Genomic DNA, 72089 nt, shown 5'->3' on the forward strand with positions numbered 1-72089 from the left:
TAGTCTTCAACTGTTTTTCTTCATAAAAGTAGCCTACTGATAGCTACAATTACTAATAATTAGTACACGTAGTTGGTAAAATATAATTGAATAAGACAGTGTGACTCATGATGAAACAGAAAAAAAATCACTGAACTTGTATTCTAGTCAGTGACATTCAAGGATTTATGAATATTTGCAATTTGTTCTAAGGACATCATGGCCAAACGTGAACACAGGATAAGTAAAAATGAAACTGTTCAATGAACTGTTTTCTTCATGGCAATATTATAGTCGGAATTGTAAGGAACAATCTCAAAAATTATCCTAAAATGGATTCTCACAAATCTCAGTGTTCTGAGGTAAACAGCTCTGAATTGATTGATTATAGGGAAATTACAGTCCCTCTAAAATTGAGGAGTTTATACCATTCTCAATTGCTATAGTGGCTTTAATTACTTTTCCAGGTAATTCATGCCTGGACAGCAGCCTAACACAGAATCAGAAAATGTAAACATTAATAGTTACTCTACTCACCACAGACTTCCATTTTCCTGACATGAACAATTATGGACATGCATGGAAATGTATAGAAAATTATTTGTTTCTCAGTTGGTGTTGGCCACTGTTTGGATGGGTAGAATTACTCAATCCCTTTATATTCTCATTTTTTTTCCATTTTATTAGGCCATGTGGTACGTTTCTCCTTATATTGATTGCTTGATCCTTCTACAGTCTATACTATCTGATATGAACAAACAGTCCTTAGGGTTACCCATAGACACTCTTTTCCAGGATTTCAGGTAAGTATTATTTTTTAATCAATTCTAAGATTTGTACTCATGTAAACTTTCTGCTGATTGCAGCCAATATTTTACATTAGTCAATGGAAATATACTGATGGCTAATTATGTACATCACCAGAAACAACCTGTCTTCAAAACCACCATATCTGGCGATCATATTCTGAATTCAAATATCTAACCTATACTCTAACTGTACTGTTCCAATTTCTTTCACAAAGTAAAGCTTCATAAATTATGCTTGAAGAATCAGTGCAATTAGCAACAGGACTGTTTCCAATGTATTATTTATTCTGAAAACAAATTTTAATTTCAGAAAAATGATAGACATAATATGGGTTTGTATGATGATACAGGCTTGTATGATAAATGAAATATTTTATATGGAAAACAAGTAGTTATTAGTGCTTCAACCCATGTGTAAAATTGTTAAAATTTGTATGAACTTTGGTAGCAATGAATTCTAGCCCATCAGTACTTTCAAAATGTATAGGTAATGGAGTAGTGTCTATCCTAATTGTACATTAGAAGACTATAATTCTTCAGGGACTCCAGTAAGAAATAATGATCTAAATATTTTTTTGTGAAAAATTGAAATCAACATTAATGAAAATATGTCAAAATGCATGATTTTGCAATATTCAAACACACTGCATGAGGTTGTAATTGGAAAAGTAGTAATTTTATCTCACTATACTTGAACAGTATCTACTCAATATTTCCTAAGAAAAGTTTTATTCCTTCTTGATGTGACTGGTATGGTAAGTTTCAAAGTCCTATTAGTGTCCCTTCTGTTAATATTTATTTGGATTATCCCTTCCAAATGAACAACACAAAACTGATCATTTATTTGCAATTATTTGCCTATGACAATGGTAATTTTATCAGAAAAGCTCAAAAGTGACATAGATTGATAGATTATAGATAGGTAGATACACGGATAGATGTATAGATATGTAATTAATAGAAATTTTATTTCTATATAAAGTGATGTTACATGAAATGAACCACAAGATATGGACAGAAGATTTTTCTCTTGGTTCCTCTTGATTTTAATATACTATATGATTATTTTCTTTCTATTTTATGTTCTTCCTCCTTTGGTATATTCCGGTTCACACTATTTGATTTTGGTACATATTTTGTATATAATCTTGCTTAATTTGGAAGGGGAAGGAGAATAATACAATCCTGAAACAAGAACAGAGGAAGACTCATTAGAATAACGATACTTAGAGGACACTACGGTGGAAATGAACTTTACTGCTTTGGGGTGGCAAAGGAGTAGTGGAGATGGAGGAGGGAAATTATAGTAGGAGAAAACAAAGGAGGGGGTAACAGTGCTCCACAAGATATGTACCCATTACTGATGGACTGTAACTCCTCTGTATAGCATCTTTTCAAAAAAAAAATTTTGATCAAATAGGGTAAAAAAACTACCAACAGCAAATGTAAACGAAATGAATATTTCATCCAAATGTCCTATTACTCTGTGTGTAGTAGAGGTAGTTTTATCACATGTGACAAATATTGCATTGTGAGATTTTTGCTCTTTTGAGTTCTCAAGTGAAAACATCATTTCCTGAAAGGTACTTAAAATATGAGCAGGATGTAATGTTATTTGACATGAAACTGTATTATTCCCTAAATGGTAAGTCAAATAAATCTGTGTGAAAGAATGACAATCTTTTTTCTGTTCTCAAGGGTGGAATTCGATTGACTTAGGCAGAAAAGTGAAAAGCAATTAAACAAAAGTGAAATATAATGTTTACCTCATATTTATTGATATTCAGAATGACTTCATCCCCCAAAAATTTCTTGTCAAATACATTCCAAATTGAAATAAGACAACAAACGTCATGAAATAAGTATACATCATGGTTTGGACATAAAAGCATCCTAAAGCAAAAAGCAAAAAGAAAACAAAACGAAACGAAATAAAAAAAATAAAAATTCTGCAATGTCCAACCAAGAGACAGGATAGTTGATCAACTTTATTATAAATAGTAATTCATTCAAGTGACAAGAAAATGAGAGGAAGTAACTTAGAATTAGAGTTAAAGTGGGATTCATACATGGCTAAACAATTTTCTCAGCAACTTGGCTTTGTATTATAATTTTGGAGGGTGGTGTGTGTGTGTGTGTGTGTGTGTGTGTGTGTGTGTGTGTGTGTGTGTGCATGTGTGTTTCAATGTGTGTGTGTTTAGGTGTAACTTGCTAATAGTTGTAACATGCTGTGGAATAATTCCTAAAATTTATGAATTTCACCGTATCAACAAATACTAAAATTTTACATATTGCAGGGTTCAATGGAGTTTTTGACAAATTACATTCTTAAAATATTAAGCAAGTATTCTTTCTTTATCTAGCTCCTTGAATGGGAGTAACTACTGCAATCTAAAGAGTTCATACTACATTAATCAATTTACTCAGTGATACCTGTGATAGAATGATTCTTTCAAAACTATGGTAGTAGTAGATTTTTGTCTAAAAGTTTTTTTTGAAAGTGATCATTCCAATGTCAGTGTAAATATCTGTGTTTGGAGCATACATATCCTTATTAAATTTCTGGACAATATATGATTTTGTAAAATTTTTTGGTACTAAAATTACTGAATTGGAGTATATTACTTGCTAGTATCAACACCATATTTATATATTTTATTTTTTAAAACAATTATTGTGAAAATAACGTACAGAGGGGTCACAATTACATTAGAAAGGTAATGAGTACATTTCATATCAAGCATTGTTGCCTCCTCCTTTGTTTACCCATTCCATCCTTTCCCATCTTCTCCCCCTAGCTCCACTTGGCCTCCATCCACCATCTCCCTCCCCGTGGAAAACTTGTAAAATTCATTTTCAATATAACATCTTGTACAGCTCATTGTTGCAATGGGACCACGTGTAATCCTATGTAAACAACTTGTTTTTTTTTTCCCTTTCCCTTCGCAATTTATACCAACATCAAATACAGTGAAAACAGGGGCAATACCGTGGGAGATGGACATACAATGTAATAAAGAAGGCTCTTATAAATATGTCAGACACAATAGCAAGAACGAAATTTAGAGAGAGGTCCTATAATTGTATGATAGAAACAATACTGGAATTCAGAGTGTAATGTCTTAGCATGTGAATCAAACCCAGATAACACAACCTGAGAGTGAACTTTTAGGAAGACAACTGATATTGAGAAAAGCTCTGAATATGAGTAATATTTAGAACTGAGAGTAAGATGAAAAATGTAAATAGTTAACATAGAGATTAAAAACTGATGTGGGCACATTAAGGTATCTGCTACTTATCTAAGGATAAGTGGACTGACCAAAGACAGACTGAAGACCTTCAATCAAATACACATTTTACTTGCAGCGGTCAATTCCGTGTCTCCTCTGTATGGGACCCCAATTATTGTTCCCATTCATAATTTAACATTCTTCTTCAGCAATGCAGCCTATGTCAATTGCAATGCTCCTTTCTGGTCCAAAGATCTAAGGGAAGATTTCATTTCTGAGTGCTATAATTTTCAAAATAAATTTCACTGGAATTCCCTTAGGATTCAATAGAAGGGTGCTGCTAGTGTTTTTAACCTCTAACTCATCTGAACTATGATCATACTGTTTATACCTACAAAGAACTGCTTTATATCACTCTTGTTTCAAGAGTGTGTTTGTTCTAGAGAATTATTCAGTTTCCTAAAAATATTCTCCCCCCCCCCGAAAAGATAAATGGATTTTTATATTTCAGCTTCTAAAACAGTGTGAGTCCTTAATGAAGTTTATCCAGCAAAGCTTGAAGTAATTGCTTGCAAATATAAATATCTTAATAAAGGTCTCTTAAGAAATATTTTACACCATGTAACATAGTTTATAAGTACGTAAATCCTGTGCCTTAAAATGTGACATTGAGCTGGACAATGGTAGCTCATGCTGGTAATCCTAACTAATAAGGAGGCTGAGATCTGAGGATGAAGGTTCAAAGCCAGTCCTTGCAGGACACACTGTGAGATGCTTATCTCCAACAAAAACACTAGAAAATTACAAGTGGCATTGTGGCTCAAGTGATATAGCATTTGCCTTCAACTGACAAGTGCAAAGACATTACCCAAGACCAGAGTTCAAGCCCCATGATCCAAAAAAAAAGGAAGGAAAAAAAAGAATTTGACATGGATTTAAATGGTATAGCACCTTTTGATTTAAAAAAGTTCTCAAAAAATTAACGAATTAACATGAAGGGAAAATTATGTGAAATTCTGATATAATGCTAACCTCCCTGGGATTTTCTCAAAGCTACTGATGAATAAGAGCAAGACAGAGGGAAGTACTCAATATAGGTGTCAAATGAAGTGGTAGTCCTTATAACTTTCTAGGCCTAGACTGTATATTTTTGGAACTTTTTTTGACAGGAAATGAAAGAAGAAAACAATTGTCAATTTCATTGTGTGAATGTTTTTCTGAAATGTTTACTGATGTGAAATAGTCATTAGCAATAATGTCATCTTTTAAAATTTCCTTTTTTACAACTGGCACATTCTCTTACATAGTAGATAGGCTCTTATGTCATTGTGCATGACATCAGGGCCCTTCCATATCTCTAAGGCCTTTTTATTTTATTCAAGTCCAACAGTCTATTACTTTGAACCAATGTGATGCTTCCTGTATTCTGGTGTTTCATTTGAAATAGATTTTAATATACTCTCCTTCCCCTGGTGGCTTTTACCCACCATCGTTTGGATTGGAGATGGGAACCACCAGGACTCAGCTACAAAATTTTACACAAGAGTATCTTTTTTTTGTCAGTCATGGAGCTTGAATTCTGGGTCTGAATGTCGTTTCTCAGCTCTTCAGCTCAAGGCTATCACTCTACCAATTGATCCACTGTACCACATCCGGTTTTCTGAGAAGTTTGTTGGAGATTAGAGTCTCACAGACTCTCCTGCCCAAGCTGGCTTTGCACCAGGATCCTCAGCCTGCTGAGTAGCTAGGATTACAGGTATGAGCCACCAGCACTTGACACACAGAATATGTTAATGAAGATTCTGAAATGAAGGACAAATAAAATTTGGGAAATTGACAATTAAAACCTGTTGTTGGAACACTCTTTTAAATGGTAGCAAACTTCCTAACATGCAAGTGAATTGATTGAACTGCTCAAGAGAAGAAATATGCATATCTCCTCGTTTTCAAAACTACAACATGAATATCAGTGACTTGTCCACTTATGAGTTTGAGAAGGCAGTTTTCTAACCTGATAGAAAGAGAAGCATTGTAGTACAACTGCACATAAGACAAAAGCTGCAATTTTGTGAAACTGTCATCAAAACACACATGGGAAAGTGGAAATAAAAGAACAATATCATTATTTGATAATCTTGAAACAAAGAAGCGCCAAATGACCTGTAGAAATATTTTTGGAAGGTTCACAAAATGTTACATTTTGTAATATCTCCTAATGTAAATTGGATTTAGTACAATAAAGAAGGGTCCTCCCATAAGAAGGAAGAAAACATCCACACTGGTTTGTTTTACAAACAATCATAACCTTTTTGACTATGTCCCTTGAGATTTATTTTTGTCAATGTGATAGGGCAAAGAATGGTGATTTCGAGTTCATGTCCTCAGGACTCTCAGATCAACTTGCTTCAGTCACTGAAACATAAAAATTGGATAGACAACCTAACATGCTATAATTTATGGTCACTATTCTTTTGTATATTGAATTTCATGGCAACTTTGCTATTACTAGGAGATATGTGCCTTGTTTCAATTATCTCTTTGTTCCACAATTCGCCAAACAGATATTACACCTTCCCTTGGATAATTTATTGCTTATGAACACATAACACTGCTTTATTCGATTCCACTTTTTGTCTAGAAATAAAACCAGAGGAACTTTTAAAGTTGTGTTATAGCATTTATCACAGCAAAAAAAAATACAAAATAAGCTTCACCAGTATAGTTTGGAATCTTAAAGTATGTATGGAGATAGACAATCTGAACACGTATTTTTTATGAAAGTTGCCAACGAAATGTTCTATGTCACAGAACAATTGGGCCTAATGTTTTAAGTCCTCTGATGATATTTGAAGTCCTGAAATACTCTAATATAGCTGGAAGAGAAAAGGAAAAATAAAAAATCCTGTCTTCAATTCTGACATCATATAAATGGAACTGGATGTATGAAAATTGGAAACATATAATATTGTTACATATATCACACTGCACATAAGGCATTATTCTTGCCAATAAAGACCTAATTTACTTCAAGAAGTAACCTAGAATATACTTCTTTTTTCAAGTATACATTCATAAGGCTGTAATTTCAATACCTATATATCATTTTATTGATCACCATAATTTTTATCTTGGAACTTTTTCCTTGAGGGTGTATCCATCAATACTCTGTTATTATAAACCATAATATTTTTTCAAGTGAAATGATCTCAACGTCCTTTAGAGTCATTAAAACAGAAGATCATTGTCTGAGTTGCCTTATTGTGAAGTAAAATTGAAGTGTAATAAGTAATAAAAATGGATTTAATAATATCACACTTTGAAGTACATAAAATATATAGCATTCTTTGTATAGTTTCATGAAACTCTAGAACCACATCTAAAATATTAAGCCTACATTCTTTTGATGAGAATATATGACTTCTTCAAGAATTTGAAAAAAAATGTTACAGATTGAAAAGTAGCCAGTAAAATCTGAAACCCTATTTTGGCTGTGTACACCTAGGTAGAAGGTATTGTCAGTTTGATGCCATCATTCTATCAATATCTTTCTTTCTTCCCATGGTTGCTTGAGAAACTGCAAGGAATTATATGTGAGTTTTAATTGCAGATAATTTTCATCAAAAACATTGAGGGGATTTTGAAATCATTGAAGTTAAAATGTTGACAATGGAACTCTATTTCAATTTGCAGAAACTTTCTTAACAGTAATGCTCCATGGAAGTAACCAGACCCTTTACAGAGGAGAAATATGAATAAATCTTGTATTGTACTATGACAGCATACATCCCAGGTATATTAAGACCAAACAATTTTGAAATTCCTATATTGTTAATTTAGAAAAATCAATCAACTAGTTGTACGAACTGTACAATTGCAGCATCATTCAGAAAGCTGTGCCAAAAGAAATAAGACTGCATGATTTGGAAGGCCACAGCTCTACTGTAGAAAGTTCACTTACTGTATGTAATATTAAAACTTAAGAAAGTTTACTGCCATGTCATCAAAAGAAATCTTAGAATGATCTTTGTTTTTATTTCCTCAACTTCTCTGGTTTTAAACTAAATAGACTTGGAAAAGGAAATAAATACATCACAGGAATACATGGATAAAAGTTATTAAAATTAAAGCTGTATTAAAAATGACAATCCTTAAAACCATAACAAGGATTGAATAAATAAACAGTAGGTTCTGTGAAAACAATAACAAAACTGATAAACACTTAGCAAATCGGAAAGAAGAGAGTGAGTGAAGAGCAATGGAGAGAGAGATTGTACCCAAATGAGTGAAACCAGAGATGAGATATTTAACCTCATGACAGAGTCAAGATTCCGAAGGGGATATGGGAATATTGGAAAAAGCCACTAAAATGAAACCCTGGAGAAAAAGGTTTCACAAGTCGTTTCTGGTAATCCTTAAAAGGACAATCCACTATAATCCTCCTAAATTTTTTAATGAAACAGACAGTGAACATTCAAAATGAACTTGCTATATAATGCCAGTGTACTTCTTAACCAAAAACCTGATATGGATTCATCAATGAAAGAATTATAGAAACATTTCTTGCTTGAACATCGGTGCAAACTTTTTCAATAAACTTCTGGAGAGCTGACATGAAGAACTACTAAAATAATCCTCAAACTCTGTAAAAAGGGGAATCATACAAGAGGGGCAAGTTGGTTCAATATATGCAAATCAATCCATGTAATTCAGTACATCAGTAAGAAGCAGCACATGCATCACAGCATCATGCAAATAGCTACACAAAACCATTCGATAAAATCCTATGCCACATTATTATGAAAACTGGACAAAATAGAAACCCATGGAATATTCCCAAATATAACAAAGCCTGCTTATGATAACAAAAATGTTCCCTTCACTTAACGGTGAAAGGATAATACATTTCCAGAACAATTAGGAATGAGAGAATGAATCACTGCTCTCTAAACCTCTTCACTATACAATAGTAATTCCTAGCTGAAGTAATACTGTAAGGCATAAACAAGGACCAAAGAGCTCATAAAATTAAATCTCCACAATAACAAAATTCACAAATTCTCAAAGAGAAAACGGCCTGATAAATTAGGGGGCCAAAGACATAAGAGAAACTTCTCTGAAGAGGAAATAAGAAGGACCAATACACTCATGAAGAAATTTCCAGCCTCTATTACCATAAAAGAAATGCAAATTAAAACAACATTGATATTCCACCTCACCCAAGTTGGAATGGCTACAATCAAAAACTCTAATAATAAGAAATGCTGGAGGCGTTATGGCCAAAAGGAAACCCTACCACATGGTAGGTAGGAGTGTAAACTTGTTCAACCACTTTTTAAGCAATATGGAGGATCCTCAAAAGACTCCACATAGGGCTCCCCTATAACGTAGGACATGATCACAAACAAGACCATACTGAATCTCCCAGGACAGCTATGGTTATGGTAGCATTATTTACCATAAATAAGATGTGAAAACAACCCAGATCCCCCTCAGTAGATGAATGAATTAAGAAAATATGGAACATATACACAATGGAATTCTATGCCTCCATCAGAAAGCATGACATCATCCCATTTGTTAGGAAATGGAAAGACATGGAAAAAATTATATTAAGTGAAGTAAGTCAATCCCAAAGAAATGTAGGTCCCATGGTTTCCGTTATTTGCAACAACTAGTATATGACTGGGGCAATCCAAAAAGTTCAAAAGCTATGTACATTTCACAAGATAAAATGATGTTAAGTGAATTGAGCCCCAAAATAGAGACACAAATATCTTTTTTTCTTTCTTGGTAAAGTTTCTAACTCATTTATAATATACCAAGTGGTTTTTTTTGCTGCTGCTTTTTATGTTCCTCCTCACAGTATAGCTCATGTTTTCATTGTATTTAATGTGGGTGCCCTAAATCTTCCCTAATTTGGGTAAGGAAAGGGAAAAAAACAATATGTTTAAGTAGGAATACAGGTTGGCCAATTGTAATAATGAGATGTACAAGACACTATATTGAAAAACAAATGTTGCAATTTAGGATGGAGAGGGGGTGGAGTTTAGATGTTGTGGTGGGAGGGATGGAATACTTGTGCAAAAACAAAGAAAGAGGCAACAATGCTTGGTAGGAAATGTACTCATTACCTTGCTTATATAACTGTAACCCCTCTGTAGAGAATCATTTTTTTGGGGGGGGGGGCGTCCGGTAGTGGGGCCTGAACTCTGGGCCTGGGAGCTGTCCCTCAGCTCTTCAGGTCAAAGCTAGCTCGCTACCACTTGAGCCACAGCGCCACTTCCGGCTTTTTTCTGCTTTATGTGGTGCTGAGGAATCTCACCGAGGGCCTCATGCATGCAACACCAGAATCAACTCCAAATGGATCAAAGACCTTGAACTCAAAGCAGACACTCTGAAAACATTACAGGATGGAATAGGAGAAACCCTAGGTTTCCTTCGCTCAGGCCCAAATTTTCTGAATAGAGACCCGGAAGCACAACAAATCAAAGAAAGGTTGGACAAATGGGATTGCATAAGATTGCAGAGCTTCTGCAGGGCAAATGACATAGCTAGCAAGATCAATAGAAAGCCCACCGATTGGGAGAAGATCTTTACTAGCCATACAACGCACAAGGGTCTCATATCTAAAATATACTTGGAACTCAAAAAATTAAACCACCCAACAACAAATCCTCAAAGAAACAACTGCCCAATAAATAAGTGGGCGAAAGACTTAAAGAGAAGCTTCTCTGAAGAAGAAAGAAGGATGGCCAATAGACACATGAAGAAATGTTCAACATCCCTAGCCATAAAAGAAATGCAAATCAAAACAACATTGAGGTATCACCTCACTCCAGTTAGAACAGCAAAAATCAAGAACTTTAACAACAACAGATGCTGGAGGGGATGTGGACAGAAAGGAACCTTACTTCATTGTTGGTGGGAATGTAAACTTGTTCAACCACTTTGGAAAGCAGTATGGAGGTTCCTCAAAAGACTTCACATAGATCTCCCCTATGATCCAGCAATCCCACTTTTGGGCATTTACCCTAATGTTTACAAACAAGACCACACTAAAGCTACCAGCACAACTATGTTTATTGCAGCATTATTTACCATAGCTAAGATATGGAACCAACCCAGATGCCCCTCAGTAGATGAATGGATCAAGAAAATGTGGTATATATACACAATGGAATTCTATGCCTCCATCAGAAAGAATGACATTTCCCCTTTTGTTAGGAAATGGAAAGGTTTGGAAAAAATTATGTTAAGTGAAGTAAGCCAGGCCCAAAGAAACATAGGTCCCATCGTTTCCCTTATTTGCAATATCTAGTATAGGTATGAGTCAAGCAGAAAAGGTCAGATAATGTGATGTTAGGAAAATGAACCCTTAAATATGTATTTTAATGTTTTCGTTTCTTTCATGCATGAGTTTCTAACGCATTTATAAGATTATTTCTTTGTTGCTTTGTATGTCCCTCCCCCACAGTGTAACCCCCGCTTTCACTATATTTGATATCAGTATAAGATGTGGAGGAGATGGGGACAAACAAGTCGTTTAAGGATTCAGGTGGACCTGTTGCAACAATGAGAAGTACAAAATGTCATGTCAAAACCAGCTTTACAATGTCGGTGTGGGGGGGGCGAGGGGGGTATAATTTGGTGGGGGGAGGGGGGAGGCTGGGAAGGGAGGTGAAGTGTAAACAAAGGAGGAGGCTGTAATGCTTGGTAAGAAATGTATGCATTATCCTGCCCATGTAATTGTAGCCCCTCTGTACAGTATGTTCTCAAATCAAATAAAATTAAAAAAAAAGAAATTAAAAAAAAAAGAAACAGCCACCCCATTTATATCTTGTCTAAATTATACAAGATATTTCTCTGTGTATAAAATAAGCATGACCAATAGATGCATGCAGAAATATTTAGAATCTCTTGCCATAATAGAAATGCAAATAACTGCAGTGTACATCAAAAGGATTGTGTTTATCATCAGCATGAATTTATATTTATATATTTTTTGTAAAAATGCTGTACAGAGAGGTTAAAGTTACATATATAAAATAATGAGTACATTTTTATCTTGCCTTGTTGCCTCCTCCTTTCTATTTCACCAACCATCTCTTCCTTCCCCACCTCCCCAACTATTCCCACCCACCTAGGTTGTAAACTTTTTCAACATAGAGTCTTGGACATCTCTTTATTGCAATGGGTCAACCTATATCCTGATTTAAACATTTTGTTTATTCCCTTTACCTCCCCAAATTAGAAAAATGTACATACAAGAGGCAGGAAACTAGAATCAATACAGTGAAAACAAGGGTTATACTGTGCAACAGGAACATACAAAAAGAAACCAGAAAATCATATACTATATTTTAAATACATTGAAATCAATAGCACAGAAAAAAAACTGTGTCCCTATTTTTGTGTTCATTTCTCTTATCATATATATATATATATATATGGAGAGAGAGAGACAAAGCTTTTGACAATTTTGCTTGGAAATAAAGGAAACCATGGGATCTATTTTTCTTTAGGCCTGGCTTTCTCCACTTAATATAATTTTTCCAAGTCTTTTCATTTCCTAACAAATGGAGTGATTACCATTATTTCTGATGGCATATAATTCATATTTATATATAGAATTCATATATATAGAGAGAGAATTCATATATATAGAGAGAGAATTCATATATATATGTATATATATATATATATATATATATCACATTTTCTTGATCCATTCATTTAATGAGGTTCACTGGGTTGGTTCCATATATTAGCTATGGTAAATAATGCTATGATAAACATAGTAGAGTTGGTAGCTATAATGTGTTCTTGTTTGTGATCATCTAGGTAAATGCTCAAAAGCATCATTGCTGGGCTATAGGGGAGCTCTATATTGTAGGTAGCCGAGGCAAGACTCCGCCCACTCCCTTGCAGCTTTGAGGTAACCACCCCAGACGGTGCTTGGCGGGACGCCTGGGCTGTGCGCGTGCACGAGCCAGGTAGAGTCCCCAGCCAATCCTATGACACCTGGTGACGGTGAAAGGCAGGTGACCAACAATAGAAAGACCCGCGTTCCGATTCTCCTATATAAGCGGCTATGTTTCGGGTGCATGCTCTCTCGCGCCCAAGCTCTCCTACAACTAAAAGGCTCTCCAATAAAGCGTGATCTGAGAAGACTCCTGGTGTGGCGGTCGTTTTTTCTCGCTGGTCGAGTAGACGGTCGCTACAACTGGTGCTGAAACCCGGGAACGAACCAGGGACAGGACCCGCACGAGAGGCCGAATTGGAGCCAGAACTCAACACGCGGAGAGGGGACGTCGGTAAATATCCCCCGGTATGCTGTTCACTGTAGATTTAGATATTTATTGGTTGCTTGCATTGCTTCTTCCTTTGTGGCTTGTCTTTTTGATGGTGCGCACTTGCCTCGAGGAGGGAGGGTTTGATTTAATCCAGGAAGGACGCAAAGTACTAACGCGGCATCAGGATAGTCTATCAGAGTCAGCATACAGTAAGGGGGAGGAAAATAGGCCTAAAAGAAAAAGGGAAAAAAGACAAAAGGATCCTAAAGAATTAAAGCAAGAGGGACTGCAGCCCTCACAAAAGGAGAAGGGTTTTAGAGAGGAGGGGGTCTCAAGGAGACCCCCATGCCCTTCTTTAAAAGCAAACCGGTTCTCAGCCCTACATGTGGAAGGGCGGGACCAAGAATATAGTAATCTTGTGAGTGACTCAGAGGAAGAAATGTTAGAGGAGGAGGGAGAGCAGCTCGATCCAGCTGATAGTGAAGAGTTAGAAGAGGCTGCAGCGGAGCACGAGGCAGACAGATATGGAGGGTGGCGCCCCCTAGGGGTGGGAGTACCGCAGCAGCCAGGAAGAGGAAACGGAGCTGCCCCTCACCCGTCGGCACCCCCGCCGTGCCCGACGGCAGGGAAGAGTCACTTTATAAAAGAAAACACCTGGTCGCGATTAGCAGCCGCTTTCCCAGTCTTTGAGAATCCCATTACTAATGAAAGAAATTTTGAGCGGGTTTCGTACTCCCAGTTTAAAAGATTTAGCTGAGGCAGTCAGGACTTATGGGGTGACGGCCAATTATACCACTGCCTTGCTTCAAAGGCTAACTATTAATGCTATGATTCTGTGGGAGCAAAAACTGTTCAATATTTTCCTGAATTAGTGGCTAAACAGGCAATTTTGATTCTGAAAAAAAAATAAATAAATAAAAATAATAAAAATAAAAAAAATTAAAAAAGAGGCAATTTTGGGTATAAAGTATTGTTTGATGCACTTTGCAAAAATTCCAGATAAATTAATTATTCCATACACCCGTGAACAAGTTGAAATTTTAGCAGCCACAATGGATATGTGGGCAATTCTTGTTTGCTCATTTCCAAATGTAATTGATAATCATTATCCTAAGCATCCTCTGCTTGCCATAGTTAACAAAAATTTAGTGTATTTTCCTGTTGTCACTTCAAAGGAGCCCTTGGCTGATGCTCTAACCATCTTTACGGATGGATCAAAATCTGGACAAGGTGCCTTTTTTGTTCAAGGACACAAACAGCCGGTAGTCTTTAATTTTCGGCCGAATGCCCCACAGGCTGTTGAATGTTTAATTGTGCTTGAAGTTTTTAAAACATTTGATCAACCTTTTAACTTATTTTCTGATTCATTATATGTTGTAAATGCCGTTGCTTCTCTTGAAGTTGCTGCTTCAGTTAAGCAGGCCAGTACAATTTCTAATGTTTTGTTACAGATTCAATCCCTTATCTTAAACAGAAAACATCCTTTTTATATTGGACATATTCGCGCCCACTCTATGTTGCCGGGCCCAATGGCAAAGTGTAATGATTTGGTGGACCAGGCAACTCGGGCTGTGGCTCTGGTCGCTGCTGATCCTGTAGAATTGGCAAAAGACTTTCATAGATTGTATCATGTACCTGCTAATACCCTTAGAAAAATATATAATTTGTCCAGGCATGTGGCAAGAGATATTGTTAAAGCCTGTAAATCTTGTGTTACCTTTCTTCATCCTCCCCATGTGGGGGTAAACCCCAGGGGGTTGAGACCAAACGCCCTATGGCAAATGGATGTTACTCATCTGACAGAATTTAGTAAGTTAAAATATTTACATGTGTCTGTGGACACCTTTTCTGGTGTCATTCATGCCACACCTCTGGCAGGAGAAAAGATGTCTCACGTCAGAATACACTGCTTAGAAGCTTGGGCAGCTTGGGGAAAGCCCCTTAGACTTAAGACGGATAATGGCCCTGCTTATACTTCCCATGGTTTTCGCGCCTTTTGCGCACAAATGCAGGTTGCCCACACCACTGGATTGCCCTACAATCATCAAGGACAAGGTATAGTGGAAAGAGCTAATCAAAGCATAAAAGAAATGCTTCAAAAGCAAAAAGGGGGAGTTGCTGAGTCCGCGTCCCCCAGGGAAAGACTTTCTCTTGCGCTCTTTACCCTTAATTTTTTAATTCTAAATGACAACGATCAGTCTGCCGCAGATCGGCATATGACAAGAGACTCCATGGATACTAAAGACATGGTCATGTGGAAGGATGTTATTAATAATAAATGGTATGGACCAGATCCGGTAATAAAGAGATCCAGGGGAGCTGTTTGTGTTTTTCCACAGAGTCAAGAAGTAACTCACTGGGTGCCAACGAGACTGACCAGGCCGGTGGAGACTGCAGAAGAACCCCATCTTGAAGATGCCATCCACTCGCCTCCTGATACAGCTGATCTTCCTGCTGTTAGCAACAGTGCTAATAGCAATCCCTGTGATAGCTAAACCGATGATGCTGTGGGCTGTTACAATTTACTGACTGGATTGCCTCTGCGGTGTCCTTTTCCAAAGAGCGGGTGGGAGTCGGAATGTTTTTAGCCTGCTGCTTGGGAGGATGCGTGGTCTGCCTATGGTTGGTCTGTCGCCTTCGAGCCCAAACCAGAAGGGACAAGGTTGTTATCTTGCAAGCATTAGCCGCTTTGGAGAGTGGATCCTCACCCCAGATTTAGCTGTCGGCCCTAAGAGGCAGTTAAGCCTTACCATTCTGCTTAGCCTTAGCACCCCGAGGGATCAGGGGATCCCATTGCACCGGGACAGGTATGCAATTTGCAATTTGGGACAGGGTGCAAGGCAAGTGCACTGCACTTGAGGAGATGGTTCTCATCTCCTCAAGAAGAGCATGCTGGGTTGCAAGTGGGTTGATGCCCAAGATCCCACCTCTGCAAAAAAGGCATCGGACGGGCCTGATCATCACTGGGGAAGGCGCCCCTCAGGCGAAGACCAGTGCAAGGTCCTCTCATTAATGTTTTAGACAGAGGCCCAACCTCTACTCTTACCTGTTGCCATAAAACAAAGAAGGGGGAACTGTAGGGAGCCGAGGCAAGACTCCGCCCACTCCCTTGCAGCTTTGAGGTAACCACCCCAGACGGTGCTTGGCGGGACGCCTGGGCTGTGCGCGTGCACGAGCCAGGTAGAGTCCTCAGCCAATCCCATGACACCTGGTGATGGTGAAAGGCAGGCGACCAACAATAGAAAGACCCGCGTTCCGATTCTCCTATATAAGCGGCTATGTTTCGGGTGCATGCTCTCTTGCGCCCAAGCTCTCCTACAACTAAAAGGCTCTCCAATAAAGCGTGATCTGAGAAGACTCCTGGTGTGGCGGTGGTTTTTTCTCGCTGGTCGAGTAGACGGTCGCTACACTATATGGAGCCTTTTTAAAGTGATTGAACAACTTTACATTCCCTCCAACAATGCAGTAGGGTTCCCTTCTTCCCACATCCCCTGTAGTATCTGTTATTGGAATTTTTGTTATAGTCATTCAACCTGGGTAAGTTGGAATTTCAATGTTGTTTTAATTTGCATTTCTTTTATGACTAGAGAAGCTGAGAATTTCTTCGTGTGTCTATAGCCTTTCTTATTTCCCATTCAGTGAAGTGTCTCTTTAACTCTTCAGCCCACTTATTGAATATACAGTTGTTTCTTTTAGTATTTGTTGTTGGAACTTTTATTTTTTTGAGCTCGAAGTATATTTTAGATATGAGACCCTTGTCCATTTTATGAGATCGCCCTTCAATCTGTTGTCTTTTTTTTCAATCTTGCTAGCTATGTCTTTTGCCATACAAAAGCTTTTCAGTTTCCATCACAATGAATTTTATACTGATATCTGATAAATATGAGGTTGTTTTAAAGCTGTAAGACACATTGCTATAGTGACACATCTAGTCTCTTTGGGTAATTTTCTATGAATTTTGGTAAGATATTTGTTCAACCCAAAATTCAAGTATACTTCTTTTAATACAATGGCTCATAATTATTCTATCTTCTCAGTTGATTTTTGTGAATGTAACCTTAATTGCTTTGTCCTCTTTGATGCACCTTGTACTGAATTTAATATTTTTGATATTAATGTTGTCTTTTTAAATTTTTAATCTATTATCTTATCCGTTGATATAGTCTGTTATCACTGAATGTGGCTATTAATTATACAAATGCCTACTAAGGAAAAAAGAATAAATGTTGCTAATAATAATCTTTAGATATTAGCTTGCTTATGTAGCAAATGCATCATTCTTAACCTACAAGAATGCTAATACAGAGCAAAGGAGCGTTCTTGCATTAACATGAAGGTTGACTGCAAATTTGGAAAAACTTCCAAGAATAAAGGAATGAAATGAAAACTACACTGAGATGCCTACTGACTGCTATTAAAATAGGACATAATTATAAAAGAAATCATATCAGAAGCTGGCATATATGTGACCAAATGGGAACGCTGCTAGTCTGTTGTATGATTGTAGACAAGGTTCAACCACCTTGGAAAGCATTCTGGAGGTTCCTCATATATTAAAAACACAGCTACTCTATCAATCAGCAATCCTATTCTTTTGCATGGACCCAAAGAATCACATCCTAGGACACAATAAACATACTAACAGGACTATGAACATTTTTACTAATTAACATAGATAAGGTATGGACCAAACACTGTTAGATCAGTCCCCTTTGGCATACTATATATAACCATTTCTTGAAATATTTACATCCTGTAAATTTCAAAAAGCTATTAGAGGCCAAACGGGTTGGGGTAGATAACGATAATGAGGAAGATGTTAAAAAAGTTGTACGTATACCTCGGATTTGTCAGCTTTTGCATTCTTAAAAAAAATCTAATTACTTTCTCTGTTGTTGCGCCTAAACTCTAGGCCTCAGCTCTGTAATTCAATACTTCAGCTTAAGGTGAGCTCTTCACACTTGAGCCACAACACCAGTTCCGTCATTTTCACCTTCTGTGGTGGTAAGGAATCAAAGCCAGAGCCTCATGCATACTTGGCAAGCATTCTACTACTGTGCCACTTTCCCAGCCTAAAAAAAATCTATTCTTGAGTCCAACACATAATTTTACCAAATGATCAATTATGCTGTTCACATATTTTAGTTTGATTTCACAACCTACTATCTAATTAGAACATATTAGCCACACACACACACACACACACACACACACACATACACACACACACACAAAAGAGACACACACTCACATTGCCCCACCAAAAATCCACACTTAAAAAATGAATAGAATATGCAGTATGTTACTAATACAAGTTGCTCCAAGAAGAAATCCGAGCTAGAAAATTTTTCTTCCATTCCCTCATAATTTCCTGTGACTTGAATGATTTACACTAAACTTATTCATATATAGAAGATAAGTTATCAAGGATGAAAAGTGAAAAATAACAAAACACGTTATTATTTAATTCCATTTGAGATATTGCAAGATTTAGACCTAATACATTTGTGCATATACTTGAAGCAACACAATCTTTATGTACTCCTGAAACAATGAAGACTGATGCTGATTTTTAAAAATGTTCTTATTGAAAGGATTTGGATTTAGGTTGTGGTTGTGTTTCAGAGTATTCATTGTCTAATTGGACCTTGTAGAAAACCATTAGAAAAAATTATTGACTGCTCTCATCATTTTGTACATTGTTATTTATGTACAAAAGAACTTGATTTGAAAATTATCATACCACAGCCACTGTGCAGGTCTCTGTATTTATTTAAATTGCAGTTTACTCAATAAGAAACAAGTTGAAATAATGGGTAAAGTTTTCAAATGGAGGAAGGAATTCAATTAAACCGCTATCTCCATGTTTGTTGGTTTTTATTTTTAAATAAAATAATGTCAAATGTATTTCTGTAGTTTTGAAATAAATAACTCGAATATTCATGGGTAGATATAAAGATACATAAAATTAGAAAATGACACTGGCAAATATACTCAAATAATTATGTGCTCTGCTTAACTTATTGATCTATGAAAAGTTGGTAATTACCGAAAAAGAAAATGAAGAATAATCCTAGACCATTGTCTTCCTCAACGAGTTGCCAGGGGATTCCTTCCATTATTTCTATGATATAGTTCCACTTAGAATCTTTTATTCATATTATGAAATTAAAAATAGTATATTCTTGCAAGGTAATCATGTTCATCTGAATACTTTGTTATTTAATACAATTCTTTATCATTTATATAGTAAAGCAAAGAAATTTATTTGAAATACGCAGTAATTCTTTTCAAAACATATGAACAATTTGCATTGATTCTAATAGGATAAAAGGATTGGTCAGAGAAAAGCAGACAACTATTTCCACGTTTACTTGTATATTCCCATTCTGTGTTAAGCATGCGTAGATGAGTAAACTTGAGATGTGTAGAGAGTTTAAAATGTAGGAATATGTAGATATTCCTTTTTGAAAATAGTGTTCAACCAAGAATGAGAATGATATTTGGTCTACTCATTCTATTTAAAATCTTCTGGTGATATTGATGCTCACCCCACACAGAATGTTTTTCTTTAATTAGAGAATCAGAGCTCAATCCAAATTGATGCTGATAGGAAGGAAGAAGTTTAAGAACACTACACTTGTTAGGCATTTTATATAGCTTGTTTATTTTCTTCTCACCCAGGTACATGAGATCCAGATAAAAACTGCATTTCAGTTGCCTTTTGTGACAGTATTTCAGTGTGTCCCCAAATTTTGGGGCTAAAGAACCGAATCATAATTGCTATGTGAGATACAGATACTCATTTTAGGTGCTAGTTGAGGTGTGAGTTCAGTCAATTTGCTCTCATATTTTACTTTGAGCAAGATATAAACAGGTGTATTGAAGAAACTAAACTATTACTATGAAACAGTAAACTAAAATGTAATTCCAAATAGTTGTAAAACTTAAAGAAAATTTAAAAATGCCTCTTTTAGAAATGTTTTATTATTTTAGAAATGTCTTATTCAATTTGGTTAGAATTGCCAGACTTCAAGTAATAGGATAATAGAATTTATAGATTTGCACTTGTAAGGATAAAATTATATGGCAAAATATTAAATGAGTGAACATGACAGATAAAAGTGTCATTATTTAAAGGGAGATTTTTGTAGGAAAGCATGGAAAACTAAAGCAGTTCTTTATACTAAACTCAGTTATCTTAAGAGAAAGGACACGGCCATGCTACCAAATATTGTTGACTACAAGAGCAGGGAAATAATACATCAAGAATTGCAAAGGTCTAGAGGGTCTAGGTTGTTGTAGGGCTTGTGCTACAAATGAAGCTTAAATATGCTTTCATTTTTAAACTTTTGTTCCAAGGAACATAGTATGTGTTTATTGGTTTCATTCCATGGAACTGTATGGTGAACACTGAGAGGACACACAGCCAAATTTGCAGAAATGTCAACATGATTCTCTGCAACCAATTTTCTCATATAGAGAAAAAATTGAACACTTTGTATTTTGATGACTGATGTTTGTAGAACATTTCTAGATTATGGATTACAGCATTAAATAAATGAAAATTACTCTACTAAATTCTCAATCTCACATTGTGGACCAGTAGACGTATGAAGGCCCCTTTACCAGTAACATGTCATTTACACAAACTATAGTACAGTTTTGTAACTGGATTAACAGCAAGGAGTCCGAATTACCAAGTTCTTCTGAAAGATTTAATGTATAATATGAGGAAAGTGAGGGAATAGTGAGACTCATTTTCATAGATTTCAACTGTACTTATACAGGGAGAAATCATTTTAATTGTGCAGTCAGTTGCCTGCAGTTACAATAAAATATAGGAAATAGAAGAGGACATTGAACTTTTGAGAAGCCAAACCACTGACTTTAGAGAAACTGATGACAAAGTATGTTATTTATGCATGAGAGAGTGGTGAAAAACATAAACAAGTACATGCTAGGAGATAGAAAATAAATGGAGCCTTTCTGATGTGTATCAAAGTAAAGTGAACAACCAAGCAGAGCAGGAAACCTTTCTCTCTGGAGAGAGGAGGACTAACATCAAGTAGATATCTCAACAGCAGTGGTCACTTGCTTGCAGTGTACCTTCACGATGGGGCTACAGGTATTCTGTCATTGACAGAACCATATCTTTGTCATGATTACTCAGTTTATTGAGCATTATCCCACCTTGTTGCAAGTCAATGGTTCACTGCAGGAACAAGTGTTTAAAGCAAAGGCCACACTGCATGCTCTATTTTTTCCCTTGTTGATTTCCTAAGAACTCTGTTATTGCTCAGTAGAATTGAACATTTGGTGGCTTTCCTTCCCTTTCTAACTCACATATAAAAAGATCATACTGTTTATATCTATTTGCTTGTGCCTACCCTTCTGTCTGGTTTGATTGTTGCACTAATTGCCAATGCAGGCTTTATTCTTTTTATGGCAGTTTGCATAAGAACAGGAAATCAGAAATTCCTGTATTACGAACTAGACCTAAAATTGTGTTCATATAGGGCAGTAGAAGACCTTTTTTCATATTGACTCCTCAAAATTATTGATCACCTAATGAAGACATACTCATATGAAGAGGCTTTTCACTATCATGTCATTTATCCAAAATTTTCCATGCTCTTCCACCTGAACTATAAGGCAGCAGGAACTACTTCAGTTCCTTTAAAAAATTTATTGCAAAAATAGTGCACAGAGTGGTTAGAATTACATGAATAAGGCAATGAGTATATTTCCTATCGAGCACTGTAACCTTCTGCTTTCCTTTTCCTCTGCAACCCCTTCAAGCCCTACCACCCCATGTCCCCCATACCTCCCAAATTGTAAAGTTGGTTTTCAATATAATGTCATATACACCTCATTGTTACAATGCATCAACCAGTATCCTGTTTCAACATTTTGTTATTTCCCTTCCCTCTGCAAAGTATTAAATATATACGCAAGATTCAGGGCACTGTCATCAAATACGGTGAAAACAGGGGTTACAACTTGGGGGAAGAACATACAAGAGAATCAAATAAATCCCATAGAACACTTTAGATTCATGAAAAACAATAGCAAAAGAGAAAAAACAAATTGTGTCCCTATCTAGGGGTTCATTTCATTTAAAATATTCTTGTTTGGTCATATGTAGACAGCTTTTGAACTTTTCTGCTTCTCCTTGACTTATAATATTTATTGCAAATAAGGGAAACTATTGAATCTACGTTTCTTTAGGCATGATTTTCTTCACTTAATACTATTTTTCCATGTCTTTCCATTGCCTAACAAATGGGGTGATTACATTTTTTCTGATGAGGCATTGAATTCATTTCTAAATGAGGATTAGAAGGATAAATGTGAGGGTAGTGAGGAATAGTGAATGTTGTGAAAGAATGAGTTTTGTCCAGCCTTGAATAAAAGTAATTGTTTATAAAGTAATTGACTTCAGAAAGGGAATATTAGATGAGAAATATATTTCACTGTGTAGATAGTAAATAATGTGTAGAAACTGTCTAATTTTATAACAGACGTAAATGTTAGCATCCTTTTAGAGGTTTATTTTTTCTCATAATACAATGGTTAAAAATAAAAAAATACTGGCTATTAATGTAATCTCACTTAAATGAATGGATTCTGTCCAACTGAAAGATGATTTTTCTACAATATCTTCAATATTTTTTGAACATGGTTATTGGTTTTACATGTCTCTGATAATTTCCATTTTCCTTCCTCATTGATATAGGGGTACCTCTTCAGGAAGAAGCAACATCAAAGTGGACTGGTACACTTCATTGCAGATTTTCTCTTTGGAAATGATGTGAAATTTGTTGTTTAAGAACCTGTGGATATTTTTAAAGCTATTACTGCGGGATTTTATTAGAGAAGAGTAAGAATAGCTGAGTGCCAGTGGCTCAGGCCGTAATCCTAGGTACTCAGGAACTGAGATCTGAGGATGGCTGTACAAAGCCATCACGGACAGGAAAGTCCATGAGATATTTTTCTTCAAATGACCACCAGAAAACTGAAAGTGGCGCTATCTCCCAAGGGGCAGAACTCAAGTCTTGAGCTAAAGTGTGCAGGAACAATGCCCAAGCCAACAATACAAACTATAAGACAGGAAAAAAAATCAAGAAGAGATGCATTTACAATATTTCTATGTAACATTGAAGGTTTAGAAAGCATAGTGTTTGGCAGAAGTGTTTCAAATTATTCACTACCTTATGATGAGATGGCATTTTTCTAGGAGTTGTATAGAGTGCTTTGCCAAATTACAAAGTTCCAGAATCAATCAATTACAATTTTAATTCAAAAATATCTCAAATTAATTACAAAGCAGTTTCCATGTGAGGGAGACTGTGATATTAACGGCCTTTCCCACATATACCTTGATTCTTACAAATATCTTATGTCTTTCTTGAACGTTTTATTGACAGCAGATATTTACCAATGTACGAAGGAAACTTTGAGAATATTGAGACCCCAACATGGAAGTTGGAATTATGTCTCTCCTGAGAATGCAAAAGTTATATGACTGTTTTGTCCTGCAATAACAGGGACAAGAGTTACAACTTTTATTCTGATCTGAAGGGAAGTCAAGAATCTTGTCTACTTTATATGATGAATAATTGTGCTTAATTGGAGACAATTCAATCAAACAAAATGTGGGATTGAAGGATATACCAGACATAAGTGAGTCTTTCAGGGACACCTTGGACTTAGCCAACTGCCCATTAATTAGCATGCATAGGTCCTTTCATGCTATTGTTTCTAACACATTTATAAAATAATTTCTTTATTGCTTTCGATGTTCTTCCCAAACAATAAAACCCCTCTTTCACTGTATTTGATGTTGGTATAATTTGTAGAGGGGAAGGGAAAAAGCAAATTGTTTAAATAGGGATACAGGTGGACCCATTGCAACATGAGATATACAAGTCATGTCGAAAAATGAACGGTACAATTTGGCTGTGTGGGGAGGGAAGGATAGGAAGAGATGGGAAGAGGAAATAAATGAGGAGGCAACAATTCTTGATAAGAAATGTACTAATTATCTTGCCCATGTAAATGTATTTTCACAATCAATCAATCAATCAATCAATCAATAAATAAGTAAAAGAAAGAATCCTGAGTCAAGGACTGTTTCCTAACTAATAATTGTAAGTAGATCCCTCCCAATAGTTACATTTGACTGAGAATAACATGTCCCATGTCACTTATTAATAATATAGAATATAATAAAAATATAAGAAAAGTATAATATTTGGTCTCGAACACATATTTCCCACCAACTTCTGTTTTCCAAAAAGAATGCGTCGAAAAATTTTACAGATTTTTTAAACCACCTAATTTTGCAACGTATGTCTCGACAAAAGATTCTAAATCATCTCAACATTTTTCATGTATCATCTAATCTGCAGAAGAAATCTGTGACTTCTTCCCCTTGTCTTTGTCAGGGAAAAAATAGATTCTTGCAGTGGTATAAGCCATATCAGATGACATTTATTAGTTTGGGGGGACAATATGCACACTTTGAAGGTACCATATTTTGTAGAGAGAAACTGATTTATCAGACAAGAATATGTACATCACTTGAGAAATGTTTCATTATATTACTAACATGTTCTGGGAATATTAATCTGTAAGTTTGGAGTGTTAATTCAAGACCAGTTCACAAAACTATATCTGATGAATGTTTGTTTTCAACCTGTGTGTAAATTGCCCTTCATATTTATGCACCCCCACATCACCATTTTATAGTTCATTTGGAATTCATGGTCCACAGCATTCCTACTACTAAATGGAATAGCCTTTGAAGTATGTTTTAGGAAGACCTCCCTTGTGAAAAAATAATTATCAGTGGTTAGACTCCTATGCAATCAAAAGAGTTGAAGTATTCAAGTGCAGATGAGGAAGTTTCAGATGTGAGATTCTAGCTCATATTTATGATAGGTCTGAAAATGTGAGGGTTTCTGATTTGGGCATATTTGAGCATCAGGATCTCTCCTAGTTTGCAATTTCAAATATGACTATTGGGATTTCTATAGAAATACTTGAACAAAAATGATTTTAACATTAATTTGTCAATGTTGGCTTAGAACCTGATGACTTAGGGAAACCTGTCTTTTCTATGATTTTAGGAACATGAAGAGATTAGAACTATTTCCAAGTTTTGTATATGTAATACAAACCCATCTACTTAATTATCTACATGTAAATTTATGAGAATTGAGAAGAGTATATGTATCAAAACTCTTCTTTTTAATAGAATCCTGTCAAGGTGATGTACAGAGAGATTAGAATTACATATGTAAGCAATAAATGAGTACTCGTGTCATCATATATTCTTACCCATTGTTCATTTTTACTGTGTTTCGGCCTAAAATATCTATCTCCTCACACCAGGTATAATGTTTATTCCCAACATGTAGTATTTTGGGGATTGTTCTTATATGGTTCGCCTATTGTCCTTTATCTCAGTTAGATGTTGCCCTTCCATACCTAATTCTCATTAACTTACATGTAATATGTACCAAAATCCAATTCACTGACATTGAACAAAACATAGGAAAATAAAGGAAAAAGGCAAATAAAGAGAAATTCACATAGTACATTTAAAAAAATCAAGTAAGCGAACCCAACTGATTTTGTATTTCAGAGTTTTTGTTTAGCCTAATATTCTTTGGTCATATGTATGTTACTATTAAGCTATTGTGATCTTCTTCTAGGGCTGAATACCAGTTTTTAGTAATAAGAGAAACTATGAAACCTATGTTTGTTTGGGTCTGGCTCCCTTTAATTCATGTTTTTTTGAGTCTTTCCATTTCCTTAGAAATGGCACTATGTCATTCTAATGGAAAATAGAATTCCATTGTGTTTATACCCCATATTTTCTGATCCATTAATCTACACTCAGGCATCTGGGATGGTTCTTGATTTCCTTATGGAATGATCATGACTATTCCATGCTAATGGAATGTGGTGGATTTTCAATGTTGAATTGATTTGGCTTGATTTGTCAGAGTTTTTGAACATTTCTTCATATGTCCTTTTGCCTTTCTCAATTAGCCATCATTGAAGTGTTTCTTCAAATAGACTTCTTTTCATAGAGGAGTGTTGGGAGCTGACAGTAAAGCTCCAAGGTCATCTTGACCCTAGTGTTCACTTGAAGGCATGTACAAGGAACTGGCTTTCATGAAAAACACCAGGGGTCTGGGTTTGCTTTGCTATGTCTGTAGAATTTGTTTTACTTTCTATCAGTTGACCTTGTCTTGTTTCTTTCTGCACCCTTGTTTTTATTAAAGACTTTCCTTGCTTCTCTGCACTATGGTGACCTTAGGTTACCTTTTGACTTCCAATAGTATATAATAAGGAGATTTAAAAATAAACGGCACTGTAGTCTTGAGCTGCAGACCTCCCGACCCCGATCCCATCCTGTCTTATGTCTTTATTTTTCTGTCCTCGCTCCCTAATTCAGGATTCCCTTTCGTTGCCGGCAGGCTCCAGCAGAGGAGGTTTATTGTTCTGGATGTTTGGGGGGAAGGAGGATTTGACTTGTTGAATATTGATTAAATTCCAGCTCTAAGACCCGTTTCTCTTTCTTGGCTAGTGAAGAACTTCTCCCAGTCTTTTGGCTTTCTATTTACCTACTTAGCTATATCCTTTGGCATAAAGATGTTAGCAAGTTCAAGCAATGCATTTGTGCATCTGTACTGAGAAAGTTTCAACCTGTTCTCAGAGATCTAGTATTTTTCTATTGCTTCCATTCTGAGTATTTTCTTTAAGTTCGAGGTCTAATTCATTTGCAAAGTGTTTTGACAAAAGGTTATGTATAATCTAACTTTAAGTTTTTATAGGCATTTAACGAGCATTACAACACTATTTATTGAATATTGCTTTTTCATTTCAATGCGTTTATCTTGCTTCTATTTAAACTTACCTAACGGTCATACTTGTTTTTTCTTTTGAAAATACCATACATAGGGTTACAATTACATTGACAAGGTAATGAGTACATTTCATTTCAAGCATTGGTGCCCTACTTCTCTTTTTGTCTTAATTTGTGTGTGTCCAATTTCATCCTGGAAGAGGATTGCTAGTGCTTAAAAAGAAGTTTAGGGTAAGCAAAATGAACTCCAAGAAACATGAGGTTTATCATTTTTGATGTTTTTTAAAAAATGTGAAAATCAAATTTTTTCATGCTTTTTTCCCTTTAGTTTTCATAGGGTTTCTCCATTCTTGTCACTATATTTGAGTCTGGTATCCTGTGGTTTGTATAAAATGTAATCTGAATAGAGTAAAGAGAATCAAAAAATTTTGATAAAGGACAATGGGGAAACCAATGCCACAAAATTCCTCACAAGACAACATATTGAAAATAGCATTTTCAACAGGGACAGGGGAAATTTGAAGCAGAATAAAGTTCTAACACTTTAATGGGCAATAGTTTAACATATGACAAGAAAAAGATTCACTGCCTTACATAATTATAATCACTCTGTGCAACACATTGACAATGATTAATGAAAATGAATCGTATTGATACATATATTTATTTTAATTTTCATAAATTTACTCATGGATACATATGTATATTGGTTTATAGTCTAAACACAGACATGTGTAGATAGATCTGTTCTCTTTATATCCCTACCAGACTAGAAAAGACACAGGTCTCCCTGAGTCCACAGGTTCTAAACTGTCCTTCACAAATTAATGCTGAATGCATTCCTGCTCACAAATTTTGAAGGAAAACCAAGAAACATTTGAAATTATATGCCAAGTGCACAAATATGCCAATAATCAAAAAATCCTCCCATTTCAACACCAATAATAAACATGAGCCATATTTACACTTGAACTTCTGCATCTGTAACCAAAAGTTTCAACTCTATTTATTGCAAAAGAGTCCTACCAATAATATTTCCCAAAATATGTTTCAAAAACGGTTCCATTTTGAATCAGAAATGTTTTGGACCACAGTGCCAAATCAACAATAAATATGTGGGGCCATATATAGTTTGGGAAAATTACATACAAGTTGAATATGAAGTAGCTATCAAATATGGTCCCATAAAAGTGTTTTTGTTACATTCGACAAATACAGTCCAATCTTCCTGGAACATTTTAGAAATTTATTGAGAACTTGCTAAAAGTTCAAACCCTCTTGCACTCAAAATATCACACTTTTAGCACAAAATCATGACATCTTCACAAGTTGCAATTTCCCCTGTCAAAAGAATATGTTTTGAACGTTATTTTATGTACACATATATTTACCTGGGGTTTTTTCTGCTACAAGTTTTGAAAATAATTCCAAATATCTTTCCTTAGATGATATTGCATTTGGCAATCATTAAGATGGACGAGAAGATTGTATAGTAAGGAATATACTTTAGAATGTTGGTTGAAAAATCCCATTGAAATTTTAATAGCCATTTTGTATGGAATACATAATTGGTGTAAGATTTGGATAAGAGGTCTAATGTCATTACTGTTTTGTTATGGATAAGGCTCTGTAATTATATCAATATATGAAATGGATGATGATTTTCACAGGCAAACTTAAGGACAGTGAAAAATGAAGTATGATTTATTCTCCATTGGGAAACAAATTAGATTTCGATTTGATTACTGAAGTTTCTATATTACAACCTCACCATATCCACATGGATAGTGACATGGTGAATTTCAATAAGGACATAAAACCCAGGGTTTACTTCTAGATTCAAGGTAAGGGTGAATAGGGAGACATTAGGTAATGAAAATCAAAATTAATTCATTTGGTTGAGTATATTAATAAATGTAAGCTGTAGATGAAACAATGAGAAATGGTTTGAACTCATGGTTTGATCATAGAATGATTCCTGCAAAGAAACGATAACAATATTATTTTACTTTCTATGAAAAACACTTGAATATATATTTCTGTATTCTGCATATGAACAAGAACTTCACTAGTAGTTCGAGAGATATTTAAAAACTAGTGAGAGTATATCTTCAGTTATTTTCAGAAAAATTCATGGTTGCTTCCACTTCCATTTCCATTAAAATTTCATCTTAGTATACAAACCTCACAAATTACACGTTGACACGCTATCTCAACACATTCAAACTTCGTTGAATATTTGAAGTGTGACCCTAGTTAATGTATTACTTGAGCGATTATTGTCCAGTTCATCAAAGCTTTCTAATGTCAACCATTCAGGCTCAGCCATGTCTTTGCTCAGTTTCTGAACTAGGTCTCTTGTAAAATATTCCAGGATGTATCATGCATCCAGGAAAATGAGACAAAATAGTTCACATGGATACATAGAAAAGAAAATCCATAGTGTTTTTACTATATGATGTTATTGCAATGAATTTAAATCAACATGATAAATTGATTTCCATTTCAATATTTGTCAATTGATGCATTCACATAGAGTGATTGTTTCATGAAATGTATCCTACTAACAGATATATGCTTTATGTAGGCAAGTAAAATATGAAGGAGTACCATGAAAATACCTTCAGGTTCAATTACAAGAAATATTCCATGGCCCACACAAATAAACGCCTTTTCCATTCTTATGTGTCGACAAAACAAATGCTATTGTGAACTCACAATCAAATTGTGAAGTGGTATCAGGTAAATATATTTAGCAGATTTGAAAAATAATTAAACCTTAAAAAACACATGCAAGTCACCTCTCAGTATGAACACTGAATTATTGGATTTTGAAATGAACATAGAAAATTTCCATTAACTAAGGGTAACATTTCTACATTAACATTTCTTTCTCAAATAAGTATGGTTCTGAGAATTCTATGCCAGAGGCATACCAACATTTAGACTATATCACTAGGATCAAGCCCAGGGTAAGAGGCTTGAATATCAATGGCTCAAACAAGGATTCAATACTCATTACCAAGGAAGACACATAAAAATCCTTCATAACCTGTGTTTCATGATTTTATCATGATTGATTAAAATCAAGAATTGAAAGCAGAAAAAATTCCAAAAGTCATAGCAATGTGCCCTGCATTAGCTTATGGGTGTTGATCGGTGTTGATCACTAGGAAAAAAATGTACAGCATTTCAGTTGGTACACACACAGACACAAAGTTTTTATCTACAAATGGACAGGTAAAAGAAATATCTGATCACAAATGCAAATCAGCTCTTATATATGTATGTGTGTGTATATGTATATGTATATGTATATATATATATGTATATATATATATATATATATATATATATATATATATATATAACTCTAGGGTTGGATAAAACTTTAAGAGAAAAATCAGCAAGTAACATGGCCTCCTACATTGTCACAGATTATCTCATGAATTTACAGGTTCTTTAGTATCAATCACTTTTCAGATGCCAGAATTATGATTCAATAAGTAAGACATATTATCATAAGGGAACAGAATTAACAATTCCATTGTGTCATATTAAGTGTTCTAATAACCAATGAAGTAAGGACATATCACTGTTCCATCAAACATTACTCTCTGAAATTCGGAGAGAAAATGCATGATAGCATGAGTAGAAAATGAATAAAATCTAAGTGACTCTTTTGTGGGAGGAAAAAAATCAGAAATTTTGGAAAAACCAGTGAATATGTGGCATTGTTGATTAATATTTCATTTTTTTCCTGTCTTTGGTTATTCTTCTTGTTAGTTGTTGGCTTTGAACATTTTTCTGTACGGAACAGGGAATAAAATACTTGACAATATCAATACACCTTGAATCTAATATAAAAAGGATGAGGTCATATATTTGCAAGCAAGACAAATTACATGATTCTGAATTGAATAAATGCTTATGAAAAATTCCAAGCAAACCCAATTACTGTTCGATTTTTCCTGTATTTTCCACCTTACCATGTCAGAGAGATTTGATGTATTCACATTCCATAAAATAAAATATACAATCTATCTTGTGACTCTAGAAGAACAAATTCATTATAGCAATTACAATTCTTTACACTATCTCATAAATACTCACAAAGAGAGCAAAACTTTTGTAATTACACATGTAATTTTGTTTGAATTTCCAATCTATACCATATACAATATGTATTCATACTTTATTCAGGAATGTGAAATTTGAAATCCATGTATGCATTGCTGCTTAAAAAATAGCTCTAAACACATTTTCTTATGTATCTATGCAATATGCAAATTGTAAATCGTCTCAAGAATCTCGTGTAATATTTTTACACAAATTCATGGAGTAAATTTAAATCAGATAGCCATTCCTATAATATTCGTTAAGCAATTTCAAAAGGAAGACATGGTAACCCACCAGTAAGTCTGTACATTTATGAATTACCAGTTGAAGATACTGCCATTCACATTATCATAATTGATGTGATGAATGAATCTTGAAACCAGCAAAATGAGACAAAAAGGATTGGTACAACATTATCCTGTTATCTATGGTTTTGCTGATTTAAATTGATTATAAAAGAATGAGAAGAACATTTATATAAAGTAACTGTGATTTGAAGTAATTTGGGTGATTGAATTTTTTTTATCGGTTCTAGTGAAACTATAGTTGACTTTTGCCACCAATCACAGGTTCACCAGTTCAGAGAGCAATCCAAAACTTCATTTGTAGTGAGCAAAATAAACGGGCAAATAGAACAGAAAGTTTGATATTCATCTATCCTATTCCTTCACTTTGAATCTTTACAGACATTAGTGCATCTTAAGAAAACAGTATATACTTCACCTGTTGTTGCCAGAGGATTTGATGGTGCCCCAAACAAAACTTGGGCTAGGATCTTCCAAGGATTCTGCCAAAGGGAGAAATACCTACTTGATTGAGGTGCTAGATTAGATTGGCTCTAACATTGTACATTGATTAAAAAAAAAACTACAAGGTTGATGACCTGAAGAGTCTTACAAGATAGCTGGATAATAAACATTGAAAAGAATGAGTTCTTAGCCATGTGCAAAAACAAATCATTTAAATGTTTGACATGGATTTTAATCATTTAGGACTGCATTTCTTCATACATGTTATTGATATTAGCATACAAGACAATGCAAGTTGAACAAAGAATTTAAATTTCACTCCTAAAGGAAGAAATCATAAAACATCACAAGATATGTTGACATTCACTAATGGAAAATGCTGAAAAATCAACAAGCTTTTTACCTTTATCCCAGTCTTCCTCAGAGGAAACATATTGCCATGTATTTTTGGAACTCTTGTCTTGTTTCTCGTTCCATGTGATGTTATCTACAAACAAACAAAAATCAACCATCAGAGTAGGATTCAGGTGCAAATGGCCTATATTGATTTGGATTGTCTTTTAGTTAACAGGCTTACCTACATCATCTTCAAGGGAAGTTTTGTCCATACAAGTTGCAATATGTTCACTGAGCTGATCTCGTGGAACCAGGTGGCGAGCATTAAAGGGACAAGTAGCCAATTTGGCAGCAATATCAGGATGATTCTGTGTAAGTTCAAATATGAAGCAATATTTTCAATTTTGCTTTTTTTAGATTTCTTTGGGCAGGATGCCAACCATGGCTTTGACACCACGGTATGGGTAATGTGCTAGTTCATCCTTGTTTTTTTAATACATATTTTTATTGTAAAGATACTGTACAGAGGAGTTACATTTATAAGAATAAGTACATTTCCTATACAGCATTTCCTTCTTTGTTTTTCTCCTAAGATTCCTTCCTTCCTCATCTTCCCAACTCCTCCTGCCCTCCCCTTTCACTCCACCTAAAGTTATGAAGTTCACTTTCGACATAGCCTCTTGTATATCTCATTGTTACAATGGGTCAACCTGTATTCCAAAGCAGAATGGAGTTTCCTCAAAAGACTACACATAGAGCTCCTCTATCATCTAGCAATCCCACTTTTGTGCATTTATGCAAGTGATCACATACAAGCAGCCTCTATAATTTACTATAGCTAAGATATAGAACCCAACCACATGCCCCTCAGTAGATGAATGGATTAAGAAAATATGGTGGAGAAGCTGTAATCTGAACAAGCTCTCGCATAGAAAGCAGTTTTAGAGTTCCAGTGAACAGTCCTAAGCCAGAGAATCACACCAAGTATGCCATCACAGGACAGAGAGTTAGACAAGAGAGGGAAGCCAAGGCAAAAAGACACATCTGAGTGCTCGCCAGCAGCCACCGCCGGGGCGGCAGCAGAGTCGCAAGCAGAGGAGACCGCAGCCAGGGCCATACCTGAGCGCTCACACAGAGAGTCCAGGAAGAAGGAGCCAGACGCAGTGGGCGAGCGGATCCTACTCAACACCAGCAAGAACCAACAAAGAGCGGACATCTTCATCCTGCAGCTTGCAGACCAGAGACGACCCAGGATCCAAGACTCGGCGTGAGTAGAAGCCCGATGTCCTCACTCCTTCTCAGGGAGCAGAGGAGGGAAGGCCACGCCTGCCCCCCCAGCACCGGTGATCTCCATTTTGGATACCGACAAAGCTCGGAGGAGCTGCCAGCTCTAACCAAGGCCTTGGAATAAAACGAGTCATTTAGCAGGTCACAAGAACTTAACGGCGAAGTGACCTGCCAGACTCAGCTCCATACAGGGAAAAGTCACCCAGCTCAGGCGCCAGCCATTGGAGTGCCTTGCCTCACTGGGTAACCAGAGTCAGAGGCTGCCCCTCCCTCTCGCAGCCTCAACAATCAATTGAAAAACAGAATCCCTGAGAAAGGCTCCAGGCTGGGCTCTGGGAGATTTTTTTTTTTTTGCACAAAACAGCCCCAGGAAAAAGCTACTAATTGTTGGAAGGCCTCAACTCTACCCAGAAGGTAGCCTCACCACTGCATCCCCCTCTTTTGTGATTCTCAAAGCAGATCACCCTCCCAGAAAACTAACCTGGGAGGGGGATCTCAAAATCTTGGGTAAAGCAGAGCATTTTTCTGCCTCTTCCAACAAACTGACTTAAGAAACCAATCAAGCCACAGGACCTCAAGCTGTCCAGAGACTCCAACAAAAGGCTGGTTACAGACAAAAGGGAGATACAGGATTCTTCCCACCCCTCCCGCCCAAAAAAAAATCAAAGGACTTTTTTATATTTTTTTTCTTCTTCTTTTATTTTTTTTGTTTTTTGTTTTTTGTTAACTTATATATATAAATATTTTTTCTCTTCTAAAACTTTTATTAATCGTTAATTTTTGCCTCTTCTAAAAAATAATTGATTTCCAGTAATTTTTTTTCTCCTCTTATAATTTTTATTTTAGGAATATGTGAATGAGCGTTTTCCTTTCTTTTCTTGTCTTCTTTCTCTTTTTCTTTCTTTCTTAATTATCTTTTTGTTTTTTGTCTAGCTCTACTGAACTTCTGATCTTTTCTTCTCCCTTTCCCATCCTTAAAGTTTTTCACATCTCCTCTATGTACCTCCTTTCTCTCAACATATTCACATTCCTCTCTAAATAGATGGTCTTTTAATCTCTATAATAACAATAACTTTTACGTTTCTATTTTTTTTCTGGTCTCTTTTCATTCCCCTATCACTCTCTGCTTTTTCTCTCTCTCTCTACATGCATTCTACCCAACCCATTTCCAGCATTGTGATTAGGACATAGTTAATTCTCCCTGTGCCTCCCCACACAAATCTATTCCTATTTTTTACACACATCTCTCCCTAATCCTAATAATTTCTGGTTTTCCAAATTCTTTTCTGCGGTTCGAAGTCCTTTCAAATATAGTTGTTTGATGTTGAATAGATGTATCTGTTGAACTAGATTGTATCTGTAGACTATTGACTGTACAAATGCAAACTTTGTTTGATGGTTGCCTTAAGATAGTGTTCTAGCACAAAACTGGTGCTATATTCATCTCAAATGGGCAGAGTAAGCCGGAAAACACACAAGAAAAATGGCAAATTCGGGTATCTCAATTCCCAATCTTGATAATCAGGGGTCAGATCAGATAATGAACAATCCAGAGGAGAGTTCCCAAATAGCTCTACAAACACTACTAGCAAACATGATAAATGAGAAGTTTGACAATGTACAAAGGACTCTGTATGAGCGTGATAGGGAGAGAGAGGAGGCATCCCAGAAGTTTATACAAGAATATCATAAGCGTGAGGAAGCGATGCAAAAACTGATACAGGATTTGTGAACAACTTGAGAATACTCAAAGAGAAAGGGAGGAATGGCGTGAGCAGGCTGATAACACTCAAAGAGAACTGCAGGAATCCCACGAATGTGAGGAAGCTAAACAAAGAATAATACAGGAATTGAGAGACCAGGGAGAGAACACACAAAGATCACTAAAGGCATCCATAGAATCCATTAAAAAAGAGCTGGAGGAAGTCAGGGAGACCACAAAGGGAATGCTGAATGGAACCCAACAGAAGGAATGGGAGTCCAAAGAAACCATATCCAATCAACTAAGTCATTTGAGGACAAACACTGAACACCAAATTAAGGAAGTAAAGAGATTCATACAAGACCTAAAACAGAGCTTCAACAAAGAACTTGAAGCCATCAAAGCTGACCAATTAGAAGGAAAAGAGATAAAAAAACAAAGTAGAGAGTCTTGACAGCAGGTTAGACCATGCAGAAGATCGAATCTCAGGGATTGAAGACAGCCTAGATATTATAGAGAAAGAACATACAACCATCCAAGACAAGTACAAGAAATATGATAGGACTATCCAACACCTGGAAGACACCATCAGAAGGCCCAATCTAAAGATAATGGGTGTAGAGGAGCACCTAGAAACAGAAGTTAATGGTCTACGAAATTTGTTTTACAGGATCCTAGCAGAGAACTTCCCAAACATGCAAAAAGATAGGCCTATTCAGATACAAAAAGACTTTAGAACCCCAAATAGACCAGACCAGAATAGGACATCCCACCATCACATTATAATCCACACAGGATCAACTCAGAACAAGGAAAAGATCCTTAAAGCAGTCAGGGAGAAAAGGGTAATCACCTATAAAGGGAAACCAATTAGAATCACCTCAGATTCCTCAGCACAGACAATCAAAGCAAGAAGAGCCTGGAATGATGTATGCCAAGCCCTAAAAACAAACAACTATCAACCAAGAATACTGTACCCAGCTAAACTCTCCTTCATAACTGAAGGCAAAATAAACACCTTCCACAGCAAAGAAAAATTGAAACAATACATCTCCTCCAAACCAGCCCTACAAAAGATTCTTAAAGATGTCCTACACATAGAAAACCAACAAGACCACAATAAAGGCCAACAAACTGCACCCAAACTGAGAATCCAAGAACCATAGGAAGAACCCAGTTTTCGCAGCCCACAAGAAGGTAAATAACATGGCAGGAAATCCCAAATACCTCTCAGTCCTATCTCTTAACGTTAACGGACTAAACTCTCCAATTAAGCGACATAGACTGTCTAGTTGGATTTAAAAACAAGAACCTTCTATCTACTGCCTGCAGAAGTCACATCTTGCCCGTAAAAACAAACACATTTTCAAGGTTAAAGGCTGGAACAAAATCTACCAAGCAAACGGCCCTCATAAACAGGCGGGAGTTGCAATCCTAATATCACATAAAATAGACTTCAAATTAAAATTCGTGAGAAGAGATAAAGACGGTCGCTACATACTAATTAAAGGATCTCTCCTTCAGGAGGATATTAAAATTCTAAATATCTATTTGCCAAACAATGGAGCACCCAAATTTATCAAAGAAACACTACTTTCCCTCAAATCCCATATAGATCCAAAGACATTAATTGTTGGGGATTTTAACACACCACTCTCCCCACTAGACAGATCAACTCGGCAAAAACTCAACAGAGAAACCGCAGATCTAAACAGCTGCATAGATCAACTAGACTTAACAGACATTTACCTAACATTTCACCCAGCAGCATTAGAATACACGTTCTTCTCAGCAGCACATGGAACGTTTTCTAAAATAGACCACATTCTAGGCCACAAAGCAACCTTGTCTAAATTCAGAAACATTGAATTTATACCTTGCATTCTCTCTGACCACAAGGGAATAAAATTAGAACTCAACACCAAAAGCCACCAAAGAAAGTCTGGTATCACCTCGAGGCTTAACAACACACTGCTGAATCAAGAGTGGGTCATGGAAGAGATTAGAAAGGAAATTCAAATGTTCATGCTATTCAACAAAAATGAACACACAAATTACCAGCTCCTATGGGACACAGCAAAGGCAGTACTCAGAGGCAAGTTTTTAGCTCTGAGCTCCTACATCAACAAATTGGAGAGATCTGAAACTAGCAATTTAATGACACATCTAAACCTCCTTGGAAAAGAGCAGCAAGATCAACCTCAATCCAGTAGACGGAAAGAAATAATCAAAATTAAGTCAGAATTAAATGAGTTAGAATCCAAAAAAACTATAGAAATAATCAACAAAACCAAGAGTTGGTTCTTTGAAAAACTTTACAAAATTGACAGACGCTTAGCAAACCTTATCAGAAAAAGAAGAGAATACACCCAAATTAATAAACTCAGAGATGAGAATGGAAACATCACCACGGAAACAACCAAGATTCAGAACATTATAAGGGAATACTTCTCAAATCTTTATTCTAATAAGTTTGACAACTTCACAGAAATGGACCTCTTCCTAGCAAATATTTACATGCCAAAACTAAACCAACGTGATTTAAACTATCTTAGCAGGCCCATATCAAGCATTGAAATAGAAACTGCAATAAGAGACCTCCCACCTAAGAAAAGTCCAGGACCAGATGGTTTTACAGCGGAATTTTACAAGGCCTTCAAAGCAGAGCTCACACTAATCCTCCTCCAACTCTTCAACGAAATTGAAAGAGAAAGCTCACTACCGAACACATGCTATGAAGCCACTATAACCCTCATCACAAAACCGGGCAGGGACTCATCAAAGAAAGAGAATTATAGACCCATTTCTTTGATGAACATTGATGCAAAACTTCTCAACAAAATTTTGGCCAATCGACTTCAACAATTCATCCAAAAAATCATACACCACGATCAAACAGGAATCATTTCAGGGATGCAAAGCTGGTTCAATATACGCAAATCAATTAATATTATTCATCACATCAACAGGAGCAAGAACAAGAACCACATGGTTATCTCAATAGACGCAGAAAAAGCATTCGACAAGATCCAACACCCCTTTATGATGAAGGTTTTGGAAAAATTAGGAATCCATGGAACATTCCTCAATACAATAAAGGCTGTATATCACAAACCTACAGCCAGCATTATACTCAATGGTGAAAAACTAAAGCCATTTCCTCTTAACTCAGGAACAAGACAAGGATGCCCACTCTCTCCACTTCTCTTCAATCTAGTATTATAATGCCTAGCTACAGCAATAAGACAAGATGCAGACATAAAGGGGATCCAAATAGGGAAAGAAGAAATGAAACACTCCCTCTTTGCAGATGACATGATCTTGTATTTAAAGAATCCCATAGAATCCACTCCCAAAATACTCAATCTGATTCAAAACTTTGGCAAAGTAGCAGGTTATAAAATTAACCCCCAATAATCAATGCCTTTTCTGTATGCCAACAATGAGAAAAGTGTGGCTGAACTTAGAAAGCAACTCCATTTGTAATAGCCCCACAAAAATTAAAATACCTAGGAATTAACTTAACTAAAGAAGTGAAGGACCTCTATGATGAAAACTTTAAAATCTTGAAAAAGGAAATCAACACAGAACTTTAAAAATGGCAAAACCTCCCATGCTCCTGGATTGGCAAGATTAACATCGTGACAATGGCAATACTTCCCAAGGTTATCTTCAAATTCAACGTGATACCTATCAAAATTCCACCCTCATTCTTCAAGGAAATAGAAGAGGAAATCCAAAAATTCATATGGAACAATAAAAGACCCCGAATAGCAAAAACGCTCCTCAATAGAAAGAACACTGCTGGAGGAATATCAATACCAAATTTCAAACTCTACTATAAAGCCATAGTAATCAAAACAGCTTGGTATTGACATAAGAACAGATCTCAGGATCAATGGAATAGAATTGAAAACCCAGAAATGAATCTACAGGCCTATAGCCATCTAATCTTCGATAAGGAAGCTAAAACAATAGAATGGAAGAAAGACAGCCTCTTCAGTAAATGGTGCTGGCAAAATTGGTTAACTACATGTAGAAAACTAAAGCTAGATCCTTATATTTCACCCTGCACCAGAATCAACTCCAAATGGATCAAAGACCTTGCACTCAAAGCAGACACTCTGAAAACATTACAGGATGGAATAGGAGAAACCTTAGGTTTCCTTGGGTCAGGACGAAATTTTCTGAATAGAGACCCGGAAACACAACAAATCAAAGAAAGGTAGGACAAATGGGATTGCATAAGGTTCCAGAGCTTCTGCAGGGCAAATGACATAGCTAGCAAGATCAATAGAAAGCCCACCGATTGGGAGAAGATCTTTACTAACCATACAACGGACAAGGGTCTCATATCTAAAATATACTTGGAACTCAAAAAATTAAACCACCTAACAACAAATCCTCAAAGAAACAACTGCCCAATAAATAAGTGGGCGAAAGACTTAAAGAGAAGCTTCTCTGAAGAAGAAAGAAGGATGGCCAATAGACACATGAAGAAATGTTCAACATCCCTAGCCATAAAAGAAATGCAAATCAAAACAACATTGAGATATCACCTCACTCCAGTTAGAATAGCAAAAATCAAGAACTCTAACAACAACAGATGCTGGAGGGGATGTGGACAGAAAGGAACCTTACTTCATTGTTGGTGGGAATGTAAACTTGTTCAACCACTTTGGAAAGCAGTATGGAGGTTCCTCAAAAACTTCACATAGATCTCCCCTATGATCCAGCAATCCCACTTTTGGGCCTTTACCCAAATGTATACAAACAAGACCACACTAAAGCTACCAGCACAACTATGTTTATTGCAGCATTATTTACCATAGCTAAGATATGGAACCAACCCAGATGCCCCTCAGTAGATGAATGGATCAAGAAAATGTGGTATATATACACAATGGAATGCTACGCCTCCATCAGAAAGAATGAAATTTCCCCATTTGTTAGGAAATGGAAAGGTTTGGAAAAAATTATATTAAGTGAAGTAAGCCAGGCCCAAAGAAACATAGGTCCCATCGTTTCCCTTATTTGCAATATCTAGTATAGGTATGAGTCAAGTGGAAAAGGTCAGATAATGTGATGTTAGGAAAACGAACCCTTAAATATGTATTTTAATGTTTTCGTTTCTTTCATGCATGTGTTTCTAACGCATTTATAAGATTATTTCTTTGTTGCTTTGTATGTCCCTCCCCCACAGTGTAACCCCCACTTTCACTTTATTTGATGTCAGTATAACATGTGGAGGAGATGGGGACAAACAAGTCGTCTAAGTATTCAGGTGGACCTGTTGCAACAAGGAGAATTACAAAATGTCATGTCAAAGCAAGCTCTACAATGTCGGTGTGGGGGGGTTTTGATTGGGTGGGGGGGAGGGGGGAGGCTGGGAAGGGAGGTGAAGGGTAAACAAAGGAGGAGGCTGCAATGCTTGGTAAGAAATGTATGCATTATCCTGCCCATGTAATTGTAACCCCTCTCTACAGTATGTTCTCAAATAAAATAAAATGATATTTAAAAAAAAAGAAAATATGGTAAAAAATATATATATTTATGTATATACATATATATAATGTAATTCTGTGCCTTCATCAGAATGAATGATATTGCTCCATTTGTTAGTAAATACAATCAGAAAAATACATGTTAATTGAAGTAAGCCAGGCCCAAAGAAACATATGTCCATTGTTTCCCTTATTTGGAATAAGTAGTGTATGTTTAGGAAAAGCAGAATTGTTCAAAAGCGATGTACATAGGACCATAAAAATGAACTCACAATTAAGGGGGGCTAGGTAAGGGTAGGAATACAGTTGAGGAAGTCGGAGGGAAGGGATGGTAGGGGAAAAACTAAGAAGGAGGCAGCAGTGCTTGAAGCCTCCATTAGAATGAATGAAATTGCCCCATTTTTTAGTAAATGGAAAGAGAGTAAAATTCATATCAAGTGAAGTAAGCCAGGCCCAAAGAAACATAGTTCACATGGTTTCCTTTTATTTGCAATAGCTTGTATATGTCTGAGACAAGCGGAAAGGTCGGATAAGTTTATGTTGTTAAATTCACCCCAAGATAAGGACAGAAGGGTTTTTTCCTTTCTTGCTATTGTTTCAAACTTATTATTTCAAAGATATCATGTGATTATTTTATCACATTGTATGTCCCTCTCCCACAGTATAACCCCTATTTGTCAGAAGACCTGAGGAAGATGGCAGAAGAGAAGCTGGAGAAAAAACAAGCTCTCGCATAGAAAGCAGTTTTAGTGTTCCAGTGAGCATTTCTGGGCTAGAGAATCACACCAGACATGCCATCACAGTACAGAGTCTGGCCAGAGAGGGAAACTCCAGCAAGGAGACTTATCTGAGCACTTGGTGATAGCTGCTGCTGCAGAGACTGTGGCAGATGCAGTGCCCATGGCCACTATTCTAACAGACAGAGTCTGGGATACAGATGCCAGACCCTACTCACCATCAGCAAGAACTGATAAGGTGTGGAAATCTTCATCCTGAGGATCACAGAACAGAGATGGCCCAGAAACCAAGATTATGGTATAAGTAGAACCCTGACATCCTCACGCATTCTCACAGAACAGCTCTGGGAAGGCTGCCCCTCCCCACCCCACCAGAGATCTCCATCTTTGACAAAGGCCTGGCCGAATAGCTAGCTCCAACTTAGGCCTTGGAAGAACTTGAAAGAAGCCACTTAGCAAAGTCACAGGAACCTGACCTGACCTGCCAGGCTCAGCTCCACCCAGGGAAAATTCACCCTGCCAGGGAGTAACTCCACCCCAGGAAGAGTGACTTTCTTCATTGAGTAAACAGAGCCAGAGCCAGAGAGACAATTAAAATTCAGTAAACTTAATCACTGAGGATGGCTCCAAGCTGGGTTCTTTGAGTTTTTCAGGAGTTAGCCACTCAGGGAAAAGCTCATAGGACTCAACCCTACCCAGAACCTAGCCTTATCACATCATCTTTACGCTATAGGAAACAGGCATCTTCCTCTCTTGTGATACTCAAAGCAAACCTCCTTCCCACTCAACTAGGCTGGGAGGAGAGCAATAAAATCCTGGGTAATGAAGAGCATTTTTCTGCCTGCTCAAACGAACTGACTTAAGAAACTAATCAAACAACAGAAAAAGCAAATACCACAAGCAGACCAGTGACTCCACCAAGAGACTGGTTGCGGACACAGAGGCGATACAAGATCTCTCCCCCCCACAAAAAAAAAATCAAAGAACTCTTTGTATATGTTTTTTAATTTTTAATTTTCTTTAAAAAATGTTTATAATTTTTTCTCTTGTAAGTTTTATTTTAGGTATATTTGTCTGTGTGCTTTTATGTTTTGATCTTTTGGTCCTTTTTTTCTTTTTATTTCTCATTTTTTATTTCTTTTTTTCTCATTCACTCTTTTTTACATGATTTAATTGCTGTTCTGCTCATCTCAAGATATATACCCATTGTCAATTATTAGACCTTATCCCCCATTGTGTACATACTTAATCCAGCAATGTATTACTCAATTCACAACCTCTTAGGTTTAACTTTTTAACAGTAGTCTTATCTCTTTATACAAATACAACTTTCAAGTATTCCGATTTTAGGAATTTTTATTTTTATTTTTTCATGTTTTTTTAATTTCTCCCCTCCTCTCATCCTATCCTTTCCTCTTATCAATATTTCTTTGTACTTACATAATTTTAAGTAATTTTTAAAATTAATTTTTTCCATTTTTCTTGTTTTTTAAAAATCTGTTTCCTACCATTCTGTCCAATCTATTGCCTTCTCTGAGATTACGACTTATTTAACTTCATTCTTCTTTTTCCACTCCACATCCCTCTGATCCTATTTTTCCCCATAATTCTCCCTAAAACTAGTAATTTCTGGTTTTCTGACTCCCTCTTTGATGTTGTTTGCCCATTAATCCATAGTTATTTGATGTTGAATAAATTGAATTAATTGAATTGAATTGTATCCGTAGCCATTTTGACTGTGCAGCTATAAGACTCTGGTTAATGCTTTCCTTTAATGTTCTAGCACAAAATTTCTGTTACTTTAATAACAAATGGGCAAAAGAAGCCAGAGGAAAAAAAGAAAAATGACATGATAATCAGGTGACAGAAGAGTTAAAGAATAATCCTGAGAAGAGTTTCCAAAAAGCTCTACAAACACTATTGGTAAACATTGTGAATGAAAAGATTGAAAACCTGCAAAGGACTCAGTGTGAGCATTATAGGGAACAAGAGGAAGCAAACCAAAAATTAATGCATGAATCTTGAGAGTGTGATTAATATAGGAGAATGCAAAGAAGAGTCAAATATAAAGATAGGAATTGCATGAGCAGGCTGAGAACACTTAAAGAGAAACTGGAATTGTGTGAGTGAGAGGAAGCTAATCTGTCTAATAGAGGAATTGCATGAGTGGGATGAGAATAGACAATGATCAATAGAGGAATTCATAGAATCCATGAATAGACAGGTGAAGGAATTCAGCGAGACCACAAAGGGAATAAAGCCTAGATAATAGAGAGGAAAACATACAACTATCCAAGACAAATCCAAGAAATATGAGAGATTAATTCCACATTTGGAAGACACTATTAGAAGTCTTAATCTGAGGATAATGGGTATAGAGAAGCATCTAGAGAAGTGAATGGTCTAAAAAATTTAACAGGATCTTAACATACAACTTCCCAAATATGCAAAAAGGCCTATTTAGACACAAGAAGCTTGTAGAATGTGAAATAGAACAGACCAGAACAGGACATCCCACCATCACATAATCTGCACAGGACCAATTCAAAGCAAGGAAAGGATCCTTAAAGCTGTAAAGGAGAAAAGATCAATCACCTATAAAGGAAAACCAATTAGAATACCCACAGGTACAACTAAAGCAAGAAGAACCTGAAATGATATATGTTATGCCCTAAAGACAAACAAATATCAACCAAGAATACTGTACCCAGCTAAACTCTCCTTCAAATCAAAAGGTCAAAAACCTCCATAGCAAAGAAAAACTAAAACAATATATTTCCACCAAACCCTACAAAAGATACTTAAAGATGTCCTACACATAGAAAACCAACGAGACCACAATAAAAGCCAAGAAACTGAACCCAATATCAGAATCAAATAACCATAGGAAGAACCCAGTTGTTGCAGCCCCCAAGAAGGTGGATAACATGGCAGGAACTACCAAACAACTCTCAGTCCTACCTCTCAATGTTAATGGACTTAACTCTCCAATTAAGCAACACATACTGTCTATACTGATTAAAAAGCAAGATCCTTCTATCTGCACAGAGCCATCAGAAACAGGCAGAAGTTGCAATCATAATATCAGATAAAATAGACTATAATTTAAAATTAACGAGAAGTGATAGAAAATATGCCCTGCATTCTCTCAGACCACAAGGGAATAAAATTATAACTCAATACCAAAAGCCACCCAAGAAAGTCCCGTAACACATGGAGGCCAAACAACACACTGCTGAATCACGAGTGGGTCATGGAAGAGATTAGAAACGAAGTTCAAATGTTCATGACTTTCAACAAAAATGATCCTACAAAATCCAGGCTCCTCTGGGACACAGCAAAGCCAGTACTCAGAGGCACGTTTACAGCTCTGAGTTCCAACATCAACAAATTGGAGAGATCTGTAACCAATGATTTAATGAGACATCTGAAACTCCTCGAAAAAGAGCAGCAAGCTAAACCCAATCAGTCGATAGGAAGGAATCATTAAAATTACATCAGAATTAAAGGAATTAGAATCCAAGAAAACCATAGAAAGAATAAAAAAGAGTTGGTTTTTGAAAAAATTAACAAAATTGACAGTCTTAGCAAATGTTATCAAAAAAGAAGGGCCCACACCCAAATAAACAAACAGATGAGGATGTTTCCATGATTCAGAGGATTATAAGGGAATACATCTCAAACCTTTGTGCTAATAAGTTTGAGAATCTGGATGAAATGGACTATTTCCTATCAAATATCTACATGCCAAAACTATACTAAGGTGAGTTAAACCAACTTGACAGCCATATCAAGCATTGAAACAGGAGCAGCAATAAGAGACCTCCCATCTAAGAAAAACCGGACTGAATGGATTTCCAGTGGAAATCTATAAGGCCTTCAAAGTAGAACTTACACCAATACTCCTCCAACTCTTCAATGAAATTGAATGAAAAGTTGATTACAATACTCTTTGTATGAAGCCATCATAGCCCTCATCCCAAAATGAAGCATGGACTCATGAAAGAAAGAGAATTATGGAACAATTTCTTTGACAAACTTTGAAGCAAAACTTCTCAACAAAATTTTAGTCAATCAACTTCAAATATTCATCCAAAAATCATGTACCACTATCAAACAGGATTCATTTCAAGGATCCAAGCTGGTTCAATATGGGCAAATCAGTATAATTCATCACATCAACAAGAGCAAGGATAAGAACCAGATGGTTATCTCCGTAGATGCAGAAAAAGCATTTGACAAAATCCAATACTCCTTTCTGATGAAGGCTCTGGAAAAAATAGGGATCCATGGAACATTTCTCAATACAATAAAGACAAACCCACAGCCAGCATTGTAATCAATGGTAAAAAATTAAAGCCATTTTTTCTAAACTCAGGAAGGAGATAAGGATGTTCACTCTCTCCACTTCTGTTCAATATAATACTAGAATGTGTAGCTACAACATTAAGACATCCTAAAGGGGATCCAAATAGGATAAGATGAAGTAAAACACTCCCTCTTTGCAGGGGAAATGCTCTTGTATTTTAAAAATCCCATGAACTTCACTCCCAAATTACTCAAGCTGATTAGAAACTTTGTCAAAATAGCAGATTATAAAATTAACCCCTCAAAATCAATGGCTTTTCTGTATGCCAACCATGAGAAAAGCGTGGCTGAAATCAGTAAAGCAACTCCATTCCTAATGCCCCCCCCAAAATAAAATACCTAGGTATCAACTTAACCAAAAAAGGACTTCTATGATGAAAAGTTTAAAAAACTGAAAACGGAAATCAAAAGAGAACTTAGAAAGTGGAAAAACCTACCATGCTCCTGGATTGGACGGACCAACATACTGAAAATGGCAGTATTTCCCAAATCTTTGTACAAATTCAATGAGATGGCTATCAATATTCCAAAATAAAAGTTCCTGAATAGCAAAAACGATCCTTAATAGAAAGAGTAGACCTGGAGGAATATCAATACCTAATTTTAAACTCTACGACAAAGTCATGGTAATCAAAACAGCTTGGTACTATCACAAGTTTCAGTGGAATAGAATGGAAAACCTAGAAATCAATCCAAAGTCCTACAGCCACCCTGACAACATTATAGGATTGGATAGGAGAACCTTATGTCTCCTTGGCACGGGCCGAAATTTGATTAATAGAGACTCAGAAACACAACAAATCAAAGAAAGTTTGGAAAGTGGGGTTTGGAAAGTTGGAAAGTTGGAGAGCTTCTGGAAGTCAAAGGACATACCAAGCAAGATCAATAGAAACCCCACGGATTGTGAGAAGATCTTCACCAGCCATACAATGAACAAGGATTCATATCCAAAATATACTTGGAACTCAAAAAATTAAATCCCCCAACAACAAATCCTCAAAGACAGAACCGCCCAATAATTAAGTGGGTTAAAGACTTGAAGAGAAACTTCTCTGAGGAGGAAAGAAGGATGACCAATAGAGACTGAAAAAATGCTCAACCTACCTAACCATAAAAGAAATGCAAATCAAAACATTGACATTACACATCACCCCAGTTAGAAAGGCTATAATCAAGAACGCTAATAACAACAGATCCTGGAGGGGATGTGGCCAGAAGGGAATCCTAATACATTGTCATTGGCAGTATGAACTTGTTCAACCACTTTGGAAAGTAGCATGGAGTTTCATGAAAAGGCTCCACATAGCGTTCCATTGTGACCCAGCATTCCCACTTTTTGGCATTTACCCAAATGATCACAAACAAGACCATACTAAAACTACCAGCACAACTATGTTTACTGAAGCATTATTTGCAATAGCTAAGATTTTGAACAAACAACATGCCGCTCAGTAGATGAATGGATCAAGAAAATGTATTTATATAAAATGGAATTCTATGCCTCCATCAGAAAGAATCACATAGCCCCATTTTCTCTGGAACTTGTTGTAGCAGTGTTACATGAAGAAGAAAAACAATATTCTACCCACAGTTCTGTGATCTTTCAAATTTTGTGAAATTTTTTATGAAACTAAGAGCAATTTTGTAATCAATACCCTAACTATGGAAAAGACATACAATATATCTCTCATGTTATCAGTTTACATCCATGCCATGAAAACTAAAGTATCCAAACTGAATTCTAGGCATGATAATAAAATGGATGTCATAACAAAATAATTTAACGTTTAGGAATACAATTAATTTACATTTTTGCTATTAGGCAATGGGGAGGAAAATGAAACTACCTAAACTCTGTGAAATATGGCACACACAGTTTGACATAATTGCACGCACAAAACATCTTGCTTTGAATAGAGATCTACAAATACATCTCTAGAAATAAGCAAGTTGGACTTCTGTTGTCTTACTTTCCATTACATGATGCAGAGATTTCAGAAGAAATGCAAATATCTATGACATTTCTGCCTACAGTCTCATATCTTTCACATATATTTCCCACAATTTATCGTAAAAATAATACTCAATCCATGAACTAAAGAAATTATGTAATATCAATAGGTTCTAATAAAACATTACCTTTCTACATTTCACAAGATGGTATGGGAACCTGCATGATCTGATTTTGTGATTCTTATCATAGGGAAACTGCAATAACCTCTCAGGATCCACAGATTCCTCTGAAAGAAAAAAAAGCTCGAGAAAATCAATGAATTGGGAACATGCAAGTCTTCAATGTTATTTCCCCTTTGAACTCTACCTTAACTCAGGAATCCCTATTTGGAGATTATAGATTCAAAATATGACAAAGAATATTACTCTGGAAATTCACTTCTGATGTATTCTTAATTCATATTAGGTAGTTATTATTTTTAGTATTATAGAAATATTTATTCTAGATAAAAATTATTGATTTGTCAATTGGAACTGCTAGCTTGTTTTATCTTCCGTGACCATACATGCACTGAGTGCCCTGATTTTATTGCTTTCTTACATTTCAATCTAGAATATGCCCATAATTTACATTCTTTTTCACCTTTCAATCTAGCACATCAAAATCAAAGTTATAATTATTAAAATGTCTAAAGTTTCAGATTCACTCAGGAGAAATATTACTATTTTATTTTCTCAGCTGCTGTCAAGTTACTTTCTGTAATTACAAAAAAAGAAAAAAATAGTGTGCACTAGATAAATTAAAATAATTTCCCCAAACAAATACGTAAACATGTTTACCTTTTTCCATTGTGACCGGCAGATAAATATGAGCAAGTCCTGCGGATAAAAAAAATGTGAGAGAAAACATGACTATATACTTCAAAACCACGCCTTAAATGTTCTGATTTCCTCAGCGATATGAAAAACAACTGGGTAGAACCTATTCATCTCTAATACATTTTGTTGCTAGACACACTTGAATTGAAATATATTGATATCTCTACTACACAGATTATAACAAGCTATAGAAATGTATAACTTTTCAACTCAAAATAATTTGTATTTTTCAGGCCTTTCTTCTTTATCATATCAAACCGAGGATGATGCATCATGACAACTTTTAAGCGAATTTGGAAAAGGTATTCTAAATTATGGATGTCTGAATTAACAAACTCCAAATTCCAATTTACAAATATCTAGTGCCTATTGAAAATGTTCACTTATCTGAAGGAGCATTTGCTATTCTCATAGGTATATTATGATTTTCTATTCAGAGTATAAGATCATTACACAGTATTATTCAAGTAACTGCTTCTTAGAAAAGATATGTGTTACAAAGGGATCATGACAGTCGTTAGACTCAAAGTTTGAGATTAGGCTTTGGTTCAATAGGTAGTGAATTTCTGTAGCACAGTGTCTAGTGGCCATGGAGCAGACAGAGCCAGAAGATATTAAACATACTATTGCTTCGATGCCAATAAATGTGAGGGGAATAAAAGAAAATTTCAAGTTCTCCAGAATGGAAATAGCTATTTTCTGAAACCTAAGGAAGTAAAGAATTTTCATTCTTTTACCCATGGAACAAGCCTGCCTACTTGGAGAAAATTATTAGAACTACATTTGGGATGTCCGGGGTAGAAAGGGAGAAATATCTCAGTCAAATACACAAGCCAAATAGATGATTTACATGTCTAAGACGTAAAAGTATGAAGAGAAAGCAAGGGACTGTTACCTGTCTCCTTCAGTTAACTGAATTCACCAAACAAGTCAGGATCTCTTCCTCCCCACGACGGAGGATAACCCACTAATACTTTTTCCATAGCAACAGCTACTTCTGTCTAATGACTTCTCTGGGTGGGGTCACAATTATTGTGATGTAACTCATAAACCTCACTTCCGTTTTATGAACAGATGGAACTCAGCCACACTTCCGCATATGAAAACGGGAGTGCTGACTTCCAGCCTGAATTCAGGTGACAAAGTCCCATTTCCTTTTCGTATGAATTGATGGACTCCAATTCAGTAGAATATAGAGAAGAGTAAAGAGTACAGAGTATAGAGTATAGAGTAGAGGAATAATGTGAATTGATGTCTCACACTTTTCATCTACACATCAACTACTAGTTCTTTGTAAATTGTTCTGCTTAGACATCTGTACACAATCTATGGTCTATATAGCCACAGTAAATGAATCTTTATGTATTATTTCCTTGTTTAGTTTCTTTACTCATCAATATTTTTATTAGGAGAGAGTTTCACAAAAAAGACACTTCTAGAACTTAATCACCTTCTGCAAAATACATTCTTTAGCCTTCCTTGTAGATATGCTTGATCATTATACATATCTTTTTATTCACATTTTTGATTAATATTCATCTAAAGTAAGATGAATGTTGTTTAAGATTTCTCAAAGCTACTAGTCACAAATATTAAGTGAAAACAGCAAGAGAGAGACAAGTTCCCAGATAAATGTTTTTGTTTATATATCATATATTTTTACTTATACAAATATTGTTACTATATACTATAAAATATACATATAAAAGTTATACTGTAATATCTGTGAATGTATGGATATATATATGTACATATATATAATGCCATATATATAAATATGCCTTTACATTATTTAACCACGAATAATATATACTACATGGAAATATCCTGCATTATAACTTATGATTATAGAATTTACAACTTGAGTCTATTGACAGATTTATGTAGAACACATGAAATTCAATTGCATTTAAATAGAAAGATGTTTAGGATATATAAAAGATTGTACATAACATATGTGAAATTTTTAGTTTTATGTTTAGTTTTATATTTTGTACCAAGTAATTTTATTTAAAATTCGCCAAAGATTTTTTTGTTATACCCTAAGGAAACGTTGAGAATTATGTATTCTCAGTGGCAATATTCTTCATTATATAACTAGTGTATATCAACAATCTACTGCAAATTAAACTATTTGATGGTAATGAGGACAGTATGATTTTGGTCTACAAATATCTATTTTGATAGCTGTTTTATGAATCCTGAAGAACGGAAGCATTTTAGTATTTCTATCTATAGAAAAATACAATGTGATTTAAGATAATTGAAACAAACCGACATGGAAGAGAAGTAACAAAGGACCATGATTTGTCATTAAATGGAGAATTTGGAAATATCTTTAAGTGAAACAAAAAACATGGGCACTTAGGTATGAATAAAAGAAAGGATGGTATGGCAGAGTTTGATATCTCATGAAGTTAATCAGACACACAAGCAAAGCAGGAACTTTCTTTGAGGTAGATAGAAAACGATTCCCATCAGAAGGCTTCTCAAAAGTAATGATCAGATCTTGCAAGATCTACCATGTTTGTGTTCATCATGCTTGGGATATGACAGACAGGCTTCCTGTATAAATCATTATCTTAGAACTCTAAGGAAATCTTGTGCTTCTATCAATTGAATCAAACTCTAAGACATTATCCAACTTCTTATGTTTAAATTAACTACAATTCATGTCAACTATTCTAAAATTCAGTACATTTGATTTCTGTATGGAATTTTTCCTGTTATTGACCAGCACAAAGTCTGATCCTCATTGGCATTCCTTCTGTTAAGCAGAGATTTATCTGCCCTCCATGTGTTCTAATGGGCTACAATATACAAGACACTTTTATTAAAAACATGATCAACTAAAAGTAATAAAGACAAATTTAGACAAGAGGTATGAAGGAATTAAGCACATTGTACAGATGGGGTAGAGTTTGACTGATTTTCTTCATAGAATTTGCCTAAAGATATTGACATTTGCAAATAGTACACATTGCATATATTTGTAAACTATAACTTGATATTGTAGTAAAGCTCTTGAAGAAATAGTAAAAAGTCACTGAATTTGTATTCTAGTAGTTGACATTTAAGCAATTATGAATATTTTCAATTTGAACTAAGAACATTTAGGCCTAAAGTGCACATGAACCTTTTCCTTTGTGGCAATACTAGACTGAGTATGACAGGGAGCTATGTGATATACTGTTCCAAACTGGATTCTCACCAATCACAATTTTCTGAGGTAAATGTCCATGAATTGATTGATGTTAGAGAAATTATGATCCCTCTAAAATGGAGACATGCAACTAATTCTCAATGACTATACTGACATTCAGTTTCTTGTAAAGTAGTTTTGTGCCTGCACAAGAGCATAGCACAGAGTCACAAAATAGAGTCATTGATAATTCCTCTAATTTTGATACATAGGCTCCCACTTTCCTGCCATGAACACTTTATGGAAAAATGTAGAAATATAAAAGCAAGGATATGTTTCCTTATTTTTATTTGTTACTATCTGGAAGAACAAACAGTCTCTTTATATTGTCAGATATTTCCACTATAATATATCATGTAATTGATTGGTCCTCCTACGTTGATTCCTTGAGACTTTTAGAGTCTCTACACAATCCAATATGAATAGAAAATGCTGAGAAATTCACATGTAGACCCTCTTTACCATGATTTCATGTAAATATTCATGTTGAATCAATCACAAGAATTGTACTTACATTCAAATATTTCTGCAAAGATTGCACATAATATTTTGTATCATTCACTACCAAAAATACTGCTGTCTACATATGTACATCACCAGATAAAACCGCATTTCAAAACCACCGTATCTGGTGACCATCTTCTGAATTCATATATCTAACCTACATCCTAACTACAAAGTTCCAACTTTCTTTCCTAAGGTTGATCCTCATAATATGTGCTTGACCCACCAGCCCATGTTGCAACAGGTAGGTTTTTAGTGTATTATTCATTCATGTGCAATACTGTTCTGAAAATGAATTGTATTTTCAGAAAGAAAGAGATAAATAATACCAGTTTGTATGAACAATGAAAGACTTACTGGGAAAAACAAATATTAATTGATGATTTCACTCCTGTGTAAAACTGATGGCTAACATTGGTATTAACTTTTGTAGTGTGTGAGTATTTACAAAATGTGAAGTTAATAGATGGCTTAGCATCAAGCCCATGTTATATTAGAAGATTATAATTTTTCTTTGACTCAAGAAAAATAATCACACTAATTATTCTAAAATTCTCATGAAATTCACGTGCCAGGATCTCACAATCATAATCCAAGCTATTCTAAAGGTAGAGATCTGAGGATTGCAGTCCAAAGCCATCCACAGGAGAACACATGTTACTCAACTCCAATTACCTACTAGAAAATCGGAAGTTGTCCCATGTGATAAGTAATGAAGGAAATGCCTTCAGCTGAAGTGTGCAGGCATAGAGTTCAATATCCAAAACCCACAAAAAATTACTCTTAGGAAGAAGTATTTTTGAAAATGCATCCTTGCATTTCCCTGAAGAAAAATAATATCATATAATCATAAGTCCTGTCACATTCTGAAAAACATAGAGTGACAGACTTCCTTGACTCCCTTTCTCGGTAATATTTCATGGCATTTGTTTGTGTTGGCATATTTTGTTAATATTCAATAAGAAATTTCCATTAGTTATTTATGCTTTTATTACTATGGTAGTAGAAATCTCAGTGTATTGGCACTGATGACTATCACCTCATATGATGCATAGAGAATATCTGAAAGGAAAAGTTGAAATATTAATATAGATGCTTATATGCAAATCATTCCTGTTATTCAATTATTGAATTCATTAGTTCATACTAAGTCAGTCAAATAATGTTTATGTCGCTTTGGTCAAGTTGCTTTGAATCAAACAGATTTGTACACACATTAGAGAATTTCACGACTTTAAGTAGCATCCAGAATCAATAAAACTTCAGGTCGTATTATGTTTTGACACTGTAATTTGACAATGCTCAAAAAAAAATGCCATGCCTACTCCGGTGGAGTCTGCTTAGCATGGGAAACCTGCTTTCAGACCTGAGAATGGGGCTTCACAGAGACCTGTCTCTGAGAATGGGACTTCACAGAAGTCTACCTCAGAGAATGGGGCTTCAAAGAGACCTATCTCTGAAAATGGGAATGCCATCTCCCCACCGATTCCAGTTCCTCCACTAGGTGTCCTCCGTCGTCCCAACAGAGCCGGTCCGGGGCAAATAGAACTGTCTATTGAATGTCTATCTTCACACATTCTTTTGGACCTAAACTATGTTCAAACTTATTTTGTATTTCTTGCTCTGAGAAATGCTACTAACATATGGTCCCAATACCTCTGATTTTATTACTACACAAAAAATGGAAGAGAATAAATTAGTGTTATAGATGCATAAGCAAAGAATAGTGAGAAGAAAGATATAATATCCATTTGGAGAATTTTGCAGAATATGGAAAATTACACCAAGGCACATATCTTGTAATAATAAGATAATTTTCATGGAATTTTTTATATAAAAGAATATAGAAGGATGGTAAGCCTGCAGGGTAGTGTGTGCCATTATTAAAAAACTGTTTCAGTTGACACAGGCACAATTGGTTCTGAGAGTACTGGTGTCAGGAACTGAAATTGAACATTCTTTGCTCTGTTACCTTAGCAGAGACCTATATCAAGGGAGACGTTCTAAAAAGTGACAATTGTTGATTAAAAACCCAAATAGTAGGGATGTTTCATCCTTCTTATGGAAGGGAACGTGTTTCATTTTACTGCCTCCGATTTACTTTAGAAAATAAACAAAGATATACCATTTTTTTCCACCTTCTAAACGCTTTCTGTAGGTTTGGCTCTTGGATGTTTCTGGATTATGCAAAAAATGAACAGATAATACCGTTCTATCTCCGCTTTCCCATGTAATTTCTCAAAATTTCATCATATGTGCAACATCAGAATGCTTCTGTTCTATCAGTTAAGAAAAATACAGTATCAAGCAAGTATAAATGCAGACGTTACTGATATTCATGTTATAGTTTTGAACACCAGAAAATATTTATATTAATTCTCTTTTGTGGTACAGAATCACTGCACTTGTGTAATAAGAGTTTTGTGTAATAAAAGTTTAAAACAGAGTTCTAAGAACAGTTTTTAGCGTTATTTTTCCCAATGTTTCCTTTTTGTTTCTTTAACAACTTTCATTATGGTATTCTTGTGAAAAATTTCATAGCTGAGTGCTAGTGGCTCACACTTCCAATCCTAGGTGGCTGAGACTTTTGATTAGTCGATGAGATCCAATGAATTGGAACTCAAGTATGTTAGAACACTAGAAGTATCATAGTGATTCAAACTAGTAGAGCTCTGGCCTTGAACAAAAAGACCTTAGAGATGTAGGAAGAGTATTGAATTTAAGCAAAATTACCTATCCAAAAGACTTTCGGGTATTCAACAGAAAATGACAGCTGCATAAAAGGGAATAATAAAAGATGGCATTAAATGCTAAAACACATTAAAGATTAGTAAATATTTCACAAAATGTTTCCAACAATTTGAAATACAATTGTGAATTGAACCTTCCTGTCATATGTTATCACGACAAGTACTAAAAATATGTGTAACACATTCTCTGCCTGGAAATATGTAAAAAAGTAACGGCTACTTTATATTTTTGTTTGAGTTACTACCTCATAAAAACCTATACTGATTCTTTCTTTCTTACTTTTTTAAAATATACTTCTTCAGTAGTAGCTGTGAAAATATCCCAGACGACTATGTGTTGTTTCAGAACACAGTTTTACATCCACAGGTACTGGATTTTTTTCTTCATATCAATTTCTAAGACACAGGTTTCACTATTTGTTTAATACATTACACGGTGTAACATATTTCCTACCTAAAGATAACTTTAAAACATTTATATTTGCAAGCAGTTACTTCATACCTTGGTGAATCAACTTCACTGATGAGTAAAGTACAGTGCCCTATATTAGCCCTATTTCAATCATTAATTTTTGCTGGAATATTTTTAGCGTTAGCTCAAACAGACCATTAAAAAAGAGTGATATAAAGTACCTTCTATGTAGGTATAAAAAGTATGATCGTAGTTCTGGTGAGTTAGATGCTAAGAAGACCCCAAGAGCACATTTCTATTAAAGCCTAGCACAATTCCAGAGAATTATATTATAAAAACCATAGCATTCACAAATGGAATCTTCCGGACTTTGGTCTTTGGGTGAGAAGGGAGCATTTCTATTGAGACCACTGGCATGTTGATGAAGGACCCAAGATCCTGAACGCGAAATTATTATGTCATTATTACATTAAGTACACTTCCTAATGGAATAAAAAATATTCTGTGTTTGAACCTAGGGGAAGTTTTATCTATGACAATTGTTTTGTAATTGTATTGAAGATTATTTATTACATCTCTATGATATTTTTCAAATGTGGCTAAAATTTTTGAGTTAATTCATGTTAGTCTTGGTAACAAAAAATAAGGCATATTGCATCACACTCTGATATGCAAGAGTTTAGGAAAACAGCAAGAGAGAGCAGAACAGGTAATATATTTATATAAAATCATGAATAAACTACTTACTTCTAAAGTTAGTAAATCTTATTGTATTTTTATATCACATCCTGTGATAAGTCCTTAATACCTATAATTCCTGATAGTACACGTGGGTTAATAAATGAGATGTGTTTCCAAAAGTTTTACAAAAATTTGTGGAGACTGCCATAACATTAAATTGGAAAAAAGTAGACAAACTATAGAACTTGTGCACTGATTCACATAACAATAAGATAGTAAGAAATGACAATGGAGGAACATATGTATTAGAAATATTAACAAGAAAATATGGTGGATATGACCTGTAAAATTTGGGGAGGGGATTATGGATTGGAAAGAGAGAGAGAAATGAGAAAAGGGCTAACATGTTCATGAAGAATTTTGCTCCTTAGCTATCTACCTCACCATGACAATAAAATTAAAAGAAAAACAGAAAAGGTAGTCCTAAATCCTATAAAAGAGGCAATGACTAGTGATACATATCCTGAATTCAAACTTCCTTTGAAATAGATCACAATTATAATACATATTAGTAATTCTTTGAAGACTACTGATGCAATTACCTCCTAGTTGGATATACAAGACGAACAGAGCCCAAAAGAATTTTCGGCTAATTAGCCAAAGCTATCTTTAAAATTCTGATATCTAGATCAATCCTGAGTATATTTGTTAGTTTTTTTCCATATTACAGGATTTATATTAGGGCTTTGCTTAGGAAATATAAAAAGAGAATTTTGTCCTATTCCCTTGTATAAACATATATAGTCCATTTGAAACATTTCTCATTTCCAAAACTGAGTTTTAGTAAATAAATAGGTGATGAAAAAGGTCAGAAGAATTTTATTTTTCCCTCCTATTCAAGCTGAACAATTATTTGAAAGTACATGCTTCTTATTTGCAGGGAGCCAGACAATGGTTCTTCATAATTGCTTTTAAGCATAAATCGTTTCTTTTTTTTCTCACAATAAGTTAATTCATTGTTCATAGGAAACGTAATGTAAGGGTAATCAATTTTCAGTAAAATTACTGCAATATATGTATGCTTTGCTGTATGGTAAAAATCATCCGTGTCCACACTAGATTAAATTTACCAGTGATTAGATGTTTCACTTTACATATAACATTTATTACCAAATAAATCATTATAAAATTTGATATCATATAGAATTTTCATACAGGTCTATATGCTCCATGCACATGATGTACCATGACAGTTTCAAGAGTGCGCAGTTTCAAGAAAATTTTTATACAATGCTGTATACAAAATTTGTATACAATGCTGTCCAGAGTTGTGACAGAATCATTCTGTAAGAAGTGATAACTGAGTAAAGCCACTGAAGTAATATGAAAGGTTTGTTTTGCAATAGTTACTTGTACTGAAAGACCTACATAAAGAAGGAACATATTGTGAACATTTTAAGAATGTGATTGTTCAAAACTCTTATTGGTACTAGTAATATAAAAATAATACTACATTGAAAATGTTGAAATTTGTCAATTTTATAAAATATTCTACAGCCTGTTTCAGCTGTCTTTCATTTTGTTTTGGTGCTTCTGATATTTGAATTCAGAGCCTCACACTTACTTGACAAGTTCTCTACCACTGTCCCTTAATAACTTTGTGCTCAGTCATGTCTTTAGTCTCTTTTTCCACTGATTGTTTTTGAGGTAGATCTCACTCGGTGCTTTTGTATATATTTTTGAGAGGATTCTGCTTGCTGTCAAGGAACACATCTAGAGATCTCAATTTCATATTTTATAGGCTTCCTTTTGTTGCTGGGATGAAAGGCACAGGTCATCATTTCCAGTTTCCCTTTCTTAAGATAATGTTTCATGGACATTTCTGTTTTGGCTGGCATTGAACTTTGATTCTACCATTCTCTGCCTTCAAAGAAACTTGGATTATAGGTACCAGTCAGCGATATCTAGGTATACTTTGGGGGTAACAAGGTCTTCATTTCACATGCCAGGTTCATCTTGAACTTTCAAGTAGCTCAAAATCACTTAAACCCAAAATTCTCCTTCCTAATTCCCAAGTGTGGGATTATAGGCAATCACCACTATGCCTTTTTTTTCTATTTGTTGTTGTTTTTATTTTCATATAACATAGATGTGTGAGCCGTCAGCATCTGGATCTGGATTTCCTTGCTTCTATTTTTCTCCCTACCTTAATTCCTTCCTTAATTGCCTCCTTTCTTCCTTAATACCTTCCTTCCTTTTTTTCTTTCCTTCTTACTGTCCTTCCTTTCCTTCTTCTTTCTTTTGATATACTCCAGTCTGTCTCTGAACTTGCAAACCTCCTTCCACAGCCTATTTAAACTATTGGCAAGTTATCCCTCCACACACACACACAAACCACCCAAAAAACTCTGATGTACAAATATAGTTGCTGAGAAGTATGATTAGCCAAGTGCAAATCCCTCTTTCAATTATATTTTTATATGTGTATTTTATTGTAAAAAGTCTGTACAGACAGGTTACAGTTGCATGATTAATGAGTACATTTTCTATTGAGTGTTTTGACCTTCTCCTTTGTTTTTTCCCCTACCATCCCTTCCCTCTCCTCTTCCACAACTCCTTCCTTCCCCACCGAAGTTGTAAAGTCCCTTTTGAACATAGTGTATTGTACATCTCATTGTAACAATGGATCAACATGTATCGTAATGAAGTATTTTGTTATTTCCTTTCCCCTCAAATTAGAAAAAAAATTATATACATGAGGAAGGGTACCGACATCAAATAACTGAAAACTGGACTTATACAACATGGGAAGAATATACAAAAGAAATAAAAAATCACATAGTATATTATAAATCTATTCTAAACAATAGCAAGAAACAAAAAAAGCACTTGTGTCTTTCTCTTGGGGTTCATTTCTTACATCATCCTATATAGTCATATTACTTAGCTTTTGAGATTTTCTGCTTTTCCTAGATATATACTGGTTATTGAAGATAAAGGACACCATGGGACCTATGTTACTTTGTGCTTGGCTTACTTAATTACATACAATTTTTTCCCAAGACTTTCCATTTTCTGAGAAATGAAATGATGTCATGTTTTCTAATGGAGGCAGAATTAGATTATTGCTATATTATATATATATATATATATATTATAGCAATATATATCTATCTCTCTCTATATATATATATATATGTATGTATGTGAGTTAATTTCTGGGTCTTCAGTTCTATTGAGTTGGTCCTCAGATTGCTTCTTGTGCCAATACCAAGCTGTTTTCATTACTATGGCTTTGTTGTAAAATTTGAAATTTGGTATTGTTATTCCTCCAGTACTGCTGTTTTTTCTAAGGAGTGTTTTCACTATTTGGAGTCTTTTATTATTCCATAAGAATTTTAGGTTGCTTCTTGTATTTCTTTGAAAAATGAAGTGAAATTAGAATATTGATCAGTATTGCATTTAACTTGTAGGTAGCCTTTGAGAGTATTGCCATTTCACATTAACTTTCCCAATCTAGGAGCATGGGAAGATTTTTCCACTTCCTTATTTCTGCTTTAATTTCCTTTTTCAGGTTTTTCAAATTTTCATCGTAGAGGTCCTTCACTTATTCATTTAATTCAACTCCTAGATACTTCATTTTTTGGTGGGGCTATTACAAAAGGAGTTTTTTCCCTGATTTCAGCCACACTGTTCTCAGTGTTGGCATATAGAAAAGCCATTGATTTTAAGGGTTAATTTTGTATCCAGCTACTTTGCCAAAGTTTCTGATCAGTGCAAGTAATTTGGGAATAGATACCATTGGATTCTTTAAATTCAAGATCATGTCCTCTGCAAAGAAGGAGAGTTTTACATCTTTTTTCTTTGTATGGATCTCTTTTATATGTGTATCTTTCTATGCCTTGTGTAATTGTAAATTAAAGAGTAGTAAAGAGAGTGGACATTCTTATCTGATTCCTGAGAGTATAGGAAATGACTTTATCTTTTTGCTATTTAGTATATGCTTACTGCAGTTTTATCATACACAGGCTTTATTATTTTGAGGTATGCTCAATGATTTCCTACTTTTTCCAGTTCTTTCATTATGAAGAAATGTTGAACCATGTCAAATGCTTTTTCTGCATCCACTAACATGATCATGTGGTTCTTACCCTTTCTCTTGTTGATGTGATGTATTATATAATTGATTTGCATATACTGAACCAGCTTTGGATCCCTGAAATGAATCATGTTGATAGTGGTGTATCATTCTGTAGTGAGTTGTTGAAGTCAATTGGCCAAATGTCATCAATATTCATCAAAGTAATGTTTCTATATTTCTCTTTCTTTAATGAGTCCATGCCAGGTTTGGTGATGAGGGTTATGATGGGTTCATAGAGTTTGGTACTGAACTTTCACTTTCAGTTTAATTGAATAGTGAGTTCTATTTTGAAAGCCTGGTAGAATTCAGGTGTAAATTCATCCGATCCAGTGCTTTGCTTGGGTGAGAAGACTGTTATTGCAGTTTCTATTGTAATGCTTCCTATGGGTCGATTACATTGGTTAAAACCATTTTGTTTCGTTAGGGCAGGTTGATATTTGCTACAATTGTGTTCATTTCGTTCAGATTCTCAAGGTTATAAGAAATATATTTTATGTAGAAGTATATGTTAAGATCTTGTATGGACTCCTTTATTCCTTTACTTGGTTTTTAGTGTTCATTCTCCAATTCCTTAGTTCAATTTTTTTTATTTTATTTATTTATTTTTTATTGAACTCCCTTTCTTTCTGTTGGACATCATTCAGCATTCCCTTTGTGGCCTCTTTGTATTTCCCCAGCCTTCTGTTTGTGGATTCCATGAATGCCTCTACGAATCTTTTCTTATTCTGATCCTTCTCACACAATTCCTGTATTTAACTTTGATTAGCTTCCTCATGCTCACGAAACTCTTTTATTAGTATGTAGTTAACCTCATCACACTCCATAATTCCTGTAATAATCTTTGGTTAGGCTCATTATGCTCACACCCTTTGCAAGCTTTCAATCTTGTCATTCAGCATGTTTACCATTATTATTTATAGAGCATTTTGAGATCTCTCATCTGGATTACTCATTAACTATTCTGTGGTTGATTATCATGAGGGGAGTTGAGATTCCTGGAATGGAGATTTTTTCTTGTGTTCCTCTGATTTGTTCATCACTTTTGGGTATGAAAGTAAAATCAATTCGGCACTAGTACACTATTTTAAGGCAAATATCAACCATAGCCCTGTAGTTATACAGATTTTTGCATGCACTCTAAATGACTACAGATACAATCTAGTTCAACAGGTACAATCTAATTCAAAAACAAACAACTATGTATCATTGATCTAAGAAAGTCATAGAAGGAGTCAGCAGACCAGTAATTAATAAGTGTAGAGAGAATTATAGTGAGAAAATAAGATTATAGGGATGTGGGAGAGATTCAGAGAGCCAAAAGGATAGAAGGAAAGGAGGAGAGAAAGACAAAAGGAAACGGGAAAATTGCAAAATTTAAAAATGAAATAGGTAAAAACAATTATAAGTATAAAGAAGTAATAGTACAACTAGAGGCGTTAAATCAGGCTTCATCCGCCTGGGAATGCAAACTTTCCCCTGGGGCAAGCTGAGCCATGTAGTTGAACTTTATTTGACATATTGAATGATTCCTGTGGTTTTCTTCCAAAGGCTGAGTTATGTGCTGGCACTCTGGCCAGGTCTTTGTCAATATCAAAGATGGAGTTCTTCTCCATTGATAGGTGAAGAGCTACCTTCCCACCGCTGCTCCTAGAGAAGGAGTTAGGATGTGGGGTGGGTAAGCACATCTTTCCCTTGTTTTCATGGCTGCCCTCAGTGCTACTCACTGTGGTCAGTAGGATGAAGATTTCTACTTCTTCTTGGTTCTTGATGGTGGTGAGTAGAATCCACTTCCAGACCGGTTGTGTCACATTTTTCCTGGGATTTCTCTGTTAATATGTTGGTTGTGGCATCAGATACCAACACCACACACTGCAAGTGCTCAAATCTGGATTTGAGCATTTGAATATTTCATCTCTGGACATATTCTATGTAGTATGGTGGCACACTTGGTTTGACTCTCTAGATTGGGACTTTTCAACAGAAAAAAAAGCTTGTTAATCCCCAGCTGATTATCTACCATCTTCCTCCAGACCTCTAATTTCATGATTTTTGTCCTCACTTTTCAAACCTGAATGTATTTGACAATAATTTTTTCTGGTGCTATTATATCATTGTAGACATCAATTAACATGAGGGAATCATTAAAATTTTATTTCAGTTTAATTGCTCTTCACTTTTCTGCATGAATCAATGTAATTCCAGCCTTCACACAAGAAAAAAAAATGTTGGTAGTTTTTTAATGAAAAAATGTTTGTGTGTGTGTGTGTGTGTGAAAATACCGTACAGAGAGTTTCCAATTACTTTAGCAAGGTAATGAGAACATTTCATCTCAAGCATTGTTGCCTGCTCCTTTGTTTCCCCTTACCATTTCTGCTCTCCCATCCCCACTCTCCTTTAACACAGTATGTTTGAGTTAGCATTTAGGAATTCCAAAAACATAGTCTATATATCAACTCTTACATCCTGCTCAAATTTTCAGTATATTCTCTTTTGATTACTTAAAGGAGCTAATAACTTGCAGTGAAAAAATTGTTGTATGTGATAAAGGTACCTCTACTATATACAGATTAATCAGATATTTGTGTGCAATGATCACTTTGTGTTGATCATTTATTTGAAAGGAATGGCATAAGCCTTAAGAGAGGAGACAGGAACATGATGTTGAAACTTAGTACATGAGTTACCCTTGAAGGGTTAAAACCTGCCTCAAAAAACATATTCAGTACATCCTGCCGAGGTATAGTTACCACACAGAAAATTACTACCTGCCCAAATACAACCATCATCCAATTTTCTTGAAGATTGTAGGATCATTCATTTTGACATATTTTCATGTATTTTTGTATCATTTCTTTCCTGTATGTTGAATGAATAATATTGAAGACTTGAAATATTCAAATATGTTTGCTTCAAAACGAATTTATTAAAATGACACAAATATTGTTTGACTGATTGATAGTGGTTTGAGACAATGAATTCTACAATGTAAAAACAGATGAAATTGAATCAAAAGACCGCTATTAATAGTTCAAATTCGCCTTTCAATATTCTTTGTTATGCTTAAATTCAGGTGAGAGTTATCATAGCCAATACTTTGAGATTTGCACTACCATAGTAATAAACAGATGAAGAGGAAATGGAAAGTGCCAACAAACAAAAAACATGAAATATGAAGAAGAAAGGGTGTATAGGAAGGCTCTCTAAATTTCTATTTCTTTCACACATAAACATTGGACTTTGATATGCTTTAGATCATTGTAATAATAGTTTTTTAAAAATGCTTCTTCATGATAAATTTAGAATTATGTTTTTATCATTTTTTTCTACCTTCTGTCAAAGGTAAATTACAATCTTCTAACATACAATAAGGTAAGCACTAAGAACTCTATTACCTGCACATTTTGAAAGTATTGATGTGCCATAAGCACTTCTCAATTGATTCCCAAGCAATTAATTTTACAAATGAGGGAAATCATTAATTAATAATTGTTTTTCCCATGAAGTCTTTCATTGTTCATACAAACCAGTGTTATATAGGTCTTTTTCTCTGAAAATGCAATTCATTTTTAGCCTGTAGTGCACATGAAGGAATAATCCACTATAAGCATGCTTGCTGATATTTATACTGGTTTTAAAGTTTAATTTATGAAGATTTATCTTGTGAAAGAAAATTGGAAACGATAATATAATATAAATTATACCTGTGAATTCAGAATGTGATCATCAAATACGGTATTTTGGAAATCAGATTGTTTATGATGATGTGCATATTAAGACAGTGGTATATTTCCTGTTCAATTGTATAAAATATTGGGTGGAATTTTGAAGAAACATTTGTACATGAGTTCAATTCTTGAGATTAAATCAACACTAATACTTAAATGAAATCCTGTATATGAAGAGACTAAGGGTAAACCTTTGCTTTTTCTCAACTCCATTTGTAATAGCCCCACAAAAAAATAAAATACCTACAAATTAACTTAATCAAAGAAGTGAAGGACCTCTATGATGAAAACTTTAAAATCTTGAAAAAGGAAATCAAAACAGAACTTAGAAAATGGCAAAACCTCCCATGCTCCTGGATTGGAAAGATTAACATCGTGATAATGTCCATACTTCCCAAGGCTATCTACAAATTCAACACGATACCTATCAAAATTCCAACCTCATTCTTCAAAGAAATACAAGAGGCAATCCAAAAATTCATATGGAGCAGTAAAAGACCCCGAATAGCAAAAACGCTCCTCAACGGAGAGAACACTGCTGGAGGAATATCAATACCAAATTTCAAACTCTACTATAAATCCATAGTAATCAAAACACCTTGGTATTGGCATAAGAACAGACCTCAGGAACAATGGAATAGAATTGAAATCCGAGAAATGAACCTACAGACATATAGCTATCTAATCTTCGATAAGGGAGCTAAAACAATAGAATGGAAGAAAGACAGCCTCTTCAGTAAATGGTGCTGGCAAAATTGGTTAAGTACTTGTAGAAAACTAAAGCTAGATATTTATGTATCACCCTGCACCAGAATCAACTCCAAATGGATCAAAGACTTCAAAGTCAAAGCAGACACTATGAAAACATTACAGGATGGAATAAGAGAAACCCTAGGTCTCCTTGGCTCAGGCTGATATTTTCTTAATAGAGACCCAGAAACACAACAAATCAAAGAAAGGTTGGACAAATGGGATTGCATGAAGTTGCAGAGCTTCTGCATGGCTAAGGACATAGCTAGCAAGATCAATAGAAAGGCCACGGATTGGGAGAAGATCTTCAATACCCATACAACAGACAAGGGTCTCATATCTAAAATATACTTGGAACTCAAAAAATTAAATCCCCCAACAACAAATCCTCAAAGAAACAACTGCCCAATAAATACGTGGGCTAAAGACTTAAAAATCTTCTCTGAAGAAGAAAGAAGGATGGCCAATAAACACATGAAGAAATGCTCAACATCCATAGCCATAAAAGAAATGCAAATAAAAACAACGTTGAGATACCAACTCACTCCAGTTAGAATGGCAAAAATCAAGAACTCTAATAACAACAGATGCTGGAGGGGATGTGGACAGAAGTGAACCTTACTTCAATGTTGGTGGGCATGTAAACTTGTTCAACCACTTTGGAAAGCATTATGGAGGTTCCTGAAAAGACTTCACATAGAGCTATCCTATTACCCAGCAATCCCACTTTTGGGCATTTACCTAAATTTTTACAAACAAGACCACACTAACGCTACCAGCACAACTATATTTATTGCAGCATTATTTACCATAGCTAAGACATGGAACCAGCCCAGATGCCCCTCAGTAGATGAATGGATCAAGAAAATGTGGTTTATATGCACAATGGAATTCTATGCCTCCATCAGAAAGAATGACATTGCCCCATTTGTTAGGAAATGGAAAGGTTTGGAAAAAATTATATTTAGTGAAGTAAGCCAGGCCCAAAGAAACATAGGTCCCATGGTTTCCCTTATTTGCAATATCTAGTATATGTTTGAGTCAAGCAGAAAAGGTCAGATAATGTGATGTTAGGACAATGAACCCTTAGATATGTATTTTAATTTATTTTTCTTTCATGCATGTGTTTCTAACGCATTTATAAGATTATCTCTTTGTAGCCTTGTATGTCCCTCCCCCACAGTATAACCCCTGCTTTCACTATATTTGATATCAGTATAAATTGCGGAGGAGATGAGGAAAAACAAGTCATTTAAGGATACAGGTGGACCTGTTGCAACAATGAGAAGTATAAGTTGTCATGTGGAAAACGAACTTTACAATGTTGGTGCGGGGGGGGGGGAGGAGGGGGGATTGTGTGGGGGGGGTCGGGGGAGGCTGGGAAGGGATGTGAAGGATAAACAAAGGAGGAGGCTGCAATGCTTGATAAGAAATGTATTCATTAACCTGTCCATGTAATTGTAACCCCTCTGTACAGTGTGTTCACAAAAAAAACCCTAAGCTTAAAAAAAAAAACCTAAGCTTTTTCTATACCTGCTTGATTATGTATTGCTTATTAAAATGGCATATTAAAATGGAAATATGTGTCAATATAAAGAGCTTGATTATTTCTTTCCTTTCAGACAATGACTAACACAAATACAGAAACATATGTTTTGTTTTCAATTTCTAGAATTTTCCATATGTGTTTATGCCTGGAAAATTGAATCTTTGTATGTGGTGAGTAGAGCAATTATGAATAACGTTTTCTGATTGTGCTAGCCTGTTTACCAGGAACAAACTAATCCACAAGAAACTGAACGTGCATATAATTGCTGAGAAATATAAGAACTAATAGATTTTTGAGAGACAATAAATTTTCTGTGGCCAACCTGATTATCGATATTTACTTCAGAAAGCTGTGATTGGTAAGAATCCATTTTGAGACAAATATTCAGCTAGGTTGCTGTCATTCTGACTCTCATATTTCCATGAAAGCAAAGTTTCATTAAATCATTTATCCTGTCACTAAGACTGTGTGTACATTTTGCCTGAATTTTCTTAGTATAAATTCTAAATATTCATAAGTCTTTGAAATTCACTGTCTAGAATACAACTTCAGGGATTTTTATCTATTTCTACATGACTCACACTGTCATATCAAGTTCTAATTTCCCAACACATACAATACACAGTATTTGTAGTTGTCACTATCCTAGGCAACAACTATGAAGAAAAGCAGTTGAAGTATTCTTCATATAGCCAATGTGCTTAATTCTATCAAACCTGCTATGTATACTTATTTCTATTAGTTGCATTGAAAAATGTTAACAAAATCATTTCTGTGTCATGCCTATTGGAAAACAATACAAGAAATAGAAACCTTATGAGCAAGAATGAAAATGAGAATGAGGATGTAGTTTCATGCTGTTCAGTAACAGAGAACCTCCCATCTCCAGATCGAATATACTGAATTGTAGTATGATTGAAATGAAATGTATTTCATTTAAACATAGGAAGATGGATATTGTCCTACAGTTTGACTCAATTGAGAGAAGCAAAGGTTGGGCTGAAAGTCCTAAGATCATGATTTGTTACATGAGCTGTATTTGTCATATCAAAGAAATAATAATCATTCCCACAGAGGACATACAAAACCTGATCAATTCTTCAGGGAAGCCTTCTGATGGCCATCATTTCTATTTATTTCAGAGAGGGTTCCTGCTCTGCTTTGGTGTATCTGATTAACTTCCTGAGATATCAAGCATTCCAGTAGCATCCTCTCTATTTATCAGTACATAAGTGTCCAAGTCCTTTGTATCACTGAGATGTGTTGTCAGGTTTTCCATTGATAGACAAATCATGGACTTCTAATTCTTCTTTCCCATGTTTGTCTTCTTAAAATTGTTGCAAAACATTCTCTTATTCTAATCAGAGCATTATTGAAATGCTTCAACTCCTCAGTAATTCCAATAAGAGAAATTTCACAAGCCACATTATCCTCTTCTTATTAAAATGATATCAACTACTTTCATTTCTCATACTTTGTTCATATGCACTAGATAGTTCAACAAAGAAACTCGCCATTGATTATTACACAAATCCAATATCAATACTGAAGTCTGAATACACCCAAAGGTGCTTGTATAAGTTTTAATATTACCCTTATCTGTGAATTTGAGAGAGAAGTCAATGTATTTTAATTCAAGTGTGTCTAGATATAAAAAAATTTTGAGATTAATATGTTCTACATGGTTGCTTTTCCTTTCACTGAAGAAATCACATTTAAGATGTCTGATTGTGAAATATTTAGTTATCTTTTTCCTAAGAATTTTTTTTCTCCAAACAGGATTGCTGACATTTACCTGACTGTAACAATGAAAGGAGGTATACATATTTACATATTTGTATTGAGAAATGATTTCAATTGTTCTAGATTACCTTATTTCATATTGATAGGAGTACATATAACAACATAGGATTTCTCTTCATGAAATCTGAAAATTTAGACATGCTGCTAACATTGATTTTTTTGTTGTTGGGTGGTGGTTGTTGCATTTGTTCTTGGGTTCTGAAATCTGGGACTGTGGTCTCTCCCTCAACTCATCACCTCATACGTACTACTGTACCACTTGAACCAGTTTCAGTACTGACTTTTTTGTATATGGGGTGCTGAGGGATAGAACTCAGAGCCTCATGCAAGCTAGTTAATCACTCTTTTACTGAGCTACCATCGCAGTCCCTGAGTTTAGATATGCTAGATTGAGAAGTGAGCAAGGAAGTAAATCATGTACCCTTTCTAGATTGAAATATAAGAAAGCAGATAAATCATAGACCTTCAATGATGTATCATCTCAGAAGATAACAGGGGCTAACTGTTACAATGGATCCAATTAAGAAAATATTTAACTATAATGAACATTTTTATAATACTAAAAATTAAAAACTATCTAATGGGAAGTGGGAGTATTTCAGAAAGTAATTCCCCAGGAATATTCTCATATTTTTCTGACTTCCTTCTCCTAAGTGGGATTCCTAGGTTAATGTACAGGTCATAAAGGAAGAAGAACAACGATTTATATATTCCCCAGTATATTGCTTGTTCCAGAGGTAATTTCTTTTTCAGAATTCTGTGGATCTTGAGAGATTATTGAACTGTCCTTATGATTAAAAATCACAGGATTATATACTGCAGGTTGCTATACGTATGCTCCAGTACAAAAACATAAAGTTTCCTTGGAAATGTTGGCATTACAAAACTTCTATTATTCATGGATACATTTGGGTATTGTTTTTAAGGTGAATTTTTGGAAATGTTTTCAAATGTCGTGAGAGGGTGTGTGGGCAGAAATGTCGTGGACAGATTTTTCTATTTCTTTTGGAATGGAAACTATGACAGTAGAATGCCAATTTGTGTATTTCTGTATTTCTAGAGCTCTATTGTGCAATATTTCCCAAACACAAGAGGTGGTTTCCTTTTACTCAGTATTGCCTAATGACCAAAATGTAATATAATTGTATTGTTAAACATTAAATTAATATACTAAGACAACTACTGTATTTATTATTATATGACTTGGAATTCAGTTTGCATGTTTTAACTTTCTTGCTTTAGTAATAAACTGATAACATGAAGAGATTCATTGTGTCCCTTTACTATATATAGGGTATTGATTACAAAATTGTTCCTCTGAGTTTGATGGACAATTCACAATATTTGAAGGTGGACACAATTTAAATTTAATTTAATCCTGTGTAAGTTTGAGTGCTATAGGAGAGATAGTTCTGCTATTGTATTGTGGGAAGAAGACACATAACATGATGTGTCATTTTATATGATTCAAAATCCTTTCAATCATCCTTTCTATACATTTATCAATTATGTATAAGTAATCAATATTTCAGTAAGTGGAGGCCATATTTTCGAATACATATGTTTCTAATCTTTGATAAAATACTCTTATTGAACCTAGCACTTGTTCTTGATGCAAGAAATCATATCAGTGCAGGACTTTGAGATCTGTGTAACAGTTTTTGACACTAGCTAGGGCTTAAGAGTCATAGAGACTCTTATCTCTAGTATCAAATGAAAAAGACAAAAAGGGTAGTATGGCCAAATTCTGAGAAGGCTACCCCACAGAAAAATGCACCACCCGTGTATGACTCTCACACTGGTCAAGATTTTTGTGTTTTTAAAAAAATCTATGTATAAAGTTAGTGCCAATCAAATCCAACAGCTAAAACAAGTATATATTTCTCCCTTTGGAACATCCTATTCCACGTTTTGTTTGGGGCACAATCAAATTCTCTGGCAACGATATGTAAAAAAATCTTGTTTTCATATGACACACTATTATGTTTCAAAATTGAAAGTAAAGAAATAGGATAAATGAACAGAAAACTATCTGCTCTACATACCCATATATTTTGCTGACTACAAAGGAACTTTAGTATTGTTTTCTGACTTAGTGACATTGTAATTTGTATGGATTCAATAGGACAAATAAGAAACGTCATCATTCAAAGTACGTCAAATCAGAATTATTTGAATTTTCTTCTCATTCTCTTATTCTCAGTTTCAATCCTGGGAAGAAGTAAATGACACTGTTATGTCGGATAAAAAACTTTTATGCCCATTTCATCGTTTCATGTTGACTCATCTCATAAATAGTGAAATGTGAATTGAAGAATCTTCACATTGTAATTCATCAATATATACAATTCCAATGGGTACGATATCCTTATCTTCAAACTGGCTGAATTCTCTCACAGTATTTTAAAAAAATATTTGATGAAGCTGTGCACTGTTAGCTCATGCCTGTAATCCTACCTACTCAGGTGTCCTGCGAACTGAGGACCACAGCTCAAAGCCAGCTTGGGCAGGAATATCTGTGAGATTCTGACCTCCAATTAACCACTAGAAAACCTGAAGTGGTACTATGGCTTAAGTGATACAGTGCTCTCCTTAATCTGAAAAACATAGGGACAGCTCCCAATCTCAGAGTTCAAGCCCACAACCGACAAAAACTAAATATTTGATGAAATAAGTCATTGAAGATCTCTATTAAAGAAATGCCTTTAGAGTTAATTTTTAACCAGCTATATATACATAAATTTCAATTGTCATATTTCTGAATAAAAATGAAATGCATTTAATATGATGAACATAGGAAAATCAAAAGAAGTTATATTACTGCAAAAATTACTGGATCTCAATTGAGTACTTAGAAAATTGTTTAAAGGATTGTAATTGCTAGAATGAACTGGTCCATTTAGGGTCACAAAATAGAATGTAATTTTGAGTTAATAGCATGCCAAAACAAAAAGTCTCTCTTATTGACATAGGAATATGTCAAATACAGCAACAAAAAACAGCAATTGGTCTTCCTAGAAATTTCTTGTAAATATTTATTCGATTTGGAATCATGAAATTTGTGTAGCTTGTCAATATTGGCAGTCATCCTTTTATGAGCAATACAATGGATTCTAGATGCATTGATATGTTGAAATATTTTCTTTTCAGATCACAAGCTTATTCAACTTCAGATTAGGTTGTACTTATTTTAGCCTGTCGCTGCATTTGGGCTTCATGTACTGTATGCCAGAAAAGGTAGTAAGTACACTAGAGAAATTGAATTCAATTCTGACTCATGTCAAAAGTATTCCAATGATCTTTAAACGATAAAATGGCCATTTTTATAGTGAAGAATGTGTGTACTGAAGAGGACTAATGGGAATGGGAACTTCACCTTTCCAACCTATGACTAATTTTCTCATTTATGAAGATTATAGGGAGGACTAAAACTCCTATGGCTTCCAAACTCTATGGATCAATATAAAATGTAATCAAGATTATGTGTTTATTCTTGTGATTAGGGAGTTTCTCATCCTCCAAGCAGAAGAAAATGAATAGGACATGGGAAACGATTTTTGGGTTTGGAAACCTCACTTGAGGCAGGCCAGGTGATCTTGATGGCAATCCTAATATTTCAGGCATTTGACATAAGAGGATCTCCTTACAGATTCATAAACTGAAGGATTTTTCTGAAATTCATTTCTACAATTAATCCCATCAAAATCCATTCTATAGAATCTTAACCTTGAGAAAAATCATA

The 72089-nt window shown here is 35.1% G+C and overlaps 1 protein-coding gene across 1 annotated transcript; it reads right to left on the bottom strand.

The window, feature by feature from the left end:
* Positions 1-28471: 28471 nt before the first annotated feature.
* Positions 28472-49779, bottom strand: LOC138829981 (gametocyte-specific factor 1-like). The gene is made up of 7 exons (XM_070026464.1): positions 49726-49779; positions 48792-48830; positions 48138-48238; positions 32642-32768; positions 32468-32551; positions 32039-32102; positions 28472-28537 (listed from the first exon to the last, which is right to left on the bottom strand). The coding sequence occupies exons 2-7, from the start codon at positions 48799-48801 to the stop codon at positions 28519-28521; spliced, it is 405 nt and encodes a 134-aa protein (XP_069882565.1). The 5' UTR covers positions 48802-48830; positions 49726-49779; the 3' UTR covers positions 28472-28518.
* Between the last annotated feature and the right edge of the window lie 22310 nt (positions 49780-72089).

This window comes from Dipodomys merriami, unplaced genomic scaffold, assembly GCF_024711535.1.
Source record: "Dipodomys merriami isolate MVZ:Mamm:240054 unplaced genomic scaffold, mDipMer1.0.p SCAF_18, whole genome shotgun sequence".
Classification (NCBI taxonomy): domain Eukaryota; kingdom Metazoa; phylum Chordata; class Mammalia; order Rodentia; family Heteromyidae; genus Dipodomys; species Dipodomys merriami.

Bases quoted from the DNA above. Each gene is read 5' to 3' on its own strand.
- LOC138829981 (XM_070026464.1), bottom strand. The intron at 32,769-48,137 runs GTAATGTTTTAT...GAACTTACACAG, and splicing joins ATCTTGTGAAATGTAGAAAG to AATCATCCTGATATTGCTGC. The intron at 32,552-32,641 runs GTAAGCCTGTTA...GTTTGTTTGTAG, and splicing joins TTCCCTTGAAGATGATGTAG to ATAACATCACATGGAACGAG.